General features: G+C 46.7%; 2 protein-coding genes across 9 annotated transcripts in view; both read left to right on the forward strand.

The window, feature by feature from the left end:
- Positions 1–20,362, forward strand: part of cdh26 (cadherin 26) — a 55,662-nt gene extending 35,300 nt beyond the window's left edge. For 3 of the 7 annotated variants that reach the window (XM_031894553.1, XM_031894556.1, XM_031894558.1), the window contains exons 7-22: positions 681–847; positions 927–1,055; positions 1,158–1,343; positions 2,741–3,012; positions 4,289–4,431; positions 5,327–5,581; positions 6,654–6,875; positions 8,000–8,124; positions 8,321–8,371; positions 8,833–8,895; positions 11,835–11,891; positions 13,169–13,216; positions 13,807–13,851; positions 15,665–15,748; positions 16,919–17,002; positions 19,161–20,362. In XM_031894553.1, the coding sequence (XP_031750413.1) occupies positions 681–847; positions 927–1,055; positions 1,158–1,343; positions 2,741–3,012; positions 4,289–4,431; positions 5,327–5,581; positions 6,654–6,875; positions 8,000–8,124; positions 8,321–8,371; positions 8,833–8,895; positions 11,835–11,891; positions 13,169–13,216; positions 13,807–13,851; positions 15,665–15,748; positions 16,919–17,002; positions 19,161–19,355 (2,126 nt within the window). In that variant the 3' untranslated portion in view covers positions 19,356–20,362. The remainder of the gene's footprint in view (positions 1–680; positions 848–926; positions 1,056–1,157; positions 1,344–2,740; positions 3,013–4,288; positions 4,432–5,326; positions 5,582–6,653; positions 6,876–7,999; positions 8,125–8,320; positions 8,372–8,832; positions 8,896–11,834; positions 11,892–13,168; positions 13,217–13,806; positions 13,852–15,664; positions 15,749–16,918; positions 17,003–19,160) is intronic. The other 4 variants (XM_004919723.4, XM_031894554.1, XM_031894555.1 and 1 more) reach the window with 4 other exon arrangements.
- A 7,913-nt stretch (positions 20,363–28,275) lies between these two features.
- Positions 28,276–56,401, forward strand: LOC100492690 (cadherin-like protein 26). 2 transcript variants are annotated; one of them, XM_031894672.1, is made up of 20 exons: positions 28,276–28,412; positions 31,044–31,124; positions 39,833–39,955; positions 40,623–40,772; positions 42,284–42,428; positions 44,034–44,200; positions 44,566–44,697; positions 44,925–45,110; positions 45,262–45,575; positions 46,445–46,587; positions 46,730–46,960; positions 47,043–47,264; positions 47,395–47,510; positions 52,045–52,098; positions 53,528–53,608; positions 53,726–53,782; positions 53,885–53,962; positions 55,030–55,077; positions 55,196–55,285; positions 55,684–56,401. In XM_031894672.1, exons 1-20 carry the CDS (start codon positions 28,371–28,373, stop codon positions 55,936–55,938), a joined length of 2,715 nt encoding a protein of 904 aa, XP_031750532.1. In that variant the 5' UTR covers positions 28,276–28,370; the 3' UTR covers positions 55,939–56,401. The 2 variants fall into 2 exon arrangements, with proteins under 2 accessions (XP_031750532.1, XP_031750533.1); XM_031894673.1 differs by lacking the exon at positions 52,045–52,098.
- The last annotated feature ends 15,688 nt before the right edge of the window (positions 56,402–72,089 follow it).

Raw genomic sequence — 72,089 nt, forward strand, 5'->3', positions numbered from 1 at the left:
GGTAACAGTCACCCCGCTATAGTTCCAGGGGTACCCAGGGCACAAATAAGCACTCACCCCAAATCCCCCCTAACTGGCCTTCAGGCTGGGCCCCCTTAGCCCATAACAAGGTTACAGATATATAGAAACATTGGGGTAACAGTCACCCCGCTATAGTTCCAGGGGTACCCAGGGCACAAATAAGCACTCACCCCAAATCCCCCCCTAACTGGCCTTCAGGCTGGGCCCCCTTAGCCCATAACAAGGTTACAGATATATAGAAACATTGGGGTAACAGTCACCCTGCTATAGTTCCAGGGGTACCCAGGGCACAAATAAGCACTCACCCCAAATCCCCCCCTAACTGGCCTTCAGGCTGGGCCCCCTTAGCCCATAACAAGGTTACAGATATATAGAAACATTGGGGTAACAGTCACCCTGCTATAGTTCCAGGGGTACCCAGGGCACAAATAAGCACTCACCCCCAAATCCCCCCCTAACTGGCCTTCAGGCTGGGCCCCCTTAGCCCATAACAAGGTTACAGATATATAGAAACATTGGGGTAACAGTCACCCCGCTATAGTTCCAGGGGTACCCAGGGAAACATTGGGGGGCTCTTTAGTTACTATATTACTATAATGGTTATATAAACGTCCATGGATCTTTGCTTTAAGGTTTCTGTTTTTTTCGTTCCTGAGCAGAGAACCCCCTTGTGCAGGTTTTGGCCATTGACAATGACAAGGAGGACACCCCAAATTCTGATGTGACCTATTCTGTGGTCTCCCAGTCCCCTTCGATTAATGATCTCTCGTTCCATATTGACCCTAAGAACGGGCTGCTCCGAGGGAAGGGGTGCCTAAGTTATGAGGTGAGGGTGATACAGTGACTTCCTTCCTTTTTTGGGGTTTTTATTGGGACCTGACGTGCCCCCCCATGTCTCCCTGCAGAAAGCCGATCAGATTAGGGTCACGGTGCGTGCGAGTGATAATGGAATCGTGAAGTTATCGGCCACCACTACGGTCAGCATTAATATAGTGGATGGGAACAACCACCTCCCTGTGTTCCCCGCGTCCGATGTAAGTAACGGGTATTGGGGTGCAGGCTGATCAGGTTACCCTGTATAATGCACTTTATATATAGGAGGCCCATCTCAGCCAATCACATTGCTTGCATTTCAGTACCAAATCTCCATCAAAGAGGACACAGTAATGAGGGACGTCCTGCGGGTAAAAGTGATTGACAATGACACCCCACAAACGCCGGCTTGGAGAGCGAAGTACAAGATCATCTCCGGAAATGAAAAGGGAAATTATAATCTGACCACCGACCCAGTGACGAATGAGGGGATACTCAGTGTCCAGAAGGTACTGTCTCTGTGTACATACGGACACACCGGGCAATCGGGTGTAAGAATATCAGATTTGCAGCATTATTGGGCAGGATGGGGGCTCAGTTGGGCAGGATGGTGGCTCAGTTGGGCAGGATGGTGGCTCAGTTGGGCAGGATGGTGGCTCAGTTGGGTTGGATGGTGGCTCAGTTGGGCTGGATAATGGCTCAGTTGGGTTGTATGGTGGCTCAGTTGGGCAGGATGGTGGCTCAGTTGGGCAGGATGGTGGCTCGGTTGGGTTGGATGGTGGCTCAGTTGGACAGGATGGTGGCTCGGTTGGGTTGGATGGTGGCTCAGTTGGGCTGGATAATGGCTCAGTTGGGTTGTATGGTGGCTCAGTTGGGCATGATGGTGGCTCGGTTGGGTTGGATGGTGGCTCAGTTGGGTTGGATGGTGGCTCAGTTGGACAGGATGGTGGCTCGGTTGGGTTGGATGGTGGCTCAGTTGGGCTGGATAACGGCTCAGTTGGGTTGTATGGTGGCTCAGTTGGGCAGGATGGTGGCTCGGTTGGGTTGGATGGTGGCTCAGTTGGGTTGGATGGTGGCTCAGTTGGACAGGATGGTGGCTCGGTTGGGTTGGATGGTGGCTCAGTTGGGCTGGATAATGGCTCAGTTGGGTTGGATGGTGGCTCAGTTGGACAGGATGGTGGCTCGGTTGGGTTGGATGGTGGCTCAGTTGGGCTGGATAATGGCTCAGTTGGGCAGGATGGTAGCTTGGTTGGGTTGTATGGTGGCTCAGTTGGGCAGGATGGTGGCTTGGTTGGGTTGGATGGTGGCTCAGTTGGGCAGGATGGTGGCTCAGTTGGGCTGGATAATGGCTCAGTTGGGCTTGATAATGGCTCGGTTGGGCAGGATGGTGGCTCAGTTGGGCTTGATAATGGCTCAGCTGGGCAGGATGGTGGCTCAGTTGGGCTGGATGGTGGCTCAGTTGGGCAGGATGGTGGCTCAGTTGGGCAGGGTGGAGGCTCAGTCGGGCAGCATGTTAACACAGCTGTTACAATGGGTGCATGTCAGCTCTGGGGCCCATAAGGCCAGCCTGCAGCCAACTCATAGAACAACCAGAGTTATAAAATGACCCTAAGAATGAGAGAAAGTGGCAGTTACACCCTGTGGCACTGTGGGGGGCAACTTTGCCCGATGTTCAATGACAAATGTGATCAAGTCCAACCAATCGTCAGGCAGCACTTACTGTCTCCTCTTTAAAAGCAAAATCTCATTGGTTACTATGGGTCACTGCACTTGGCAAACATGATGCCTTTTATAACATTCGGGGGGTGATGACTTTTTGGGGCGTTTTTGTTGCCGCTTTGAAGCCCCCACGTCTGCCGTTATAGAACCTTTAGGGACTTTTGGCGTTTTTCTTCCCCCGTTGCAGCCTCTGGATTTCGAGGGGACCCCGTTCAAAAAAGTGGTGATCACCGCCGAGAACGAGGAGCCGCTGTTTTCCTGCCAAAACTCCAAAGTGAAGATCAACTCGTCGCCGGTGTTGGGCAACGTCACCATCAACATCCAAGTGTTGGACAACAACGACGCCCCCGTCTTCAAGCCCCAGAATGTGGCCCTTAGGGAGAAGGAAGGGGTGAAGCCTGGGACTGTCCTACTGAAGCTCAATGCCACCGACCCGGACAGGGTGCCCAACAACATCAGGCAGGTTCTGCTATTCTCTATCATGGAGCCTTCAGGGTTTCAGGAGTCACAACCAGCAGTGCAGGGAACATCAACAGCCGTTGACTCTTTTACTATGCAATTTTGGGTGAAGTTTCCCTTTAAAGGCAGAACCTACTCATGAGGTTATTCAGTTGGGGGGTGTCGTTATGGTGCATAAACACGGTCTGGGCGCCCAGAAGTGAATATAAATGTATAAACCAGTCTACAGATTGAAAGGAACCCTGATGCTCATAGGAACCATTTCCCCACCCCACTAAGGCTCACAGGGTAATGAAGCTCCTCCCTCTCCATTGGGAAGTAATGGATTCTGGGACTTGAAGTCTCTCTGCTTTCTGTAGTGGGTGGAGCACACATTATCTAGAAAGCAGAGAGGCTTAGAGAGCAGCTTTCAAATGGGGGTCACTGACCCCGGCAACCAAAAACCCATTGCTCTGGGAGGCTCCAGTTTCATTGTTATTTTTTTCCAACTTTTTTTTTCTATTCAGCCCCTCCCCCTATTCATATACCAGTCTCTCATTAAAACCACTCCCTGGTTGCTAAGGTAACTTGGACCCTAGCAACCAGATAGCTGTTATAACTCCAGACTGAAGAGCTGCTCTCAGCTCTCCAACTCTCTCCATTGGGAAGTGATTGATTCTGGGACTTGAAGTCTCTCTGCTTTCTGTAGTGGGTGGAGCATGCGTTATCTAGAGAGCAGAGAAGCTTAAAGTCCCAGAATCCATCACTTCCCAATGGAGAGAGTTGGAGAGCTGAGAGCACCTATCTGGTCGCTAGGGTCCAAGTTACCTTAGCAACCAGGGAGTGGTTTTAATGAGAGACCGGTATATGAATAGGGGAGGGGCTGAATAGAAAAAAAAGTTATAAAAAAAAAATAACAATGAAACTGGAGCCTCACAGAGCAATAGGGTTTGGCTGCCAGGGTCAGTGACCCCCATTTGAAAGCTGCAAAGAGTTGCTAGGGTCCAAATTACCTTAGCAACCTGGGAGTGGTTTGGATGAGGGACAGGTATATGAATAGGGGAGGGGCTGAATAGAAGAAAAATGTATAAAAAGTACCAATAACAATAAAACTGGAGCCTCACAGAGCAATAGGGTTTGGCTGCCGGGGTCAGTGACCCCCATTTGAAAGCTGCAAAGAGTCAGAAGAAGGCAAATAATTCAAAAACTATAAGAAATAAATAATGAAGACCAATTGAAAAGTTGCTTAGAATTGTTTATTCTTTGTAGAGATCACTCCTGTCTGTATAATGTGCAGGTTCTACGTAGCGAACGACCCAGCGGGTTGGGTGACAGTTGATGAAAAAACTGGAGTCATAACAACTAAGAAAGAACTTGACCGAGAATCCCCTTATGTTAATAAAACCCTGTATGCTTTTGTGATTCACGGGGTAGATGATGGTAAGTACCGGCTGAACTGCCTCCCCCCGTCCCCCAGGTCTTCTCCTAGCCAGGGAACAGCACAATAAGCTGTACCCCCATACTGTACTGTCTAAGGGAAACACTATGGCACCCCCTACCCATATGTATAAATACAAATATACAGAGAAGGAATGTTCTGGGCACACAATAAGCTGTACCCCCATACTGTACTGTCTAAGGGAAACACTATGGCACCCCCTACCCATATGTATAAATACAAATATACAGAGAGGGAATGTTCTGGGCACACAATAAGCTGTACCCCCATACTGTACTGTCTAAGGGAAACACTATGGCACCCCCTACCCATATGTATAAATACAAATATACAGAGAGGGAATGTTCTGGGCACACAATAAGCTGTACCCCCATACTGTACTGTCTAAGGGAAACACTATGGCACCCCCTACCCATATGTATAAATACAAATATACAGAGAAGGAATGTTCTGGGCACACAATAAGCTGTACCCCCATACTGTACTGTCTAAGGGAAACACTATGGCACCCCCTACCCATATGTATAAATACAAATATACAGAGAAGGAATGTTCTGGGCACACAATAAGCTGTACCCCCATACTGTACTGTCTAAGGGAAACACTATGGCACCTCCTACCCATATGTATAAATACAAATATACAGGGAAGGAATGTTCTGGGCACACAATAAGCTGTACCCCCATACTGTACTGTCTAAGGGAAACACTATGGCACCCCCTACCCATATGTATAAATACAAATATACAGAGAAGGAATGTTCTGGGCACACAATAAGCTGTACCCCCATACTGTACTGTCTAAGGGAAACACTATGGCACCCCCTACCCATATGTATAAATACAAATATACAGACTGAGTGTATTTTCCCCGCAGGAGACCCCCCCCAGACAGGCAGCACGACTGTCTCGCTCTTATTAGCAGACGTCAATGACAACACCCCGTTCCTGCTCTCCCCGTACATGGAAGCATGTGAGCAGCTCCAGGCCTCCTCCGCTCCAGGCCCCCGGTCCTTCTCTGTTCACGCCCACGACAAGGACTTGGACCCGTACTCTGGGCCTTTTCAGTTTGAACTGGCGGATAATTCCCCAGATACAACGGATAACTGGAAAATCGGGAGAACCAATCCGGGTGAGTCTCATGGATCCTGTGGGAAATGTCTGTGGGTTATTTTAGTGGGGGGGGGGTCACTAATACTTTGCACCCTTTCAAAGCCAATATTTATGGATATGGGTAGCGCTACTTTTTCAGCAGTCTGGTCTTGCTTTATGGCAGGGATTAGAGATATACACTGAGTATCAGAGCTAGTGTCCCAGACACCAATATTCTCAGCCAATTTGCAGTTGGTCTTCATTTTTTATTACTTGTAGTTTTTTTAGTTATTTCACTTTTTGTCCAGCAGCTCTGCAGCTGGAAGTTATTTGGTTGCTAGGGTCCAAGTTACCTTAGTAACCAGGGGGTGGTTTTGATGAGAGACGGGTATATGAATAGGAGAGGGGACTGAATAGAAAATAAAGTTACAAAAGTAACAATAACAATAAAACTGAGGGAAAAAAAGGAAAATAATTAAAAAACTATAATAAATAAATAATGAAGACCAATTGAAAATTTGGTTGCTAGGGTCCAAGTTACCTTAGTAACCAGGGGGTGGTTTTGATGAGAGACAGGTATATGAATAGGAGAGGGGACTGAATAGAAAATAAAGTTACAAAAGTAACAATAACAATAAAACTGAGGGAAAAAAGGAAAATAATTGAAAAACTATAACAAATAAATAAAGAAGACCAATTGAAAAGTTGGTCATTCTATAACATACTAAAAGTTAACTTAAAGATGAACATCCCTTGACTTTTAGTAGGTTACAGAATGCCCTATTCCTATCAACTTTGCAATTGGTCTTCATTATTTATTTATTATAGTTTTACTATTATTTTCCTTTCTCTTCTGCCTCTCTGCAGCTTTCAAATGGGGGTCACTGACCCCGGCAGCCAAACAACTAAAATATTATTGTTATTGTTACTTTTTATTCCTTACCTATTTGGTCCCTCTCCTATTCATATTCCTGTCTCTCCTTCACACCACTGCCTGGTTGCCAAGGTAAACAAAACCCTAGCAACCAGATAGCTGCTGAAATTCAAAAGTGGAGTGCGTTGGTGCAATGTTACATTTGTGTTGCTATGGAATCATTGTCCTTCTCTTCCAGATGATTCTGTTGAGCTGGTAATGCTTAGAAACCTCCCAAAGGGCAACTACTCCGTGCCCCTCAATGTATACGACCGGCAGGGCACTTTGGAGGCGCAGACCCTCCATATCCGCATTTGCTCCTGCCCCGACGGGCAAACGTGCGAGAAGCCGCAGCCGCCACAGTATCTCCTGGGCCCGGGGGCCATTGGCATTATATTTCTGGCTCTGCTGCTCTTCCTGGGTAAGTAGAATGTAGGCTAGACTGGTGATGGCAAATGGGTGCTTCTAGTAGTTGATCAGCTCCAGAATCAATGTAGGTTACGCTGGGTGCTGGTGTATGGGTGCTTCTAGAGCTGGGCAACTCCAGAATGCAAGTTAGACAAGACACTGGCGTATGGGAGCTTCTAGCAGATGATCAACTCCAGGATGTAGGCTAGACTTGTGCTGGCAAATGGGTGCTTCTAGTAGTTGATCAACACTAGAATGTAGGTTACGCTGGGTGCTGGCATCTCGGTGCTTCTAGAGCTAGTCATCTCCAGAATGTAGGTTAGACTGGTGCTGGCGTATGGGTGCTTATAGAGCTGGGCATCTCCATAATGCAGGTTAGACAAGACACTGGCGTATGGGTGCTTCTAGTAGTTGATCAACTCCAGAATGTAGGCTGAATTGGTGATGGCAAATGGGTGCTTCTAGTAGTTGATCAACACTAGAGTGTAGGTTAGACTGGTGCTGGCATCTGGGTGCTTCTAGAGCTGGGCAACTCTAGAATGCAGGTTAGACAAGACACTGGTGTATGGGTGCTTCTAGCAGATGATCAACTCTATAATGTAGGTGAGACCAGGTGTTGGCATATGGGTGCTTCTAGAGCTAGTCATCTCCAGAATGCAGGTTAGACCGGGTACTGGCCTAGGGGTGCTTCTAGAGCTGGTCAACTTCATAATGTAGGTTAAACCAGGCACTGGCCCATGGGTAATTCTAAAGCTGGTCAGGTATAGTGGGAGCTTGCATATTGGTACTTCTATCAGCTAATCAATTCCAGAATGTAAGTTAGACCTGGCACTGACATATGGGTGCTTCTGAAGCTGGGCAACTCCAGAATGTAGGTTAGACTAAAAGTTGCCATATGGGTGCTTCTATCAGATGGTCAACTCCAGAATGCAGGTTAGGCCAGGCACTGGCATATCAGTGCATCCAGAACTGGTCTAGATTGCCAGTAGGCAGTGTAGGACGCACATATCATGAGGGGCCTTGGCACGTGCCAGCTGAACCTGGGCAAGCCTTCCCCTTGCCGACCCAGTTGGTTTGCCCCATTGAGGCCGATCAGTCAGAAGATAATGATGTTTCTTTTGTTTTTCGTGACTTCAGTTGGATTCTGCTTCTTGTTCTCCGCTTTCTGCATCAACGGAAGAAACAAAGGCCTGGGGCTGAACGAAGAGGGCAATCAGACGCTCATCCAGTACAACGAGGAAGGCGGCGGCTCCATAACCAAGGTAAAGACCCTCTTAGTGGAGATATCAACTAAGCCCCTCCCCCATGTACATAATGATCCAGTCCTGGAATATAATAAGGTCTCGAAATACCCAGAGTGGATCTTTATCTCCTTAGTAACATGGGGTTGGTCAGTTTCTCATTGAAATCTCATTGGTTGGAAGCAACTCTTTATATGGTATCTATCTGTGTCTCTAGGCTGCCCCGGTCCTGCTCACTAGTAACGGGAACCTGGATTTGGGCTCCAAGGTAACGCAATGCTTTTATTTTTGCATTTTACTGCCAATAGATTAGCTACAATAGTGCCACCTAGAACCCTATATTTATTCTGCAGAAAACTTTACCTGCCTAAGTAACAGCCCTAGAAGCTCCCTCTGTTTGTTTAAGATAGTAGCTGCCATTTTAGCTCGGTCTCAGTAGCTTCCTGCTGCAGCTCTGGCTGCTGGTAGCTCAAATTACACAGCAGAGATGGGAGGGGGAGAGAGTTGAGATGGGAGGGGGAGCAGGAGAAGGGAGGGGGAGAGAGGAGCAAACTGAGCAGACTCATGCCCGTGCCCTGAAGAATTTTTTTGAGAGAAACAGAAGAACACGTGACACAAAAGAAGATAAGAAATCCTGTGTTTGTTTAGAAAAGCAGCTACAAAGTAGTAGTAGGCTTAGCGGGTGCCCCAAGGCAAGGGGCTTAAGTTGTTTGTTTTATTCCCAATAAGGACACAGCTATACGTACCCTGTCAGGGGCAACACCGAGGGCACAGTATGAATTCTGGCAAGTGGTAAGTTGGATTGTGCTTCATAACTAATTAAACTTCAGAAACTTTGGGGTACCACACGTTATTTATATGGGGCCCCCCATGAACACAAGCGTGCAGTACCAACATTTTAGCCACGCCCCTTGCGTGTGCAATATAAACAGCTGATGTGACTCTATAATAAGCAGTTCATATAAATAGTTACAATGAATAATTAATGAGCTAAAAAGCCAGTCAGTTTATTGGGGGGCAGGGGGATTTACCTTCAGTTGGTTAATACATTGGGGGGCAAAGCTTCTCTGCATTGGCTTTTGCTTGATACTCAAGTTCCGTACGTTTCTAGGCGAGTTACTTACGTTTCTGGGCAAGTTACTTACGTTTCTGGGCAAGTTACTTACGTTTCTGGGCAAGTTACTTACGTTTCTAGGCAAGTTACTTACGTCTCTGGGCAAGTTACTTACGTCTCTAGGCAAGTTACTTACGTCTCTAGGCAAGTTACGTACGTCTCTGGGCAAGTTACGTACGTCTCTAGGCAAGTTACTTACGTATCTGGGCAAGTTACGTACGTCTCTAGGCAAGTTACTTACGTCTCTGGGCAAGTTACTTACGTTTCTGGGCAAGTTACTTACGTCTCTAGGCAAGTTACTTACGTCTCTGGGCAAGTTACTTACGTCTCTAGGCAAGTTACGTACGTCCCTAGGCAAGTTACGTACGTCTCTAGGCAAGTTACGTACGTCTCTAGGCAAGTTACGTACGTCTCTAGGCAAGTTACGTACGTCTCTAGGCAAGTTACGTCCGTCTCTGGGCAAGTTACGTACGTCTCTGGGCAAGTTACCTACGTCTCTGGGCAAGTTACTTACGTCTCTGGGCAAGTTACGTACGTCTCTGGGCAAGTTACTTACGTCTCTAGGCAAGTTACTTACGTCTCTAGGCAAGTTACTTACGTCTCTAGGCAAGTTACTTACATCTCTGGGCAAGTTACCTACGTCTCTGGGCAAGTTACTTACGTTTCTAGGCAAGTTACTTACGTCTCTAGGCAAGTTACGTACGTCTCTAGGCAAGTTACCTACGTCTCTGGGCAAGTTACTTACGTCTCTAGGCAAGTTACTTACGTCTCTAGGCAAGTTACTTACGTCTCTAGGCAAGTTACATACGTCTCTAGGCAAGTTACTTACGTCTCTAGGCAAGTTACTTACGTCTCTAGGCAAGTTACTTACGTCTCTAGGCAAGTTACTTACGTCTCTAGGCAAGTTACTTACGTCTCTAGGCAAGTTACGTACGTCTCTAGGCAAGTTACTTACGTCTCTAGGCAAGTTACTTACGTCTCTAGGCAAGTTACTTACGTCTCTAGGCAAGTTACTTACGTCTCTAGGCAAGTTACATACGTCTCTAGGCAAGTTACTTACGTCTCTAGGCAAGTTACTTACGTCTCTAGGCAAGTTACATACGTCTCTAGGCAAGTTACTTACGTCTCTGGGCAAGTTACTTACGTCTCTGGGCAAGTTACTTACGTCTCTGGGCAAGTTACGTACGTCTCTAGGCAAGTTATGTACGTCTCTAGGCAAGTTACTTACGTCTCTAGGCAAGTTACGTACGTCTCTAGGCAAGTTATGTACGTCTCTAGGCAAGTTACTTACGTCTCTAGGCAAGTTACGTACGTCTCTAGGCAAGTTATGTACGTCTCTAGGCAAGTTACGTACGTCTCTAGGCAAGTTACGTACGTCTCTAGGCAAGTTACGTACGTCTCTAGGCAAGTTACTTACGTCTCTAGGCAAGTTACATACGTCTCTAGGCAAGTTACTTACGTCTCTAGGCAAGTTACGTACGTCTCTAGGCAAGTTACTTACGTCTCTAGGCAAGTTACTTACGTCTCTAGGCAAGTTACTTACGTCTCTAGGCAAGTTACGTACGTCTCTAGGCAAGTTACTTACGTCTCTAGGCAAGTTACTTACGTCTCTAGGCAAGTTACTTACGTCTCTAGGCAAGTTACATACGTCTCTAGGCAAGTTACTTACGTCTCTAGGCAAGTTACTTACGTCTCTAGGCAAGTTACTTACGTCTCTAGGCAAGTTACATACGTCTCTAGGCAAGTTACTTACGTCTCTGGGCAAGTTACTTACGTCTCTGGGCAAGTTACTTACGTCTCTAGGCAAGTTACGTACGTCTCTAGGCAAGTTATGTACGTCTCTAGGCAAGTTACTTACGTCTCTAGGCAAGTTACGTACGTCTCTAGGCAAGTTATGTACGTCTCTAGGCAAGTTACTTACGTCTCTAGGCAAGTTACGTACGTCTCTAGGCAAGTTATGTACGTCTCTAGGCAAGTTACGTACGTCTCTAGGCAAGTTACGTACGTCTCTAGGCAAGTTACTTACGTCTCTAGGCAAGTTACGTATGTCTCTAGGCAAGTTACTTACGTCTCTAGGCAAGTTACGTACGTCTCTAGGCAAGTTACTTACGTCTCTAGGCAAGTTACGTACGTCTCTAGGCAAGTTACGCTGTTTATAAGCAGTTTTTGCAGATGTTATGTAAATGACGTAACTTAAGGAATTTGCGTATCTTTTGGGCTGCCTTATGAAAGAAGATTTTTTACAGGACCCGACACAATTGTACCTCCTCTCCCCCCCCCCAATGGCAGCTCTACTTGTACCAGTGACATAGTTCATCTTCTATTTTGTGTTGTCATCTGCCGCCCCCTGCTGGTCAGATAATATATTTCACGTTTAGACGTAATGGCTTTGGTTTAAAATGTATAAAGTAACTCTAAATAGGAAGAAGAAAACTAAATAGTGGGGAAAACATTCAATAAAGGGTCATTAACAACTGCCCCTGCTGCAAGGAATATGTTAGGGCGCAGGTAGGAGGTGGGAGGGGTGCCCCAAGTGTCTGCCCCCCAATCTCTGTTTCGGGAGGTTGTTTCATCACTCTGATGGGAACTAACAAAACCCCCTCTTGTGCTTCATCAGGATGGAGTTGCTGGTTCTGCTGCGAAGCAACATGTGCAAAACCCAAGTTGGAATCGGGTGAGTAGCGCGGTGCGTTATGAATCACTAGAAACATTCTCGAATGCCTCAAGGGTAATGGGAGTCCCCAAGTTTATTTGTGTAATTGATGGTTTTCATTTCTGGGGGCTTCCTTCATTCATCATATCATTGTTGGTTTAAGTGTGTCTCGGGCTATACTTATGTCTAGGGCAAAGCTGGCTTATACATCTTGCCCTACTGTCTCCATCTTGCCCTACTGTCTCCATCTTGATCTACTGTCTCCATCTTGCCCTACTGTCTCCATCTTGCCCTACTGTCTCCATCTTGCCCTACTGTCTCCATCTTGTCCTACTGTCTCCATCTTGCCCTACTGTCCCCATCTTGCCCTACTGTCTCCATCTTGTCCTACTGTCTCCATTTTGTCCTACTGGCTCCATCTTTCCTTACTGTCTCCATCTTTCCCTACTGTCTCCATCTTGTCCTACTGTCTCCATCTTGCCCTACTGTCTCCATCTTGCCCTACTGTCTCCATCTTGCCCTACTCTCTCCATCTTGTCCTACGGTCTCCATCTTGTCCTACTGTCTCCATCTTGCCCTACTGTCCCCATCTTGCCCTACTGTCTCCATCTTGCCCTACTGTCCCCATCTTGCCCTACTGTCCCCATCTTGCCCTACTGTCTCCATCTTGCCCTACTGTCTCCATCTTGATCTACTGTCTCCATCTTGCCCTACTGTCTCCATCTTGCCCTACTGTCTCCATCTTGCCCTACTGTCTCCATCTTGTCCTACTGTCTCCATCTTGTCCTACTGTCTCCATTTTGTCCTACTGGCTCCATCTTTCCCTACTGTCTCCATCTTTCCCTACTGTCTCCATCTTGTCCTACTGTCTCCATCTTGCCCTACTGTCTCCATCTTGCCCTACTGTCTCCATCTTGCCCTACTGTCCCCATCTTGCCCTACTGTCCCCATCTTGCCCTACTGTCTCCATCTTGCCCTACTGTCCCCATCTTGCCCTACTGTCTCCATCTTGCCCTACTGTCTCCATCTTGCCCTACTGTCTCCATCTTGCCCTACTGTCTCCATCTTGCCCTACTGTCTCCATCTTGCCCTACTTTCCCCAGTTTTTCTTACTGTTACCATTGGTGTCACAATTTTGATCTGCGGGTCCTGCTATGTACAATATGTATCGACAGGCCAGTAAGACAGTAAGTTGTGTCCCATGGGGGGGGGGGGGTACCAAGTCAGACAGCACATGGGCAGGTTTAGATGATGAGACAAGAGTTGCCTAATGTTCTGTGTTTAAATGTTGATCTCAGGAAGGCCTCTCCAGCATTCATAGCGCTCAAAGCAACATGTGGAAAAGGGTAAGAACATTTCCCTCTGTCGTATGGATGATGGGCATTACACCCTTGGCAGGGGGCGGTCTAAAGTAACGGCACTGAAAGACCGGGCTAAATTATTTACATAAATTAGGTCCATTCAAGTAAGAGCCTTGTCTCCCTCTTGTCCTTCTGTCTCCACCTTGTCCTACTGTCTCCATCTTGTCCTACTGTCTCCATCTTGTCCTACTGTCTCCATCTTGCCCTACTGTCTCCATCTTGTCCTACTGTCTCCATCTTGTCCTACTGTCTCCATCTTGCCCTACTGTCACCATCTTGCCCTACTGTCTCCATCTTGCCCTACTGTCTCCATCTTGCCCTACTGTCCCCATCTTGTCCTACTGTCTCCATCTTGTCCTACTGTCTCCATCTTGCCCTACTGTCTCCATCTTGCCCTACTGTCCCCATCTTGCCCTACTGTCTCCATCTACCCCTACTGTCTCCAGCTTGCCCTGCTGTCTCCATCTTGTTCTACTCTTTGCCTACGGTTCTGCCAGGAGCCCATGGAGAGCTGTAAGGAAAGATATATTTTCATGTTTCTTGGTGAAATAACAAAGACCTTTATCTTTTGGCAGAGCCTGGGCAGCCAATCACAGGCAGGGAATAGCAGTATCAAGATGGTGAGTGTGACGTTACCCTTGCTATTTTCCAGGGGCTTTTCTTTGCCTGGGGCGGTACTATACCAAGGGAAGCAAATAGCCACCCCCGGTGAAATTAATTTCAGTTGTTCTAGAAAGGAATTTGTCTCTTTTAGTCCACTGGGTCCATCATGTCTGGTTACTCATGTGGCAACTCAGTATTGCCTCTGTTTGCCCCTGTGGCATTTGTTTGTTGCCGGGGTCAGTGACCCTGGCAGCCAGACTGCTTCTTCCATCATTCAGTCCTATTGTCATGGTGCCTTTGAGATTCAGGGCTGTAGCCATAAGCGGCCAATTGACAATGTGCCCATCACTAATATATTCTAAGAAGCTTTCGTCATGTAGTTGCCCCAGGCAGTAAGTCTTTCCCACCTGCCCCTCGTCTGTCAGAAATTACCCGGCGTTTCCTCAATGGAACTGCCAATGGGAGCCTCGCCAGGGGCAGCTGTTGCACAGATACCAACACAAGTTGTGTGTGTGATGTTCCGTGTAGCGGCAGCAACACAACGTTCGCTCTCTCAGATCCCATCGTCTCACTGTTGGCAGCACGGAAACGTTTAAAAAACATCCCTTTGTAGTAGGGTCCAAAACAATTTTGGCTCCAAACGGGCAACGGAGAGTTTCTGCAACAGATTGTCCTTAGAAGCGGAATAAACCATCACTCATTGCTGTTAATATACGGCAGCTGCCTCCCCAGTGCCAGTTGTGATGAAATTCAGTACAGCGGCAATGATGGGCTAATAGATACAATTTATGGGCTCGATGCCGTCTTGTCTGGGCATTTATAGTACGTTAGAGAGCCTACATACATGATATAGCACTTGATATAGTTCTGAGTGAGACAGTTATAGTCTTCACTATCCAATCCCCTTTCCCTTTAAAGGAATATTGTCATTATATCACGTAGCGTAGAATGGACTAAGCTCTATCTCACGTAGAGTAGAATGGACAAAGATCTGTCTCACGTAGAGTAGAATGAACTAAGATCTATCTTACGTAGAGTAGAATGGACTAAGATCTATCTTACGTAGAGTAGAATGAACTAAGATCTATCTTATGTAGAGTAGAATGAACTAAGATCTATCTTACGTAGAGTAGGACGGACTAAGATCTATCTTACGTAGAGTAGAATGGACTAAGATCTTTCTCACGTAGAGTAGAATGGACTAAGATCTGTCTCACGTAGAGTAGAATGGACTAAGATCTTTCTCACGTAGAGTAGAATGGACTAAGATCTGTCTCACGTAGAGTAGAATGGACTAAGATCTTTCTCACGTAGAGTAGAATGGACTAAGATCCGTCTCACGTAGAGTAGAATAGAATAAGATCTGTCTCACGTAGAGTAGTAGAATGGACTAAGATCTGTCTCACGTTGAGTAGAATGGACTAAGATCTATCTCACGTTGAGTAGAATGGACTAAGATCTTTCTCATGTAGAGTAGAATGGACTAAGATCTGTCTCACGTAGAGTAGAATGGACTAAGATCTGTCTCACGTAGAGTAGAATGGACTAAGATCTGTCTCACGTAGAGTAGAATGGACTAAGATCTATCTCACGTAGAGTAGAATGAACTAAGTAGAGTAGAATGGACTAAGATCTGTCTCACGTAGAGTAGAATGAACTAAGTAGAGTAGAATGGACTAAGACACGTCTTTTTAGCTTTCAGGACTCCATAACTTATACACAAATTATTTACATTTACGTTTAGTAAGATTGTAGTTTGTTATAAAGTTTGGGGGCCTACATTTGTGTGTCATATATATGTGTATCTACATTTGTGTGTGTTACTTGCAGAATGGCAAATACCTCCAGTCTGGGTACCTGAAGAGCAAGCCACTGGGCTCCTTCATAGACAGCGTTGGAGAAATGGTGACTCAAGTGAGAAATCAAAATCAAATTATTTATTGAGTTTTGTCCCCATAACCCTCATACATCTCCTTTGACTCTCCCAGATATTAATAGAGGAGAACAGAATGAGGCCTGGATCATAAAGTTGAATATGGACCTTTTTCATTTAGATTTCAGGATAGAATAAGGCCCATCTCATATAGAATAGCAAAAGACCAATCTCATGTAAAGTAGAGTAGATTACTTTCATTTAGAGTAAAAAAGAGTAAGTACCCTGTCATGGACTAAGAATGGACTAAGATCTGTCTCACGTAGAGTAGAATGGACTAAGATCTATCTCACGTAGAGTAGAATGGACTAAGATCTGTCTCACGTAGAGTAGAATGGACTAAGATCTGTCTCACGTAGAGTAGAATGGACTAAGATCTATCTCACATAGAGCAATATGGATTAAGGTCTATCTCACGTAGAGTAGAATGGACTAAGATCTATCTCACGTAGAGTAGAATGGACTAAGGTCTATCTCACGTAGAGTAGAATGGACTAAGGTCTATCTCACGTAGAGTAGAATGGACTAAGATCTACCTCACGTAGAGTAGAATGGACTAAGGTCTATCTCACGTATAGTAGAATGGACTAAGATCTGTCTCACGTAGAGTAGAATGGACTAAGATCTGTCTCACGTAGAGTAGAATGGACTAAGGTCTATCTCACGTAGAGTAGAATGGACTAAGATCTGTCTCACGTAGAGTAGAATGGACTAAGATCTGTCTCACGTAGAGTAGAATGGACTAAGATCTATCTCACGTAGAGTAGAATGGACTAAGATCTGTCTCACGTAGAGTAGAATGGACTAAGATCTATCTCACATGGGGCAGAATGGACTAAGATCTGTCTCACGTAGAGTAGAATGGACTAAGATCTTTCTCACGTAGAGTAGAATGGACTAAGATCTGTCTCACGTAGAGTAGAATGGACTAAGATCTGTCTCACGTAGAGTAGAATGAACTAAGTAGAGTAGAATGGACTAAGTAGAGTAGAATGGACTAAGACACGTCTTTTTAGCTTTCAGGACTCCATAACTTATACACAAATTATTTACATTTACGTTTAGTAAGATTGTAGTTTGTTATAAAGTTTGGGGGCCTACATTTGTGTGTCATATATATGTGTATCTACATTTGTGTGTGTTACTTGCAGAATGGCAAATACCTCCAGTCTGGGTACCTGAAGAGCAAGCCACTGGGCTCCTTCATAGACAGCGTTGGAGAAATGGTGACTCAAGTGAGAAATCAAAATCAAATTATTTATTGAGTTTTGTCCCCATAACCCTCATACATCTCCTTTGACTCTCCCAGATATTAATAGAGGAGAACAGAATGAGGCCTGGATCATAAAGTTGAATATGGACCTTTTTCATTTAGATTTCAGGATAGAATAAGGCCCATCTCATATAGAATAGCAAAAGACCAATCTCATGTAAAGTAGAGTAGATTACTTTCATTTAGAGTAAAAAAGAGTAAGTACCCTGTCATGTAGAGTAAAATAGGATAAGACCCATCTTAGTAAAGTAGATTGGAATATAATAAAACATGCCTCATTTAGAGTAAACTGCCATTAAGAGTAGAATGGTTTAAAATCGATCTCACGTAGAGTAGAATGGACTAAGGTCTACCTCACGTAGAGTAGAATGGACTAAGATCTACCTCACGTAGAGTAGAATGGACTAAGGTCTATCTTACGTAGAGTAGAATGGACTAAGATCTGTCTCACGTAGAGTAGAATGGACTAAGATCTACCTCACGTAGAGTAGAATGGACTAAGGTCTATCTCACGTAGAGTAGAATGGACTAAGATCTATCTCACGTAGAGTAGAATGGACTAAGATCTGTCTCACGTAGAGTAGAATGGACTAAGATCTGTCTCACGTAGAGTAGAATGGACTAAGATCTATCTCACGTAGAGTAGAATGGACTAAGGTCTATCTCACGTAGAGTAGAATGGACTAAGATCTGTCTCACGTAGAGTAGAATGGACTAAGATCTGTCTCACGTAGAGTAGAATGGACTAAGATCTGTCTCACGTAGAGTAGAATGGACTAAGATCTATCTCACGTAGAGTAGAATGGACTAAGATCTGTCTCACGTAGAGTAGAATGGACTAAGATCTATCTCACGTAGAGTAGAATGGACTAAGATCTGTCTCACGTAGAGTAGAATGGACTAAGATCTGTCTCACGTAGAGTAGAATGGACTAAGATCTGTCTCACGTAGAGTAGAATGGACTAAGATCTATCTCACATAGAGCAATATGGATTAAGGTCTATCTCACGTAGAGTAGAATGGACTAAGATCTATCTCACGTAGAGTAGAATGGACTAAGGTCTATCTCACGTAGAGTAGAATGGACTAAGATCTGTCTCACGTAGAGTAGACTGGACTAAGATCTGTCTCACGTAGAGTAGACTGGACTAAGATCTGTCTCACGTAGAGTAGAATGGACTAAGATCTTTCTCACGTAGAGTAGACTGGACTAAGATCTATCTCACGTAGATTAGAATGGACTAAGATCTATCTCACGTAGAGCAGAATGGACTAAGATCTGTCTCACATAGAGTAGAATGGACTAAGATCTGTCTCACATAGAGTAGAATGGACTAAGATCTTTCTCACGTAGAGTAGACTGGACTAAGATCTATCTCACGTAGATTAGAATGGACTAAGATCTATCTCACGTAGAGCAGAATGGACTAAGATCTGTCTCACGTAGAGTAGAATGGACTAAGATCTGTCTCACGTAGAGCAGAATGGACTAAGATCTGTCTCACGTAGAGTAGAATGGACTAAGATCTGTCTCACATAGAGTAGAATGGACTAAGATCTTTCTCACGTAGAGTAGACTGGACTAAGGTCTATCTCACGTAGAGCAGAATGGACTAAGATCTGTCTCACGTAGAGTAGAATGGACTAAGATCTGTCTCACGTAGAGTAGAATGGACTAAGATCTGTCTCACGTAGAGTAGAATGGACTAAGATCTGTCTCACGTAGAGTAGAATGGACTAAGATCTTTCTCACGTAGAGTAGAATGGACTAAGATCTGTCTCACGTAGAGTAGAATGGACTAAGATCTGTCTCACGTAGAGTAGAATGGACTAAGATCTGTCTCACGTAGAGTAGAATGGACTAAGATCTTTCTCACGTAGAGTAGAATGGACTAAGATCTGTCTCACGTAGAGTAGAATGGACTAAGATCTGTCTCACGTAGAGTAGAATGGACTAAGATCTTTCTCACGTAGAGTAGAATGGACTAAGATCTGTCTCACGTAGAGTAGAATGGACTAAGATCTGTCTCACGTAGAGTAGAATGGACTAAGATCTATCTCAGATTCGACAAAATCCTTATTGGTTGATTTCTAACCTTCACTCTATCTCTGTCCATCAGCGGCTGCAGGGATTGGATAACTACCCTGAGATCCCAACATACAAGCCCCGCGTTTATGCCTACGAGGGGGAGCTGGAAAGGATCGACTCGCTGGGATCCTTCTCCATCGCAGAGAGTGAGCTCGACTGGGGGTTTCTGGATGATTTGGACCCAAAGTTTGCGAAACTGGAAGAGATTTGCCGACAGCCCCTCTAATGCTGATTGGGGCAATTACAATGGACTTTATCTGAAAAAGGGAGATAATGAGTTGGGCCCAATTTTCTGGACATCTTTGGGGGCTTCCTGGCATTTTAAGGTGGTCAGCCTGATAGTGCCCGCCCCTCTCCTGTGATTGGGCTGAGGCCGACCCTAATGTAGAGAGATTTGCACTCTCCTGCACTAAAAAACTGACCTTTACGTTACCAGAGGGGCATTATTGTGCCACCCGAGGCAAGCGAGGGTCCCATCATGGCAGAAGTTACCCCTTGGACTCCAGTATGTATATGTGTATATAGGGGGTACAGGGTAATGTGGGGTACAGTAAGCCCAAGGGTCTGGGTCCCTGTCTATATCAGTTATAGTAAGAAGCTTTCCCTCATTATTATCATCCAATCATGTGATATAAAATCTGCCCTATTGGGGTTGGGATCAGGGGCCTGAAGGGGTGGGAGTGTAGTGATGAACTTTTACCACTAGAGGGTGCTGTGCTGTTGCCGAGGCAAGGAATAGAGCAGGGGGAATGAATGGAAACAAGAGCTGTGGGGATGCATTTAGTCAGTCAGTCCCACTCTGGGACTGGGAATGGGGGGGGGTTGGTTTTACCCCCAGTGGCACCTTCATTCCCCTCCCTAGTTACCTGCCCCCTTTCTGTAGTCCTAGAACCCTCAACCCTGGGATTGTGGCTGCTTCTTCCTATTGGAGGGACCCCTATAGTTCCGGGGGGAGCTATAGTTCTGGTGGGGGGGCTATAGTTCTGGTGGGGGGCTATTGTTCCGGGGGGCCCCATTAGTTCCAGGGAGGAGGGGCTCCTATAGTTCTGGTGGGGGGGCTACTGTTTCGGGGGCCCCATTAGTTTCAGGAGGAGGGGGCCCCTATAGATCTGGGTGGGGGGGCTATTGTTCCCATAAAGCAAGCTGTGTATGATACCATACTGTATATATCGTATTGTTTGTCGCTGCGCCTGTTACTTTGCTTTTGTACATAAATCCTTTTCGTACAAATGGGTTTGGTGCCGTATCGGTTCCGCTCCATATTCACTGCCTGTATCTGTGTATCAGCCTCCTCTTACTCTCCGGCTGAACTGCACCTCTCACTGCGCCCCAAAGGCATCACCCTGTATTTATACTCTCCCTGCTGCAATGTACATTCCCCTAATCCTTCATCAGTCCGAGCAGTATGGCCGCCCCGACCAACACCGAGGCAGGAAATCCACATCTATTGAGCGGCCAAATCTGAGGGCAGAATTCACAATTTTTCTCTGCACTGCTGGTTCTGACTCCTGATACAACTCCCCAATATCCATTCATTCCTCATTCTCACTGGGTTTATAGTTATGTGTAACTGTCACTGTGTCTGTCCCTTTCCCTTCCCTGCACTGCTGGTTCTGACTCCTGATACAACTCCCCAATATCCATTCATTCCTCATTCTCACTGGGTTTATAGTTATGTGTAACTGTCACTGTGTCTGTCCCTTTCCCTTCCCTGCACTGCTGGTTCTGACTCCTGATACAACTCCCCAATATCCATTCATTCCTCATTCTCACTGGGTTTATAGTTATGTGTAACTGTCACTGTGTCTGTCCCTTTCCCTTCCCTGCACTGCTGGTTCTGACTCCTGATACAACTCCCCAATATCCATTCATCCCTCATTCTCACTGGGTTTATAGTTATGTGTAACTGTCACTGTGTCTGTCCCTTTCCCTTCCCTGCACTGCTGGTTCTGACTCCTGATACAACTCCCCAATACCCATTCATTCCTCATTCTCACTGGGTTTATAGTTATGTGTAACTGTCACTGTGTCTGTCCCTTTCCCTTCCCTGCACTGCTGGTTCTGACTCCTGATACAACTCCCCAATATCCATTCATTCCTCATTCTCACTGGGTTTATAGTTATGTGTAACTGTCACTGTGTCTGTCCCTTTCCCTTCCCTGCACTGCTGGTTCTGACTCCTGATACAACTCCCCAATATCCATTCATTCCTCATTCTCACTGGGTTTATAGTTATGTGTAACTGTCACTGTGTCTGTCCCTTTCCCTTCCCTGCACTGCTGGTTCTGACTCCTGATACAACTCCCCAATATCCATTCATCCCTCATTCTCACTGGGTTTATAGTTATGTGTAACTGTCACTGTGTCTGTCCCTTTCCCTTCCCTGCACTGCTGGTTCTGACTCCTGATACAACTCCCCAATATCCATTCATTCCTCATTCTCACTGGGTTTATAGTTATGTGTAACTGTCACTGTGTCTGTCCCTTTCTCTTCCCTGCACTGCTGGTTCTGACTCCTGACACAATAAAGTAGAAGCCAGTGATTTTGGTTGGAGTTCCCCTTGGCCAGCAGAGGGCAGTATTACAGCACTAAACACAGACTGATATTAACAGACAAGGCCATAGACTGCAGAGGAGACGCTGGTGCTTTCATGCCGGGGCCACACCTTGCAGGGCCCACGGGGCAGGGGCATTCGGAGGGTTCAGTGGGAATGTTACTAGGGATGTGGGTCATTTTTATCTCTTTGTATCCTATAATGGGTGCCTTTCTGACCTATATTTCTAAATTACTGTGAGTATTTATTATTATAGAGTATCAGAACCTGTAACCACCTGCTTACTTACCCACTCACGCACCCACTCACTCACCCACTCACACACCCACTCACTCACCCACTCACACACATTGTATTTCTTTATTATCTTAACTGCAGCTCTCATATGCGTCCGTTTGGCCATGTGTAACAGTCACCCCGCTATAGTTCCAGGGGTACCCAGGGCACAAATAAGCACTCACCCCAAATCCCCCCCTAACTGGCCTTCAGGCTGGGCCCCCTTAGCCCATAACAAGGTTACAGATATATAGAAACATTGGGGTAACAGTCACCCCGCTATAGTTCCAGGGGTACCCAGGGCACAAATAAGCACTCACCCCAAATCCCCCCCTAACTGGCCTTCAGGCTGGGCCCCCTTAGCCATAACAAGGTTACAGATATATAGAAACATTGGGGTAACAGTCACCCCGCTATAGTTCCAGGGGTACCCAGGGCACAAATAAGCACTCACCCCAAATCCCCCCTAACTGGCCTTCAGGCTGGGCCCCCTTAGCCCATAACAAGGTTACAGATATATAGAAACATTGGGGTAACAGTCACGCTGCTATAGTTCCAGGGGTACCCAGGGCACAAATAAGCACTCACCCCAAATCCCCCCCTAACTGGCCTTCAGGCTGGGCCCCCTTAGCCCATAACAAGGTTACAGATATATAGAAACATTGGGGTAACAGTCACCCCGCTATAGTTCCAGGGGTACCCAGGGCACAAATAGATTCCATGACAAACAGGGAGGCTGTGAGACAGACGTGACATTAGGGGAAGGGGCGAGAGTGCAGTTGTCGGAGAGGGAGAGGAGGCAGAAGACGCTGAGGGATCCGGCTCTGCAGGTTCTGTTACATAGATGACAATTTACATTCTGCCCCGGGGCGGCAGTCACATTTCTCGTTCCCTCTCACAATGACTTGGGTTTATCCCATGAAGCCGCTCAGTAGGCTCCTGGGGGACAATTCAACAAACAACTCTCGACCCAAATCACCTTGTGTTTCACATCTTCAGTGGGAGAATGAAATTGACCAAAGTGACTTGTGTCCTAGTGACTGTCAGTCCAGCAAGAACGAGCTTGTTGCCCCAGCCCATGGGCAGTAGAATGACCTTCAGCCGCCCGGGGGGGGGGGGGGCACAGGGAGGGGTCTGTTTGCTGAAAAACAGAGAGATAATGAACATGGCCTTTAACCTCTGTCTCTCCCTGACTGGGGTCATTACTGGGGTAAAGGCTCTTGAGACGTTATGGTTCATGATTCCCTTCTCTCATGTTTCTAGCTTCCCCTTTACTTTCCTGATTAGGTAACAACCCCTCCTATTGGGCAAGGGCATCACTGGGCCGTGGGTGGGCTCTATCTACCCGATGGTTGGTTGGGGGTAACAATTAGATGAACCAGGGATGAACCGGGGTCATTTGTCTGACCGAGGGGGGCCCCCCAGTGATGTGAGTGGGGTACCGCAGGGGTCTGCCCCTGGCTTTATAACCTCTTAATTAATGACCTGGAGGGGGCACTGTTAGTTCTGTCTCTGTTGATGATGCTGAACTGGGCAAAACTATACGTTCCATGCAGTGAGCTTTGTCTGAACTGGAAAACTGGGCAGCAAAATGGAAAATGAGGTTAAGTGTTGATAAATGCAAAGTTCTGCCCTTGGGTAGAAACAATATAAATGTGAGTTATAGACTATATGGGAGTGGGGTATACTTTATTGAGAAGTATTGGGGGGTATTTGTGGATAACAGACTGTGCAACTCCAGGCAGTGTCATTCTGTGGCTACTAAAGCAAATAAAGTGCTGTCTTGTATAAACAGGGCATTGACTCAAGGGATGAGACATAATTTTGCCCCTTTATAGGTCCCTGGTAAGGCCTCACCCTGAGTATGGGGGGGCAGTTTATAGAGAGACAGACAGTGGGGGATCTTCTCTCCCAAATGATCAGCTCACCAGAGCTCCCCCTTAGATCCCCCTAGAGGATCGGAACTTTCAGTTGAAGCAGCGTAGGGGGTTCCTCACAGTGAGGGCAGTGAGAAGGTTGGGGAATGCCCTGCTGGGGGTGACAGAATGCTCTGTTATACAGATAGCTAGAATCTCAGCCATAAAGCAGGGCAGGACTGCTGCTTACAATGGGGGGATCAGATAGGATCTGTGCCACTGTGACAGAATGCTCTGTTATACAGATAGCTAGAATCTCAGCCATAAAGCAGGGCAGGACTGCTGCTTACAATGGGGGGATCAGATAGGATCTGTGCCACTGTGACAGAATGCTCTGTTATACAGATAGCTAGAATCTCAGCCATAAAGCAGGGCAGGACTGCTGCTTACAATGGGGGATCAGATAGGATCTGTGCCACTGTGACAGAATGCTCTGTTATACAGATAGCTAGAATCTCAGCCATAAAGCAGGGCAGGACTGCTGCTTACAATGGGGGGGGGATCAGATAGGATCTGTGCCACTGTGACAGAATGCTCTGTTATACAGATAGCTAGAATCTCAGCCATAAAGCAGGGCAGGACTGCTGCTTACAATGGGGGGATCAGATAGGATCTGTGCCACTGTGACAGAATGCTCTGTTATACAGATAGCTAGAATCTCAGCCATAAAGCAGGGCAGGACTGCTGCTTACAATGGGGGATCAGATAGGATCTGTGCCACTGTGACAGAATGCTCTGTTATACAGATAGCTAGAATCTCAGCCATAAAGCAGGGCAGGACTGCTGCTTACAATGGGGGATCAGATAGGATCTGTGCCACTGTGACAGAATGCTCTGTTATACAGATAGCTAGAATCTCAGCCATAAAGCAGGGCAGGACTGCTGCTTACAATGGGGGGATCAGATAGGATCTGTGCCACTGTGACAGAATGCTCTGTTATACAGATAGCTAGAATCTCAGCCATAAAGCAGGGCAGGACTGCTGCTTACAATGGGGGGATCAGATAGGATCGGTGCCACCAAAATAACTTGAATCTTTGTTTAGTGAATGTTGCGGCCGTTTCACAAAACGTTTTGGCAGAGCCAATCGGGGCGGATAAGTGTAATTTGTACATTTATTTGTAACCGGAGGTGAAACCACAAACTGCCGGAGGGACGTTCCAGTTCCAGAGAATTGAGACTCACCCGGCGCCGACACTCAGAACCCTAATATGCTGCGCGGAGACAACGGAGCCGGAATTATCTGTTATCAACTCATAAATCTGTTGGATAAAGTCCGTTGGGTTTGTATTTATTCTCTGGAACTGAATTCTACAGGGAAGTTTATTTAGTGACTCACAGTGTAACGTTCCCTGGTGCAGTGATATAAATAGTATTTCCTCCCTGCAGTGTTTATGGGATCTCTTAGGGGGCTGTTCCTGCTGAATTGTGCTTAGTACAGGGGAATCCCTATGTGCCATAGTTTTATGGTATCTCTCTGTACAGGCTATGGGCAAACTTAGGGGGCTGTTCCTGCTGAATTGTGCTTAGTACAGGGGAATCCCTATGTGCCATAGTTTTATGGTATCTCTCTGTACAGGCTATGGGCAAACTTAGGGGGCTGTTCCTGCTGAATTGTGCTTAGTACAGGGGAATCCCTATGTGCCATAGTTTTATGGTATCTCTCTGTACAGGCTATGGGCAAACTTAGGGGGCTGTTCCTGTGCTTAGTACAGGGGTATTGGGATTGTGACAGTGAGAGAATGTATGGCCTTTGTGTGGGGAGAATGTTGTTGCCACAAGTGACTGAGTACATAAGGGCCGGGGTATTTATCTCTGAGCTGAGCCAGTTTGCCTCTGGGCGGGGGCAGAGCTGCCATTTACTTACCCCGTATCTAGGGCCGGGGGGCAGATCAAGCCTCAAACCTTTGCATGGATTTGCCAAAAGCCCCTCAGACAGTCAGTGGGGCAGAAACTGCCCTTTATATTGTAACCTGTGTAACACAGGGAGGAGGGACCCGAACAGCATTCAATCATTTCTCCAGTTTTCCTTCAGAAAATTCTCTCTCCCCGGGTTTTTAGCCCCCAGTATCTCTTCCTAAGGATAATATTTTCCCTCTCTTAGTGTTTAGCCCCTGGTAACCTAAGAAATATAATTACCCCCCCCCCCCTCCCCACACTGTTCAGCCCCTGATGTATATTCCCAAAGGGAAGATTATGGTTCTTAGGAAGAGATACAGTGACCTGGGGGTCAGTCATTCGGCCAATGGGTATGACCCTTATGGTGGGCAATTCAGTCGTTAGGGCGGGTATTGGGGCAGATTTGGTCGGAAGGATCCGAACTGGAAGCTAAAATCCGCCCGTACTTGGCCGCCTTCAGAGAAACAAAACTCTCCAGTGGATTCTGTTTGATTTTCATAATAAAAAGTCTGGAAGTGGCGACACCAAACCTCCGCACAGAGAGACACAGGGACCCACTATGCACCCCATAAGCCTCACAGGGACCCACTATGCACCCCATAAGCCTCACAGGGACCCACTATGCAACCCATAAGCCTCACAGGGCCCCACTATGCACCCCATAAGCCTCACAGGGCACCACTATACACCCCATAAGCCTCACAGGGACCCACTATACACCCCATAAGCCTCACAGGGACCCACTATACACCCCATAAGCCTCACAGGGACCCACTATACACCCCATAAGCCTCACAGGGCACCACTATACACCCCATAAGCCTCACAGGGACCCACTATACACCCCATAAGCCTCACAGGGACCCACTATGCACCCCATAAGCCTCACAGGGCACCACTATGCACCCCATAAGCCTCACAGGGACCCACTATGCACCCCATAAGCCTCACAGGGCACCACTATGCACCCCATAAGCCTCACAGGGACCCACTATGCACCCCATAAGCCTCACAGGGCACCACTATGCACCCCATAAGCCTCACAGGGCACCACTATGCACCCCATAAGCCTCACAGGGCACCACTATGCAACCCATAAGCCTCACAGGGCACCACTATGCACCCCATAAGCCTCACAGGGCACCACTATACACCCCATAAGCCTCACAGGGCACCACTATGCAACCCATAAGCCTCACAGGGCACCACTATGCACCCCATAAGCCTCACAGGGCACCACTATGCACCCCATAAGCCTCACAGGGCACCACTATGCACCCCATAAGCCTCACAGGGCACCACTATGCAACCCATAAGCCTCACAGGGCACCACTATGCACCCCCTAAGCCACACAGGGCACCACTATACACCCCATAAGCCTCACAGGGCACCACTATACACCCCATAAGCCACACAGGGCCCCACTATGCACCCCATAAGCCTCACAGGGCACCACTATACACCCCATAAGCCTCACAGGGACCCACTATACACCCCATAAGCCTCACAGGGACCCACTATACACCCCATAAGCCTCACAGGGCACCACTATGCACCCCATAAGCCACACAGGGACCCACTATGCACCCCATAAGCCTCACAGGGACCCACTATACACCCCATAAGCCTCACAGGGCACCACTATACACCCCATAAGCCTCACAGGGCACCACTATGCACCCCATAAGCCACACAGGGACCCACTATGCACCCCATAAGCCTCACAGGGACCCACTATGCACCCCATAAGCCTCACAGGGCACCACTATACACCCCATAAGCCTCACAGGGCACCACTATGCACCCCATAAGCCTCACAGGGCACCACTATGCACCCCATAAGCCTCACAGGGCACCACTATACACCCCATAAGCCACACAGGGACCCACTATACACCCCATAAGCATCACAGGGACCCACTATACACCCCATAAGCCTCACAGGGCACCACTATACACCCCATAAGCCTCACAGGGCACCACTATGCACCCCATAAGCCACACAGGGACCCACTATGCACCCCATAAGCCTCACAGGGACCCACTATACACCCCATAAGCCTAACAGGGCACCACTATACACCCCATAAGCCTCACAGGGACCCACTATACACCCCATAAGCCTCACAGGGACCCACTATACACCCCATAAGCCTCACAGGGCACCACTATGCACCCCATAAGCCACACAGGGACCCACTATACACCCCATAAGCCTCACAGGGACCCACTATACACCCCATAAGCCTCACAGGGCACCACTATACACCCCATAAGCCACACAGGGACCCACTATACACCCCATAAGCATCACAGGGCACCACTATACACCCCTTTAGCCCCTTGGGAAGTTTTGGACTGATATTTTCCATAAAGGTGCAGCAGTGACAGAGCCAGGCCGGTGCGCCCGTATCCCGAGGGGAGGAGGGACTTGACTCTAAAATTACACCTTTCCTACCTGCTCTCAGCCTGTTTGCCCATCCCAGGCTCCCTCTTGCCTTACTATACACCCTGTGAGGTGTCAGTGCAGGTCAGCGGGGGATGTGAGCACACATGAAAAGAATCTCGGTCCAAGTGCAAGTTTAAGCCTAACCATGGAGGCAGCTACTAACCTGCAGATACTCCTGGGGACTTTGGTAAGAACATTCCTTTTAAATTCAGAGATAATATACTTACAAAACCAATTTTTTAACGATGGATCAATATATCTATCTAGTATAGGGGGTAAAGGTTATTGTGTGCCCAGAACATTCCTTCTCTGTATATTTGTATTTATACATATGGGTAGGGGGTGCCATAGTGTTTCCCTTAGACAGTACAGTATGGGGGTACAGCTTATTGTGTGCCCAGAACATTCCTTCTGTATATTTGTATTTATACATATGGGTAGGGGGTGCCATAGTGTTTCCCTTAGACAGTACAGTATGGGGGTACAGCTTATTGTGTGCCCAGAACATTCCTTCTGTATATTTGTATTTATACATATGGGTAGGGGGTGCCATAGTGTTTCCCTTAGACAGTACAGTATGGGGGTACAGCTTATTGTGTGCCAGAACATTCCTTCTCTGTATATTTGTATTTATACATATGGGTAGGGGTGCCATAGTGTTTCCCTTAGACAGTACAGTATGGGGGTACAGCTTATTGTGTGCCCAGAACATTCCTTCTCTGTATATTTGTATTTATACATATGGGAGGGAGGTGCCATAGTGTTTCCCTTAGACAGTACAGTATGGGGGTACAGCTTATTGTGTGCCCAGAACATTCCTTCTCTGTATATTTGTATTTATACATATGGGTAGGGGGTGCCATAGTGTTTCCCTTAGACAGTACAGTATGGGGTACAGCTTATTGTGTGCCCAGAACATTCCTACTCTGTATATTAGTATTTATACATATGGGTAGGGGGTGCCATAGTGTTTCCCTTAGACAGTACAGTATGGGGGTACAGCTTATTGTGTGCCCAGAGCATTCCTTCTCTGTATATTTGTATTTATACATATGGGTAGGGGGTGCCATAGTGTTTCCCTTAGACAGTACAGTATGGGGGTACAGCTTATTGTGTGCCCAGAACATTCCTTCTCTGTATATTTGTATTTATACATATGGGTAGGGGGTGCCATAGTGTTTCCCTTAGACAGTACAGTATGGGGATACAGCTTATTGTGTGCCCAGAATATTCCTTCTCTGTATATTTGTATTTATACATATGGGTAGGGGGTGCCATAGTGTTTCCCTTTGACAGTACAGTATGGGGGTACAGCTTATTGTGTGCCCAGAACATATATTGGCTTCTAAATATTTCTCAACTAATTAGATTGTAAGCTCTACAGTGCAGGCTCCTCCATTCACCTGTGTTTAGTGGCACTTTATCTATGTAACATGCCCTATAAGGATACACGTACATCATATGTAATACCCTTGGTAGCCAGAAGGGGGCACAGAGTACAGAACTTGAGTCACTCATAGAACTGCAATAACAAAAGGAAAAACACATTTCACATTAAATGGACACGTAGAGGCGCAGACAGAAAAACTACAAATGCCCCAACAGTTTTTGATGGAGAACATTTTTTTATTTGGAAGCCCCTGGGGTAAAATAGTGCATTTGGGTCAGTCCCCCAGACACAGAAATGTAGGTGTCGCTTAGACTTTGAAAGGAACAATGTCAATGTCATTCCCAGGGGAGAAATAATTGCCCCTTCACCGGGGCTCAGAGTAACAAAGAGTAATAAACTGAGGAGCATTCAGGCTCAGGCACGTAGGGAACATCAGAGCATTGTCTTCCCCCCCAGGTCATTGTATATCCCTGTTTGTTCTTGTCTCTCTGGGTTTGTAGTAGAATATACCCCCGGGGCAAATACTGGCATCTATGCAAGGTCACAGCTAGGCTTCTGCCTGTTTAACATACCTGTATAATATATAGGCACAGAAATACCCCCCATCTTTCCCCCAGCCCCCCCCCCCCCACTGTCACAGTGTAACCCCCATATCATATATGCACATAATGTAACTGTATAATATATAGGCACAGATATACCCCCCATCTTTCCCCCAGCCCCCCCCACTGTCACAGTGTAACCCCCATATCATATATGCACATAATGTAACTGTATAATATATAGGCACAGATATACCCCCCATCTTTCCCCCAGCCCCCCCCCCACTGTCACAGTGTAACCCCCATATCATATATGCACATAATGCAACTGTATAATATATAGGCACAGATATACCCCCCATCTTTCCCCCCCCCCCCACTGTCACAGTGTAACCCCCATATCATATATGCACATAATGTAAAAGCTGTAAAGCTGAGCTTTCAGCCAGCGCTACACATTAGAACTGCTTTCAGCTAACCTATTGTTTCTCCTACTCCCATGTAACTGGAGGAGTCCCAAGCCGGACTTGGATTTCTTACTATTGAGTGCTATTCTGATACCTACTGGGAGCTGCTATCTTGCTCCCTTCCCATTGTTCTGCTGATCGGCTGCTGGGGGGGAGGGGGGGGGGATATCACTCCAACTTGCAGCGCAGCAGTAAAGTGTGCCTGAGTCTGAGCTTTCAGCCAGCGCTACACATTAGAACTGCTTTCAGCTAACCTATTGTTTCTCCTACTCCCATGTAACTGGAGGAGTCCCAAGCCGGACTTGGATTTCTTACTATTGAGTGCTATTCTGATACCTACTGGGAGCTGCTATCACTCCAACTTGCAGCGCAGCAGTAAAGTAAAATATCTTTATTTATCTTTTATTTTATCTTTCCAGATCTTCATCGCTGGATCATCCCTTCAGGATCAGCCCCCTTCCCCTCTGGCCAAAATCAGGATTCGGCGCTCAGGAGTCAAGGTACATAGGGAAAAGAAATTCAGAATATTCCGAACATACGGCGCCTACTAACGTCAATCAGAAAGCTTCTATGCAAACTGGACTCACACTGAGCCCTCGGAATATTCTTTGATATATAAACCCCCATTGGGTTAAATAACATCTGGTTCCGTAATGAAAGAAACACATTTGCCGGTGGGAAGCCCACACAGAACTGCAATATATAGATCTTCCCAACTAACGAGTAAAAGAATTAGCAGATAACGATTTGGAAATGATTGGGGGGGGGTCTTCGAATGCTGTTGCCGGGGGCGTCGCTCCCCACCAGGGGGGGCTGATGGGTCTATGAGAAGCAGCTTGACCCGTAGACGTTGACCGTTGAGCGTTGGTTGGTTCTCTAATCACATTAGGGATAATACATATACCTGTCACTTATATATTTATTTTCTCTTAAATATTCCACTTTTAAAGAAAAAGAACCCAACGGGGAAGTAAATAATCTCCTTGGTGATACTCGTTACTCTCTATTAGGGAACAGTGTGAGAATTGGTTTGTCTTCAGCAACTTGGCTGAAATTCTTCATGTGCCCAATCATAGAGCAACGAGTGTTCCTTCCCATAAATAGGGCTTAACGTCCAATTAAAGAGGGTATAGTCATCCTCAAAGAACATTCCTTCTGTATATTTGTATTTATACATATGGGTAGGGGGTGCCATAGTGTTTCCCTTAGACAGTACAGTATGGGGATACAGCTTATTGTGTGCCCAGAACATTCCTTCTCTGTATATTTGTATTTATACATATGGGTGGGGGGTGCCATAGTGTTTCCCTTAGACAGTACAGTATGGGGGTACAGCTTATTGTGTGCCCAGAACATTCCTTCTCTGTATATTTGTATTTATACATATGGGTAGGGGGTGCCATAGTGTTTCCCTTAGACAGTACAGTATGGGGGTACAGCTTATTGTGTGCCCAGAACATTCCTTCTCTGTATATTTGTATTTATACATATGGGTAGGAGGTGCCATAGTGTTTCCCTTAGACAGTACAGTATGGGGGTACAGCTTATTGTGTGCCCAGAACATTCCTTCTCTGTATATTTGTATTTATACATATGGGTAGGAGGTGCCATAGTGTTTCCCTTAGACAGTACAGTATGGGGTACAGCTTATTGTGTGCCCAGAACATTCCTTCTCTGTATATTTGTATTTATACATATGGGTAGGGGGTGCCATAGTGTTTCCCTTAGACAGTACAGTATGGGGGTACAGCTTATTGTGTGCCCAGAACATTCCTTCTCTGTATATTTGTATTTATACATATGGGTAGGAGGTGCCATAGTGTTTCCCTTAGACAGTACAGTATGGGGGTACAGCTTATTGTGTGCCCAGAACATTCCTTCTCTGTATATTTGTATTTATACATATGGGTAGGGGGTGCCATAGTGTTTCCCTTAGACAGTACAGTATGGGGGTACAGCTTATTGTGTGCCCAGAACATTCCTTCTCTGTATATTTGTATTTATACATATGGGTAGGGGTGCCATAGTGTTTCCCTTAGACAGTACAGTATGGGGGTACAGCTTATTGTGTGCCCAGAACATTCCTTCTCTGTATATTTGTATTTATACATATGGGTAGGGGGTGCCATAGTGTTTCCCTTAGACAGTACAGTATGGGGGTACAGCTTATTGTGTGCCCAGAACATTCCCTCTCTGTATATTTGTATTTATACATATGGGAAGGAGGACAGAAGGAATGTTCCTACGGATGTTTCCCCATAGAATTATCTCAGAAGGGCAGAGTTGTTGCCTCAGACAAAGACTCTTCGTTTCCGCACATTTTATTAATTTTTGTGCCAGAAGTGATTTATATTTAATGTGAGAGCAAATTGACAGAATGAGCTTTTTCAATCAGACCCGTTATTTCTCCAAAATGTAGCGACGGAACATATGCGGAAGGGGGTGGGGAATATTCTAGCACTGTTCTGTCAAACAACAACAAAAAAAAAGATTGGTACAGTCTGCTCAAATTCAATTAAGGGAGGAATGAGACAGACTGCGAGTGACAGCTATTTACTGCGCGGCTGCCTCTTGTGTCAACTCCGTTACTCTAAAGTAATGTTCTAATTAATCTTTATTAGTCGGCCAATGAGCACAAATCTTTTTATATAAAACAGATATTGAACTCTGATGGGCAGAATAGTCATGTGACTCTACCCTTTATATTGGGTCTCTCTACTTTCTTACAGTCGCGGGATTCTGCCCTTTATATTGGGCCTCTCTACTTTCCTACAGTCGCGGGATTCTGCCCTTTATATTGGGCCTCTCTACTTTCTTACAGTCACGGGATTCTGCCCTTTATATTGGGCCTCTCTACTTTCTTACAGTCACGGGATTCTGCCCTTTATATTGGGCCTCTCTACTTTCCTACAGTCGCGGGATTCTGCCCTTTATATTGGGCCTCTCTACTTTCTTACAGTCGCGGGATTCTGCCCTTTATATTGGGCCTCTCTACTTTCCTACAGTCGCGGGATTCTGCCCTTTATATTGGGCCTCTCTACTTTCTTACAGTCACGGGATTCTGCCCTTTATATTGGGCCTCTCTACTTTCTTACAGTCGCGGGATTCTGCCCTTTATATTGGGCCTCTCTACTTTCTTACAGTCACGGGATTCTGCCCTTTATATTGGCCTCTCTACTTTCCTACAGTCATGGGATTCTGCCCTTTATATTGGGCCTCTCTACTTTCCTACAGTCATGGGATTCTGCCCTTTATATTGGGCCTCTCTACTTTCCTACAGTCATGGGATTCTACCCTTTATATTGGGCCTCTCTACTTTCCTACAGTCATGGGATTCTGCCCTTTATATTGGGCCTCTCTACTTTCCTACAGTCATGGGATTCTGCCCTTTATATTGGGCCTCTCTACTTTCCTACAGTCATGGGATTCTACCCTTTATATTGGGCCTCTCTACTTTCCTACAGTCACAGGATTCTACCCTTTATATTGGGCCTCTCTACTTTCTTACAGTCGCGGGATTCTACCCTTTATATTGGGCCTCTCTACTTTCTTACAGTCACGGGATTCTGCCCTTTATATTGAGCCTCTCTACTTTCTTACAGTCTCGGGATTCTGCCCTTTATATTGGGCCTCTCTACTTTCTTACAGTCGCGGGATTCTACCCTTTATATTGGGCCTCTCTACTTTCTTACAGTCTCGGGATTCTACCCTTTATATTGGGCCTCTCTACTTTCTTACAGTCACGGGATTCTGCCCTTTATATTGAGCCTCTCTACTTTCTTACAGTCTCGGGATTCTGCCCTTTATATTGGGCCTCTCTACTTTCTTACAGTCGCGGGATTCTACCCTTTATATTGGGCCTCTCTACTTTCTTACAGTCACGGGATTCTGCCCTTTATATTGGGCCTCTCTACTTTCCTACAGTCACGGGATTCTGCCCTTTATATTGGGCCTCTCTACTTTCTTAAAGTCACGGGATTCTGCCCTTTATATTGGGCCTCTCTACTTTCCTACAGTCACGGGATTCTGCCCTTTATATTGGGCCTCTCTACTTTCTTACAGTCACGGGATTCTGCCCTTTATATTGGGCCTCTCTACTTTCTTACAGTCACGGGATTCTGCCCTTTATATTGGGCCTCTCTACTTTCTTACAGTCGCGGGATTCTGCCCTTTATATTGGGCCTCTCTACTTTCTTACAGTCGCGGGATTCTGCCCTTTATATTGGGCCTCTCTACTTTCTTACAGTCGCGGGATTCTGCCCTTTATATTGGGCCTCTCTACTTTCTTACAGTCGCGGGATTCTGCCCTTTATATTGGGCCTCTCTACTTTCCTACAGTCGCGGGATTCTGCCCTTTATATTGGGCCTCTCTACTTTCTTACAGTCACGGGATTCTGCCCTTTATATTGGGCCTCTCTACTTTCTTACAGTCACGGGATTCTGCCCTTTATATTGGGCCTCTCTACTTTCTTACAGTCACGGGATTCTGCCCTTTATATTGGGCCTCTCTACTTTCTTACAGTCACGGGATTCTGCCCTTTATATTGGGCCTCTCTACTTTCTTACAGTCACGGGATTCTGCCCTTTATATTGGGCCTCTCTACTTTCTTACAGTCGCGGGATTCTGCCCTTTATATTGGGCCTCTCTACGTTCTTACAGTCGCGGGATTCTACCCTTTATATTGGGCCTCTCTACTTTCTTACAGTCGCGGGATTCTGCCCTTTATATTGGGCCTCTCTACTTTCTTACAGTCGCGGGATTCTGCCCTTTATATTGGGCCTCTCTACTTTCTTACAGTCGCGGGATTCTGCCCTTTATATTGGGCCTCTCTACTTTCCTACAGTCGCGGGATTCTGCCCTTTATATTGGGCCTCTCTACTTTCTTACAGTCGCGGGATTCTGCCCTTTATATTGGGCCTCTCTACTTTCTTACAGTCACTGGATTCTGCCCTTTATATTGGGCCTCTCTACTTTCTTACAGTCGCTGGATTCTGCCCTTTATATTGGGCCTCTCTACTTTCCTACAGTCGCGGGATTCTACCCTTTATATTGGGCCTCTCTACTTTCCTACAGTCTCGGGATTCTACCCTTTATATTGGGCCTCTCTACTTTCCTACAGTCTCGGGATTCTACCCTTTATATTGGGCCTCTCTACTTTCTTACAGTCGCGGGATTCTACCCTTTATATTGGGCCTCTCTACTTTCCTACAGTCTCGGGATTCTACCCTTTATATTGGGCCTCTCTACTTTCCTACAATCGCGGGATTCTGCCCTTTATATTGGGCCTCTCTACTTTCCTACAATCGCGGGATTCTGCCCTTTATATTGGGAAATGGGACAGATTCGCTCATCAGTAATAATCAGTGATTTAATGGGGAGAACAGATTGTGGCATATAGACATTCTAGAACCTTATCCCTGGGGGGGGGGGAGTAGAACTGAATATATAGAATATTTAACACTAATCTAATAAACAGAACTTTTCCCGTTGTTCTAGGAGTCGATCTTTATGTTACTAACGGCTCTATTTGTGTAATTGCCTCTGGTTGCTAAGTGACTCTCTAATTTGCTCCAGTTTCATTAAATCTGGATACCGTGTATTGTCTGTAGTAAAACCCAACCGGCCGCCATGGCTGGAATGTAACTGCCGCCTCATGTGATTGATGTCACTCCTATAAGTGTCAATACTGAATGAAGGAAAATGCAAGAAATGCTGATGAACTTGTCCGTCAGGTTAAAGCCCCTGTAGAGACTTCCCTGGGGAATTTTATTGGCTCGAACCTACAGTTCCCGCAATTGGCCAACTCCCCAAACACATTATTTATACAAGAAGGTCAACACCAACCATATCTATTCCTATGGTGGAAGGACCATACTGTGTACTATAGCCACCATCTCTCCCTACTATACCTGCTATCCCACAGCCCCAGTCCCTTCCCAGAGGCTATTATCCCCCCACTGCTACTATAGGCACCATCTCTCCCTACTATACCTGCTATCCCACAGCCCCAGTCCCTTCCCAGAGGCTATTATCCCCCCACTGCTACTATAGGCACCATCTCTCCCTACTATACCTGCTATCCCACAGCCCCAGTCCCTTCCCAGAGGCTATTATCCCACTGCTACTATAGGCACCATCTCTCCCTACTATACCTGCTATCCCACAGCCCCAGTCCCTTCCCAGAGGCTATTATCCCCCCACTGCTACTATAGGCACCATCTCTCCCTACTATATCTGCTATCCCACAGCCCCAGTCCCTTCCCAGAGGCTATTATCCCACTGCTACTATAGGCACCATCTCTCCCTACTATACCTGCTATCCCACAGCCCCAGTCCCTTCCCAGAGGCTATTATCCCCCCCACTGCTACTATAGGCACCATCTCTCCCTACTATACCTGCTATCCCACAGCCCCAGTCCCTTCCCAGAGGCTATTATCCCCCCACTGCTACTATAAGCACCATCTCCCCCTACTATACCTGCTATCCCACAGCCCCAGTCCCTTCCCAGAGGCTATTATCCCCCCCACTGCTACTATAGGCACCATCTCTCCCTACTATACCTGCTATCCCACAGCCCCAGTCCCTTCCCAGAGGCTATTATCCCCCCACTGCTACTATAGGCACCATCTCTCCCTACTATATCTGCTATCCCACAGCCCCAGTCCCTTCCCAGAGGCTATTATCCCCCCCACTGCTACTATAAGCACCATCTCTCCCTACTATACCTGCTATCCCACAGCCCCAGTCCCTTCCCAGAGGCTATTATCCCCCCACTGCTACTATAGGCACCATCTCTCCCTACTATACCTGCTATCCCACAGCCCCAGTCCCTTCCCAGAGGCTATTATCCCCCCACTGCTACTATAGGCACCATCTCTCCCTACTATACCTGCTATCCCACAGCCCCAGTCCCTTCCCAGAGGCTATTATCCCCCCCACTGCTACTATAGGCACCATCTCTCCCTACTATACCTGCTATCCCACAGCCCCAGTCCCTTCCCAGAGGCTATTATCCCCCCACTGCTACTATAAGCACCATCTCCCCCTACTATACCTGCTATCCCACAGCCCCAGTCCCTTCCCAGAGGCTATTATCCCCCCACTGCTACTATAGGCACCATCTCTCCCTACTATACCTGCTATCCCACAGCCCCAGTCCCTTCCCAGAGGCTATTATCCCCCCACTGCTACTATAGGCACTATCTCTCCCTACTATACCTGCTATCCCACAGCCCCAGTCCCTTCCCAGAGGCTATTATCCCCCCCACTGCTACTATAGGCACCATCTCTCCCTACTATACCTGCTATCCCACAGCCCCAGTCCCTTCCCAGAGGCTATTATCCCACTGCTACTATAGGCACCATCTCTCCCTACTATACCTGCTATCCCACAGCCCCAGTCCCTTCCCAGAGGCTATTATCCCACTGCTACTATAGACACCATCTCTCCCTACTATACCTGCTATCCCACAGCCCCAGTCCCTTCCCAGAGGCTATTATCCCCCCACTGCTACTATGGACGAGTGGTGATAGAAAGCCTCATGTACCTAGGAAAATGCCTCCTTAAATAGTTACAGAAACATCTCTTATATATATTTACTCATGTTTGTATGTATGTCCCTGCTATGAAAAGCACTTTGTACTATAGGATTACTTTTCCTTTAAGCTGTATAGTTACTCTACAAGACAGGGTTCTGCGTTCCAGCACCTGCAATGCTCCGAGGCACTGTAAACTTGTGACTCCAGAAAATTTCTGAGATAACTGGTACAGGCAAATAAATCAGGTGTTTTGACTGGTAGGTGAAGCAAGAGTATGCACAGAGCTGTCTATAGGGGGTTAAATAAGGGTAACTTACTTTAGTTGTGAAATAATGTAACCTGCAAACCCCCACAAAGCAGTAATTATAGGTTACGAAGAATGTGGAACGGCAAATATAGTAGGGCAAACGGGGACAAGTTGGGTAAAATGGAGACAGTAGGGCAAAATGGAGACAGTAGGGCAAGATGGAGACAGTAGGGCAAGATGGAGACAGTAGGGCAAGATGGAGACAGTAGGACAAGATGGGGACAGTAGGGCAAGATGGAGACAGTAGGGCAAGATGGAGACAGTAGGACAAGATGGGACAGTAGGGCAAGATGGAGACAGTAGGGCAAGATGGAGACAGTAGGGCAAGATGGAGACAGTAGGGCAAGATGGGACAGTAGGGCAAGATGGAGACAGTAGGGCAAGATGGAGACAGTAGGGCAAGATGGGACAGTAGGGCAAGATGGGACAGTAGGACAAGATGGAGACAGTAAGGCAAGATGGGACAGTAGGGCAAGATGGGACAGTAGGACAAGATGGAGACAGTAGGGCAAGATGGGACAGTAGGGCAAGATGGGGACAGTAGGGCAAGATGGGGACAGTAGGGCAAGATGGGACAGTAGGGCAAGATGGAGACATTAGGGCAAGATGGGACAGTAGGGCAAGATGGGGACAGTAGGGCAAGATGGGGACAGTAGGGCAAGATGGGACAGTAGGGCAAGATGGGACAGCAGGGCAAGATGGGGACAGTAGGGCAAGATGGGACAGCAGGGCAAGATGGGGACAGTAGGGCAAGATGGGGACAGTAGGGCAAGATGGGACAGTAGGGCAAGATGGAGACATTAGGGCAAGATGGGACAGTAGGGCAAGATGGAGACAGTAGGACAAGATGGGACAGTAGGGCAAGATGGAGACAGTAGGACAAGATGGGACAGTAGGGCAAGATGGAGACAGTAGGGCAAGATGGGACAGTAGGGCAAGATGGAGACATTAGGGCAAGATGGAGACAGTAGGACAAGATGGAGACAGTAGGGCAAGATGGAGACAGTAGGGCAAGATGGGACAGTAGGGCAAGATGGAGACATTAGGGCAAGATGGAGACAGTAGGACAAGATGGAGACAGTAGGACAAGATGGAGACATTAGGACAAGATGGGGACATTAGGGCAAGATGGGACATTAGGGCAAGATGGGGACAGTAGGGCAAGATGGGACATTAGGGCAAGATGGGGACAGTAGGGCAAGATGGGACATTAGGGCAAGATGGAGACAGTAGGGCAAGATGGAGACAGTAGGGCAAGATGGAGACAGTAGGGCAAGATGGAGACAGTAGGGCAAGGCAGTAACACTTGATATCATTATATTAATATAACTGATTAACTAACATTTTCTATGTTCCACAGGAGTCTTATCATTATTATCATATGAAGAGAGGTACCTCTAGCCGCCAGCGACGAGCCTGGATTATTGATGCATTCGAGATACAGGAGGAGCTGCCCGGTCCCTACCCAAAGCTAATTGGCACCGTAAGCTTATAGTGAATTATTTATTTACTTTGTACCCCCTGGTGGCATTTAGCACTATTATCTGTTATTTCTTTCAGAACTGAGTTATACCTCTGTATGAATACGTATTCATGGCAATATCACTGGTTCCCACAGTCCGTGCCGCCATATTTAGTTATTTTGTAGGTATGGAGACCACTTCCCAAGGCCATATGCCGTGTATCTTACATGCAATTGGCCACCCCATGGATGCTATGCTAACCTCCAGCCAATCAAAGCTGAGGGTTTTCAGCTGAGAAAAGCAACATGGAAGCTCCTACCCATAGGAATGAGATTTAGAGAGTAGGAGTAACTTTTATTCTCCTCTTTAGTTTCACCTTTGTTTGTAGTTTCAGTTCCATCTGTTCTTCTGGTTATTTTGCGAGCTTGGTTTTTATGACTGCCCTTAGGCATGTCCTGTCCCATATGAGTTATTGAGCTCAACAACAGAAAGCAGAACCTACACCAACTACAAATATACCCCCCCATCATCCCCCAGCCCAACCCCTGTGATAGTGTTACCCCCATAGCATTACTGGGGCTCCTGTAGGGGCAAAAGGGGAAACCCAATCACATAGTTCTAGTTCATTCCACTATACTAACTATTTGGCTTCTATCTCTGTTGCAAAACTTCTTTTTTCTCTGGCAGGTCAACATGGAAGATGGGGCCCAGCTCCGTTATAAACTTCAGGGCAAAGGAATCAATGAAGAACCAAAGGGGCTTTTCCATATTAACGAGGATAATGGAAACATTTACGTGCATGATAAAGTAGATTTTGAAGTCACACCCGTATTCCACGTGAGTAACCCTCGGCCATTGGGAATCTACAGCTCCTGATGGGCCAAGTATCCACGATCTAATCACCCTTCCCCTCACATAATTATGGCCACCAGCCCAGTCCTTTATTCTTCATAGAACTGAGACTGGGATATGTCAAAAGATGTTCAAATATCTGCCCCCAAACCTATTCCCAAACCGAGGGGATGTATATAATGTTGCCCCTCCCTCTTCTGCAGTAACAGCTTCCTACTCTTCTGGGAAGGTTCCCACTAGATGTTGGAACAGTGTTGCTGGGAGTTGCTCCCATTCAGCCACAAGGGCATTAAAGAGGTTGGGCAGTGATGTTGGGGGTCAGGCTCACAGTCGGGGTTCCATCCCACAGGGGTTCAGTTGGGTTGCCCCTCTCTTTGCTGCTATAACTGCCCCTGCCCTTCTGAGAAGGTTCCCACTAGATGTTGGAACAGTGTTGCTGGGAGTTGCTCCCATTCAGCCACAAGGGCATTAGTGAGGTTGGGCAGTGATGTTGGGGATCAGGCTCACAGTCGGGGTTCCATTCCACAGGGGTTCAGTTGGGTTGCCCCTCCCCTTGCTGCTATAACTGCCCCTACCCTTCTGGGAAGGTTCCCACTAGATGTTGGAACAGTGTTGCTGGGAGTTGCTCCTATTCAGCCACAAGAGCATTAGTGAGGTTGGGCAGTGATGTTGGAGATCAGGTCTGGCTCGCATTTGTGGTTCAAATTCATCCCACAGGGGTTCAGTTGGGTTGAGATCAGGTTCTTCCACTCCCATCTCATCAAACCCATACTGGTGATGTTGGGGGTCAGGCTCACAGTTGGGCTCCAGTTCATCCCACAGGGGGTCAGTTGGGTTGCCCCTCCATTTGCTGCTATAACTGCCCCTACCCTTCTAGGAAGGTTCCCACTAGATGTCGGGACATTGTTGGTTGGACAATGATATTGGGATATTAGACTAGGCTCGGTGCTGGCCTGAGACTAAGCGGCCTTCTCTCCATAGCACTGCCGCCTCCCTATCTCACTGGGACGTATAGTACATCATTCTCTTGCCCAAATCTCAGAGCAGGAGAACATTAAGGAGATTATTAAATGAAACACAGTTGAAACTGCGAGCTCTGCAGAACGTCCAGATGGGGAGAAGCCGACCGTGAGAGAGAACGTGTCAACACGAAAGCGCTGAATGCGTCAGCAGTTTGAGCCACAAAGAAGCCCCTCTAGTGATACTGTAGCTGCCGGTGGGGGGGTTGGTAGTCAGTATATCATTCCCACAATGTTCTAGGTCCAGTACAAGTTCTTTCTCTAAGATGCTCTGCTGCTCTTGTATCATTACTTTCCTCCATCTAATTAAATCCAATCACCCTTCCCCTCACATAATTATGAAGAACTTGCCATCTGCCATTTTGTCTTTCCCTTCCCAGATGCTTCATCCTAAATTCCGTTTCTTCCGACTTCCAAAATCTCCTTTTTTCATTCAATCGGCTCCGAACGCGTTTCGGAACTTTGTTTCTCTTGCAGTGGGAATTCCACGCGATCAACAAAACCTCCAATAAATTGGGTACAAAACTCGGAATCCAACTCAAGGTCATAGACATTAATGACAATGCCCCGGAGTTCAGCTCAAGCTCCTATGAAGTTCCCGTTAATGAAAGCTGCATGCAAGGTAGGAAACGGCGAGACGTCTGCGCGCCATCTGCCAACGTACCGCGGGGTCACCCTGCCTGCCCCTCTCTGCTGGCTGCTAATTGCACAGGGAGGAGGTGCCACACTGATTCACATGTTTCTTTCCCAAACCTAATTACTATCCAGTCTAATGATAAAAGCCACAAGTCTCATTATAAATTGCTGCAAATAAATGAGTCACCTCCTTATTTTATCCTTCACTTTTCTTAGAAAACTATTTTAAAAGACTTAATTCCCTTTAAAATAGAATAGAAACTGTTTTAATTTAAGGGGAAGAGCAACTTAAATGACTACATTGAGAGTAAGCACCAGAGGATGTTGGGGCATCTGAAGGGCCTCAGGGCCTACTGTCTCCATCTTGTCCTACTGTCTCCATCTTGCCCTACTGTCCCCATCTTGTCCTACTGTTTCCATCTTGTCCTACTGTCTCCATCTTGCCCTACTGTCCCCATCTTGCCCTACTGTCTCCATCTTGCCCTACTGTCCCCATCTTGCCCTACTGTCTCCATCTTGCCCTACTGTCCCCATCTTGTCCTACTGTCTCCATCTTGCCCTTCTGTCTCCATCTTGCCCTACTGTCTCCATCTTGCCCTACTGTCTCCATCTTGTCCTACTGTCTCCATCTTGCCCTACTGTCCCCATCTTGCCCTACTGTCTCCATCTTTTCCTACTGTCTCCATCTTGTCCTACTGTCTCCATCTTGCCCTACTGTCTCCATCTTGTCCTACTGTCTCCATCTTGCCCTACTGTCCCCATCTTGTCCTACTGTCTCCATCTTGCCCTACTGGCCCCATCTTGCCCTACTGTTTCCATCTTGGCCTTCTGTTTCCATCTTGCCCTACTGTCTCCTTCTTGCCCTACTGTCCCCATCTTGTCCTACTGTCTCCATCTTGCCCTACTGTTCCCATCTTGCCCTACTGTCTCCATCTTGGCCTTCTGTTTCCATCTTGCCCTACTGTCTCCATCTTGCCCTACTGTCTCTATCTTGTCCTACTGTCTCCATCTTGCCCTACTGTCTCCATCTTGCCCTACTGTCCCCATCTTGCCATACTGTCTCCATCTTGCCCTACTGTCCCCATCTTGCCCTACTGTCTCCATCTTGCCCTACTGTCTCCATCTTGCCCTACTGTCTCCATCTTGCCCTACTGTCTCCATCTTGCCCTACTGTCTCCATCTTGCCCTACTGTCCCCATCTTGTCCTACTGTCTCCATCTTGCCCTACTGTCCCCATCTTGCCCTACTGTTTCCATCTTGGCCTTCTGTTTCCATCTTGCCCTACTGTCTCCATCTTGCCCTACTGTCTCCATCTTGCCATAATGTCTCCAGCTTATCCTCCTGTCTCCTCTACTGTCTCCAACATAGGAAAAGATATGTAATAGTGAATATTTTCAGAATTACAGAAATGTTGTGCTATTATTGGCTCATGTGAGTTAATACCCTTAGAAACCCAAGTTGGGTAAGGTAAGTAACATTGCTTGGGATTATGGTCTTTGCCTCCTGGTTCTGCACTAGGCCATGTTACACTGCTCTTTTGAATGTCACAGGATTTCTACCCATGATATCAATGCTTTGTTGCCCATTCCAGGGTTTACAGTCTTCACTCTACTCGCTTACGATAAGGATGACCATTCCAGTCCCAACTCCTTGGTGCATTACACCCTCTTGTCTCAGACGCCCGCCGACCCTGATGTTGAATTCACAGTACATAAAGAAAAAGGCTTCATATCATTCAAGGGCTGCCTTGATTATGCGGTAGGATTCCTTGACCCAGTATTTGGTTCTGTGCCAAGAGGGGTTGGTTACATTGTCTTTATTGACCAGTTGGTCTTTAGTGTGTCTTGGTATCTCCTTAAGATGGTTTTTATTGACCAGTTGGTCTTTAGTGTGTCTTGGTATCTCCTTAAGATGGTTTTTATTGACCAGTTGGTCTTTAGTGTGTCTTGGTATCTCCTTAAGACTCATCATCTGCAATCAGTGGGGCTGTATTCATGAGGGGTGGGTGGGGGTTGCCCATTGGCATTCTCCTTTATCCATCCCCTCACTTGTGTCATACAAAAGGGCAAGTAAGAGAGCCCTCAAAGAAACATGCTTTATAATCCCATTAATCTCTTTGGCAGAGAAATAAGAATTACAAGTTGCAATTTGAAGCGAAGGACAATGGCGCCGCAATCCAGCAACGCAACCAGTGCGAAATGATAATCAATATAATAGACGGGAACAATAACCCTCCTATTTGGGCGAATGGAGAGGTACGTGTGGCATAAATATCTTGACATCCTGACTATTTTATATTGCAAATGAACAACCCACGATTAAGAGGGGTCTAACCTACCAGCATGGTGGGAACCAGGGACATAGTATGAAGATAACCAGTTCACCCAAACTCCCCCATTAAGTCTGACCTGACACTGACTGGGAAAGGGTTGGCCAAGATAAAAGTCACTTCATGGGAACTCAAGCTTCTCTCTATTTCCAGGGTCCAACGGAGATTCCAGAGCGAGAGGGTAACAGAACAGTCATACGATTGGCTGTGACAGACAAAGACACCCCCTTTACTCCAGCATGGAGGGCTGTATACTCAATAATAGAAGGCAATGAAGATGGAAACTTCAAAATAGAAACCGACCCCGTAACCAATGAAGGGATCCTCACAGTTATAAAGGTAAAGGCAATTCACCAAAAGGCCAAAGCGTTGACTTAGATGTTCCCATGCTCTGTAATGTCAACTGCGTAAAGTGCTAGGGACTGTAGGTCAGGGGCATCTTGAGATTTGCCCATCTTTGCCTTATACTTGGTTGTACCCTCTTCCCCAGCCCTTAGATTATGAGACGAGCTCACAGAACAACCTTTCGATAACCGTGGCCAACCAGGAGCCCCTGTTTAGCTGTAAAGTTGTGGAGAGGACCCCATTTGGACTGTGGGTCGTGGACGCTGCCAAGAAGATCAAAGCAAAGACTCTGACACCCATGAAAGGAGTGAATGTGAAGGTGAAGGATGTGAATGATCCTCCCCAGTTTGTCAGTGAAAAAGTCGGATATAATGTAGTGGAACATTCTTTGAAGCCTGGAAGCCCGGTTGGGAGAATACAAGCCAAGGATATGGATATCATTTCTCCAAATAAGATCAAGTAAGTATCCGAATACTGAATACCAAATCAGAATCCTATTTTGCATATGCAAAATTGCTTGCTATGGGTTACTGGACCAGGCCCAATCACATAGGTTGTGCTATCAAGCATCTCCAGCAATACATGGCTGTGTTGGGGGGTTTTCTGAAGGCATAGAAAGTATAATGCCCATCTGTGAACTTTGGATGGAGACTACTGTACCCTTCTTAGGGAAATGGAGGCAGATAGATTGTCTACTGTCCCCATCTTGCCCTACTGTCTCCATCTTGCCCTACTGTCCCCATCTTGCCCTACTGTTTCCATCTTGCTCTACTGTCTCCATCTTGCCCTACTGTCTCCATCTTGCCCTACTGTCTCCATCTTGTCCTACTGTCTCCATGTTGCCCTACTGTCTCCATGTTGCCCTACTGTCTCCATCTTGCCCTACTGTCTGCATCTTGCCCTACTGTCTCCATCTTGTCCTACTGTCTCCATCTTGCCCTACTGTCTCCATCTTGCCCTACTGTCTCCATGTTGCCCTACTGTCCCCATCTTGCCCTACTGTCTCCATCTTGCCCTATTATCTCCATCTTGCCCTACTGTCTCCATCTTGCCCTACTGTCCCCATGTTGCCCTACTGTCCCCATCTTGCCCTACTGTCTCCATCTTGCCCTACTGTCTCCATCTTGCCCTACTGTCTCCATCTTGCCCTACTGTTCCATCTTGCCCTACTGTCTGCTTCTTGCCCTACTGTGTCCATCTTGTCCTACCGTCTGCATCTTGCCCTACTGTCCCCATCTTGCCCTACTGTGTCCATCTTGTCCTACCGTCTGCATCTTGCCCTATATTTCTGATCTGGTTCATCTTCCTTATCAACTTCTGTCTTGCAGATATGTTATCTTAAATGACCCCGCTCACTGGGTAGCTGTGAATGAGGATACGGGGGTCATAACGTGCACCCAAGATATGGATAGGGAATCGGAGTTTGTATCCAACAGCAAATACAACGTGACCATTCTGGCGGTGGATGATGGTTGGTACCTGCCCCTGAGAAACTGGGGTTATATTCTGTTTTGTTTATTCCTATGGTCCCCCTCCCATTGCCTTAGTAATCTCCCTCCACCATGTTTCTGACTGAATATCTGGTCATTCAGAAGACTTTGTTGTATTCTTAGGTGTCCCATCAATGACCAGCACCGTAACCTTCATTATTAACCTCAAGGATATTAATGACAACACTCCAACATTGGAAAGTCCTTACATGTCTATATGCGAAAGTGAGGAGGAGGCGCTTATGTCGACGCCTATTATTGACAGAGATCTAGATCCTTACTCTGGACCTTTCTATATCGAGGCACTGGACAAGGCAACAGAGAAGAAACATTTGAAACTGATGGAGAACAATGGTAAGGAGGTCCTCACAAAGGAAGGATAATGCTTTCATACTTGTATGTGCCCAACCAATAAGAAGCAATCACTTCCTTACAGATAATGTCCTCAAAGTTCTGAAACTCAAAGATGCCCCGAGGGGAAATCACACGCTCAGACTGGAAATTTATGACCGCCAAGGGGTGATCTCCCAGCAGAACTTCACAGTCTTTGTGTGCGAGTGCCTAGAGGGTGGGGTTTGTTTGGAAAAAATGAACGATCCACCTACTATGGGTGGAGGCGCCATTGCCCTACTGCTTTTACCCCCAGTGTTGTTCCTAGGTAAGTGGTCTTAGATCCTTTTACTCTTAAATGTGGAGATGCCCCCCCTATTTTAATTCTGAGAACCCTATTTTTATTATGGTTTGGCCTATGAACAATGACTTGACTTTTCATGTTTCTCCTGGGAAAGGACTAAGCCTTCTGCTTTGCAAGATTCAGAGAGTTAAAGTGATGGTCCCGGTGGAGCAAGAACCTTTACATTCTATGATTGCCTACAACGAGGAAAGTGGCACCATGGACTGCCAGGTAGGTATTTGCCCCACACTACAGCTCTCGTATTGCCCGTTATCTTCACAGTGACCATAAGACAGATTTCATAGCTGGCTTGGTGCTGTCTTGATGGAGATGCCCAAAGGGGAATTCTAGTTTCCATTATTGGTAGAGTTAAATCATCCTCAGTTTCATTGTTCTGTTCAGTACTGCCCCAGATAGCCCATTTGTTCAGTTGTTGAAGTGGAACCCCTATTGAAAACTGAACAAAAAACTCCCACATTTATACATTCTGTTGGATACTGCCCAAAGTTTCCATACTACTACAAACCTATTGGATACTGATCCAACAACCTTATGGTTACCCTAAGGTTACTTGCATTCCATTAGAAACTGACCCAACCGTTAGGGGTTACCAGTTACCCACCGATACCCATTACCATTGTTCTACTGAAAACTTGACCCTGAATTTCCACTGTTCCGGCCCAACATTTACCCAGATTAATGCTCTGCTGAGAACTTACACAACAGTTAACCAGTTCCAAGTACTGAATACTCGGCCAACTGTTCACCAGTTTTATTGGTGTTTTTGTCCTGACTACTGATCCAGTGATAACCAGTTCCATTGGTGTTTGTTTCCTGACTACTCATCCACTGATTAACCAGTTCCATTGGTGTTTGTGTCCTGACTACTCATCCACTGATTAACCAGTTCCATTGGTGTTTGTGTGCTGACTACTCATCCAGTGATTAACCAGTTCCATTGGTGTTTGTGTCCTGACTACTCATCCAGTGATAACCAGTTCCGTTGGTGTTTGTTTCCTGACTACTCATCCACTGATTAACCAGTTCCATTGGTGTTTGTGTCCTGACTACTCATCCAGTGATAACCAGTTCCATTGGTGTTTGTGTCCTGACTACTCATCCAGTGATTAACCAGTTCCATTGGTGTTTGTGTCCTGACTACGCATCCAGTGATAACCAGTTCCATTGGTGTTTGTGTCCTGACTACTCATCCACTGATTAACCAGTTCCATTGGTGTTTGTGTCCTGACTACTCATCCACTGATTAACCAGTTCCATTGGTGTTTGTGTCCTGACTACTCATCCAGTGATAACCAGTTCCATTGGTGTTTGTGTACTGACTACTCATCCAGTGATAACCTGTTCCGTTGGTGTTTGTTTCCTGACTACTCATCCAGTGATAACCAGTTCCGTTGGTGCTTGTTTCCTGACTACTCATCCACTGATTAACCAGTTCCATTGGTGTTTGTGTCCTGACTACTCATCCAGTGATAACCAGTTCCGTTGGTGTTTGTGTCCTGACTACTCATCCAGTGATAACCAGTTCCATTGGTGTATGTGTCCTGACTACTCATCCAGTGATAACCAGTTCCATTGGTGTTTGTGTCCTGACTACTCATCCAGTGATAACCAGTTCCATTGGTGTTTGTGTCCTGACTACTCATCCAGTGATAACCAGTTCCATTGGTGTTTGTGTCCTGACTACTCATCCAGTGATAACCACTTCCATTGGTGTTTGTGTCCTGACTACTCATCCACTGATTAACCAGTTCCATTGGTGTTTGTGTCCTGACTACTCATCCACTGATTAACCAGTTCCATTGGTGTTTGTGTCCTGACTACTCATCCACTGATTAACCAGTTCCATTGGTGTTTGTGTCCTGACTACTCATCCAGTGATAACCAGTTCCGTTGGTGCTTGTTTCCTGACTACTCATCCACTGATTAACCAGTTCCATTGGTGTTTGTGTCCTGACTACTCATCCACTGATTAACCAGTTCCATTGGTGTTTGTGTCCTGACTACTCATCCACTGATTAACCAGTTCCATTGGTGTTTGTGTCCTGACTACTCATCCAGTGATAACCAGTTCCATTGGTGTTTGTTTCCTGACTACTCATCCAGTGATAACCAGTTCCATTGGTGTTTGTTTCCTGACTACTCATCCACTGATTAACCAGTTCCATTGGTGTTTGTGTCCTGACTACTCATCCACTGATTAACCAGTTCCATTGGTGTTTGTGTGCTGACTACTCATCCAGTGATTAACCAGTTCCATTGGTGTTTGTGTCCTGACTACTCATCCAGTGATAACCAGGTCCGTTGGTGTTTGTTTCCTGACTACTCATCCACTGATTAACCAGTTCCATTGGTGTTTGTGTCCTGACTACTCATCCACTGATTAACCAGTTCCATTGGTGTTTGTGTGCTGACTACTCATCCACTGATTAACCAGTTCCATTGGTGTTTGTGTGCTGACTACTCATCCACTGATTAACCAGTTCCATTGGTGTTTGTGTCCTGACTACTCATCCACTGATTAACCAGTTCCATTGGTGTTTGTGTGCTGACTACTCATCCACTGATTAACCAGTTCCATTGGTGTTTGTGTCCTGACTACTCATCCAGTGATTAACCAGTTCCATTGGTGTTTGTGTCCTGACTACTCATCCACTGATTAACCAGTTCCATTGGTGTTTGTGTCCTGACTACTCATCCACTGATTAACCAGTTCCATTGGTGTTTGTGTGCTGACTACTCATCCAGTGATTAACCAGTTCCATTGGTGTTTGTGTCCTGACTACTCATCCAGTGATTAACCAGTTCCATTGGTGTTTGTGTCCTGACTACTCATCCAGTGATAACCAGTTCCGTTGGTGTTTGTTTCCTGACTACTCATCCACTGATTAACCAGTTCCATTGGTGTTTGTGTGCTGACTACTCATCCAGTGATTAACCAGTTCCATTGGTGTTTGTGTCCTGACTACTCATCCAGTGATAACCAGTTCCATTGGTGTTTGTGTCCTGACTACTCATCCAGTGATTAACCAGTTCCATTGGTGTTTGTGTCCTGACTACTCATCCAGTGATAACCAGTTCCGTTGGTGTTTTGTTTCCTGACTACTCATCCACTGATTAACCAGTTCCATTGGTGTTTGTGTCCTGACTACTCATCCAGTGATAACCAGTTCCATTGGTGTTTGTGTCCTGACTACTCATCCACTGATTAACCAGTTCCATTGGTGTTTGTGTCCTGACTACTCATCCAGTGATAACCAGTTCCGTTGGTGTTTGTTTCCTGACTACTCATCCACTGATTAACCAGTTCCATTGGTGTTTGTGTCCTGACTACTCATCCAGTGATAACCAGTTCCGTTGGTGTTTGTGTCCTGACTACTCATCCAGTGATTAACCAGTTCCATTGGTGTTTGTTTCCTGACTACTCATCCACTGATTAACCAGTTCCATTGGTGTTTGTGTCCTGACTACTCATCCACTGATTAACCAGTTCCATTGGTGTTTGTGTGCTGACTACTCATCCACTGATTAACCAGTTCCATTGGTGTTTGTGTCCTGACTACTCATCCACTGATTAACCAGTTCCATTGGTGTTTGTGTCCTGACTACTCATCCACTGATTAACCAGTTCCATTGGTGTTTGTGTCCTGACTACTCATCCACTGATTAACCAGTTCCATTGGTGTTTGTGTCCTGACTACTCATCCAGTGATTAACCAGTTCCGTTGGTGTTTGTTTCCTGACTACTCATCCAGTGATAACCAGTTCCGTTGGTGTTTGTTTCCTGACTACTCATCCAGTGATAACCAGTTCCATTGGTGTTTGTGTCCTGACTACTCATCCAGTGATAACCAGTTCCGTTGGTGTTTGTTTCCTGACTACTCATCCAGTGATAACCAGTTCCGTTGGTGCTTGTTTCCTGACTACTCATCCAGTGATAACCAGTTCCATTGGTGTTTGTGTCCTGACTACTCATCCACTGATTAACCAGTTCCATTGGTGTTTGTGTCCTGACTACTCATCCAGTGATAACCACTTCCATTTCTCTACTGACTTCTCACCCAATAGTTACCCAGTTCCATTGTACCATTATTGACTACTCACCAAATGGTTACCTTGTTCAATTACTCTACTAACTAATCATCCATGGGTTACCTGATGTGATTACTCTACTAACTAAACACCCAGTGGTTACCAAGTTCCATTGTAGCTCACCCAATGGTTACTAAGTTACCCATTGTAGCTCAATCAATGGTTACTAAGTTACCCATTGTAGCTCACCCAATGGTTACAAAACACTTATTTAAAAGCTTAACCAGTTCCATTGTTCTATTAGAACTAACTCACTGGTCACTAGTTCAGTTGTCCTTTTAGAAACAGAATCAACAGTGTCCCAGTTCCATTATTCTACTGAAAACCCACCTAGTTCCAGTAACCATTGGAAACTAACCCAATGTTGTCACAGCTGACAATCTGGTCCTTCTGGGCCAAGTCAGCAGCTCATTGGCCCGAGTATAGGGCTCCCTGATAGGAAGGGTTAAAAAATCCCATCGGGGAAATGGCCGCACCGACTCGCTGATGTGGTCTTTGCCCCACTGGCCTGTAGTTACCGTCATTGTGTTTGGCTGATCTTAATGTGTGTGGTCAATATTACTGCAGGGTTGTCTGTATGAATATCTAGTATATTGTTGTATTCACTGAACTCGTCCCAACACAAATCATTATTATTTTTTAAATCTTATTTTAGGCTTCACCCTCTGTACTGGACAATTCACCCAATCTTGTTGGTCAAGGAGTCAAGGTACAATAAGCTCCACCCCCATACTGTACTGTCTAAGGGAAACACTATGGCACCCCCTACCCATATGTATAAATACAAATATACAGAGAAGGAATGTTCTGGGCACACAATAAGCTGTACCCCCATACTGTACTGTCTAAGGGAAACACTATGGCACCCCCTACCCATATGTATAAATACAAATATACAGAGAAGGAATGTTCTGGGCACACAATAAGCTGTACCCCCATACTGTACTGTCTAAGGGAAACACTATGGCACCCCCTACCCATATGTATAAATACAAATATACAGAGAGGGAATGTTCTGGGCACACAATAAGCTGTACCCCCATACTGTACTGTCTAAGGGAAACACTATGGCACCCCCTACCCATATGTATAAATACAAATATACAGAGAAGGAATGTTCTGGGCACACAATAAGCTGTACCCCCATACTGTACTGTCTAAGGGAAACACTATGGCACCTCCTACCCATATGTATAAATACAAATATACAGAGAAGGAATGTTCTGGGCACACAATAAGCTGTACCCCCATACTGTACTGTCTAAGGGAAACACTATGGCACCTCCTACCCATATGTATAAATACAAATATACAGAGAAGGAATGTTCTGGGCACACAATAAGCTGTACCCCCATACTGTACTGTCTAAGGGAAACACTATGGCACCTCCTACCCATATGTATAAATACAAATATACAGAGAGGGAATGTTCTGGGCACACAATAAGCTGTACCCCCATACTGTACTGTCTAAGGGAAACACTATGGCACCCCTACCCATATGTATAAATACAAATATACAGAGAAGGAATGTTCTGGGCACACAATAAGCTGTACCCCCATACTGTACTGTCTAAGGGAAACACTATGGCACCCCCTACCCATATGTATAAATACAAATATACAGAGAAGGAATGTTCTGGGCACACAATAAGCTGTACCCCCATACTGTACTGTCTAAGGGAAACACTATGACACCCCCTACCCATATGTATAAATACAAATATACAGAGAGGGAATGTTCTGGGCACACAATAAGCTGTACCCCCATACTGTACTGTCTAAGGGAAACACTATGGCACCCCCTACCCATATGTATAAATACAAATATACAGAGAGGGAATGTTCTGGCACACAATAAGCTGTACCCCCATACTGTACTGTCTAAGGGAAACACTATGGCACCCCCTACCCATATGTATAAATACAAATATACAGAGAGGGAATGTTCTGGGCACACAATAAGCTGTACCCCCATACTGTACTGTCTAAGGGAAACACTATGGCACCCCCTACCCATATGTATAAATACAAATATACAGAGAGGGAATGTTCTGGGCACACAATAAGCTGTACCCCCATACTGTACTGTCTAAGGGAAACACTATCTCGTCCTTGTCACAACTCTTATTTATTTAGGATGAGGGCGGAACAGCAGCGGCAGCAGCAGAAGAAGAGATAGATTCAGTGTTCCACAGAGCAAGCACCAGAAAGTACTCAGTAAGTGACCGCTACTAACTGGGGCGAATCCTTCTTGTACCCCAATAAGCAGGTTATTATACAGAACTACTATACTGATACGTTTCTCTCGACTCACAATATCGCCCCCTGTTTTAGGCCCCGGCTTTGATGATGGAACAAAAGATGATGCTTGCCCGTTCCAGCAACCAGCAGGTACCATTTCCAATACCCGATACTCTTTGCTTGGGTTGAACTTGGTGGGCTCTATACCCCCCGTCATACTGGGACCATTACATGAATCTCTTTGACCCGCAGTACCAGTTTCAAAGGCAGCAGTCACTGAGACAGACGACCGTGACATCCATAAAGCGTGTATCCGCCAGGCGCCACTCGGTGAGTCCAACCCTGTAGAACCAGTAGGTCCATCAGAGCCTCATAATGACAAGTCCTATTGTTGCCCACCCAACCCCTGTTCTTGTGGTATATTTGGCCTTGAGATATACATCGCACTGGCGGGGGGCAGGACCTACTAGCACTGGTAAAGAACTGGTTTTGGTATTCCTTCAAGAGCCAGTAGTTGCCAGGCTTCTTGATTCAAGCCCCACTTGGAGCGCAAACCTTTGTTGAGGCCCCCCGTTAGCTCATAACAGGTAATAAGTGCTCACCCCCAAATCCATCTCTGTTTGACCTCCATGGTAAGCTTCTAGGAGTATCTAGAACAGCGGTTCTCAACCTGTGGGTCGGGACCCCTTTGGGGGTCGAACGACCCTTTCAAAGGGGTCGCCTAAGACCATCGGAAAACACCTATTTCTGATGGTCTTAGGAATAATTTCATGGTTGGGGGTCACCACAACATGAGGAACTGTATTAAAGGGTTTAGGGAGATTGAGAACCACTGATCTAGAAGAACAAACAGGCATTGTCCTCACATCTTACTATATGTGTATGAAGATTCTCATTCATCCAGGTCATGATATACAGTATCTAAGTCTAAAACAACTGGACTTTTCTGGAAAATGTTCCACTACTCATCCAAGTGGCTTCTTCAGTTCAAATGACTGGTAGGGGCATTTAAACCCCTGAGGGTAGTACAGTCACAGACATCCTATCACAATGGTTCCATTGAACTTATTCAGTTGGGTGTTGGCTGAAACTCACAGGTGTTTCAGTATGATCCAGTTACAATGGTACCATGATTGAGTTCAATGGAACCATTGTGATTGGATGTCTGTGACTTTACTACCCTCAGGGGTTTAAATGCCCCTACCACTCATTTGAACTGAAGAAGCCACTTGGATGAGTGGTGAAACGTTTCCCAGAAGACTCCTCTAGATACTCAAATCTTACTCTATCTGGTCGAGCTTAAGATGAATCCCCAACTGTGAGTAGATCTCAGGGAACCAACTTGGGGTCCCCCTGCTATTTTTTATAATATAAAAGTTACATTTTTGCCTTTGCAGAGTTTCCATGGAGAACGAAGGGCAAGTAACCACATGCTGAGGCAAATGGTAAGTGACTATATTCAGTAATTGTTACTGAACACGGGGAACCCCTTAGTTTCGGGAACATGTCAGACTGGGAGCTTCTGGGAAATTTTTTATTTATCTAAAATTTTATTTGGTACAGGCTGCGGCAGGACAGCGACGCTCTAGTGCAACCAATTCCAGCTCTGCAAGGTCCTACCATTCCAAAATCTTGGAGAACGTAATAAAGCAGGTACAGTTTGTGTAACGTACTAGCTCATGTAGCCCCACCCTTTGTTACTGGTCCACTCTCTACCCCCGGTAATTGGTTCTCCCCATTTATGAGTTATTGTGCCCGGTTGAGTGTAGTTTAGTATTTTGGTCACATCGGCCTGTAGAGGGGGGTCTGCAATGCAATGTTCGAGCTAATAAATATATATATAGAGCAGTCTATGTGCGATTGTCCTAAAGCCCAAGGTCGGAGTAGGTGGGGCCACCCATTTGTTGCTTTGTGGTTCGATCCCTGGGAACCGTCATTGGCTGAGCTATGAGGGATACAGGATGGAGTCCATGATACTTATATCAAGCTAAAAGCTTTGTTGAAGCCTCAATTTATCATTTTCAATCCTTTTCTCTCTTTCTTCTGGCCAGAAACTGGATTCCCATGTGGACTATGACCTAGCGACCCCCAAGCCTCGGGTCTACGCCCTGGAAGGAGACCTGTCCCCGGCACCTTCTCTTGAGGCCCTCAGCATAGCAAGCAGCTGCATTGACCCGGAGAGACTGGAAAACCTTGGTTCTAAGTTCAACGTACTGGAGAACATGTGCGCGGAACAAATGCTCAAGGGATTCGTAGAAGAACCTCAACCATCTCAGCAACATTATCAGTTTGACGCCAGTGTTTGAGTGTCAGAGACGCTCCCTTGCCGAGAACGTACCCTGCAGAGACGTTTTATGACTTGAATTCTCCAGGCGAGAGCGTGATCAAAGCCTGCTCCTCTCATTGGTCAGTTTATTGTCCTGCAAGTTGAATACGGTTATGGACTTCCATTAATGAAAAGCAACGACTTACTTGTCGAAATCCCTTTAAACGCATCGTAAAGGAGAAGGAAAGGTAAAAATCACTGGAGGGTTCCAAATGTTAGGTACCCCCCCTGTGATTGTAATCGCTTACCTTTTACCCCGGGCTGGGGCTCCAGTTAGGAGAAAACGATTGCTGGATCACACACAGTTGGTTGAGCCGGGCCCCCCCGCAGAAAAATCTTTTGAGGGGGGCCCAGCTCGACCAGTCCCTCCTCCTCTGCCCCCCCCCACTTCCGGCCCCGATTGTGACACACCTCCCAGCCCGACTTCGCTGCTATATTTAAGGTAAGAGAGGGGCCGGGGAGGGGGGACTAAGGTACAGCAGACCCATGGTCCAGCCCCCCCTGCTGCCCGAGCCCCCTGCTGTATATGTAGTTACGCCACTGTACCCTGGGCTGGTGCAGTTTTTTCCTAACCTGGGGTAAAAAGTAAGCGATTACGATCACTGGGGGGGGGGGAGTGCCTAACATTTGGCCTAACATTTGGCACCCCCCCAGTGGTTTTTAACTTTCCTTCTCCTTCTCCAAAGCACAAATAATCTGCTCAACAGGCTGATATTTTCCTGATTTCAATGAGACCAGAGGGAATATTAATTGCAAGTGCAACATAGGTGCAATCAGCCATATTCTTGCCCCCGCCTCACGAGACAAAGGGCTACAGGTCTCTGTGCTCCGTTTCCAAGAATGGCGTCCTACGGCTGCCCCTGTGAATACAGTGTTGCCTGAGTGCTGCAGCATTGTATTCATGGGAGCTGGTGAGGCATATGGACACCCCCTCTTCCCACCCCCTACCTCCCCCCTAGGGACCCTTGTGCGTTTTTGTGCCCCTTAGTGTCCAGAGTCTTTATAAATACCCCTTCCAAAATTCCTATTGCCCTCATTTATGTATTCTACCTCATCTATGGAAAATGTTAAAAAATTTACTTTTTAGGGTCTTTGTTTTATGTTATTGTCCCATTGGGAGCCGTTAGCAGGGTCGGACTGGGGGGTTCAGGGCCCACTGGAGCTGCCACCGCAAGGGGCCCCGGGCCCCTGCCGCCCAGTCATCCCCCTCCCCCATAGGTATGTCGGGCGAGGGGGACTGGGGGCCCAGGGGAGTGCCCCGGGATCGGTTTTGGGCCAGTGGGGCCCACAACTGGGGTCCTCTGGGGTTCCTGGTGTCCTGCCGGCCCAGTCCGACCCTGGGCATTAGATGTTCTCATGGGTAATTGCAAAAAAAATCTATATTTTGGCTCAGTTTCTGGGCAAATTATATGTAAAAAATCTGTGAAATATCCGCAAAGTATTTGGTGAAAAGTCAAATTACGGAAAGATTTGTTTTACGGCGATAATGAAAATCGGAGAAAGCGCTTTAGTTTAGATATAACTGATAAATAAAATGAAATCCTGTGAAAGAAGGAACCTTGGTTATTCTACGGCACCTGCTTGGTCCATAAGCCTCATTCTGGGCCATTTAAGCCCCTCCCCCCACTTCACAAAAATGCCGCCTTATTACTTACCCTGCAATCATTTTAATAATATTCAGGATTTTTTTCGTGCAATTGCTTTGGAAAATTAACGAAAACTGTAAAATTCACAAAATAGCAAAAAATGTGCAAAAAGCATTGAAGTCAATGGGTGACTTTCTTTACGTGCGATTCAATTTTACGCACAATTCTTTTTCTTACGCCAAATGCATCAAAGTCAATGGGAGTATTTTTTGCGCCAAATGCATTAAAGTCAATGGGTGTTTTTTGTGCCAAATGCATTAAGGTCAATGGGAGTATTTTTTGCGCCAAATGCATTAAAGTCAATGGGTTTTTTTTTACGCCAAATGCATTAAAGTCAATGGGCTTTTTTTTACACCAAATGCATGAAAGCCAATGGGAGTATTTTTTGCGCCAAATGCATTAATGTCAATGGGAGTATTTTTTGCACCAAATGCATCAAAGTGAATGGGTGTTTTTTGCTCCAAATGCATTAAAGTCAATGGGAGTATTTTTTGCACCAAATGCATTAAAGTCAATGGGCTTTTTTTACACCAAATGCATGAAAGCCAATGGGAGTATTTTTTGCGCCAAATGCATTAATGTCAATGGGTGTTTTTTGCGCCAAATGCATTAAGGTCAATGGGAGTATTTTTTGCGCCAAATGCATTAATGTCAATGGGTGTTTTTTGCGCCAAATGCATTAAGGTCAATGGGAGTATTTTTTGCGCCAAATGCATCAAAGTCAGTGGGTGTTTTTTTGCTCCAAATGCATTAAAGTCAATGGGCTTTTTTTACGCCAAATGCATCAAAGTCAGTGGGTGTTTTTTTGCTCCAAATGCATTAAAGTCAATGGGTGTTTTTTTGCTCCAAATGCATTAAAGTCAATGGGCTTTTTTTACACCAAATGCATCAAAGTCAGTGGGTGTTTTTTTGCTCCAAATGCATTAAAGTCAATGGGTGTTTTTTTGCGCCAAATGCATCAAAGTTAATGCAGCAACTTTTTTTTAGCATGGGAAGTAAATATAAATATGCTCCTAATTGTTATTCTGACAAATCCCACCCATCCACTGCTTATGGGCACCCAAGGAGACCTAGAATTTGGAATCCTATGGATCAACAGGTCTTGACCTTTTTACTCAGATGCTATGGCCAAAAGGAGGTCCTACCTGTGTCATGTTTGAGTACATTTGAGCTATACCATTGGCATCTGTAGGGTGGTAGACTGCAGTATGGCAGGATCTGTAACTGACTGGAGATAGTAGATCTTTAGGGGTTCCAAGTAATGAAGATATCCAGGGTCATACACCGAGGCCCTACAGAACAGCAGCTTTAGGTAGAAAGAGTAACCTGGGGGTAATCATATGGCCAGAAGGAGGGCCTACATGTGTCATGTTTGAGTACATTTGAGCTATACCATTGGTGTCTGTAGGGTGGTAGACTCCAGTAAAGCAGGATCTGTAACTGACTGGAGATAGTAGATCTTTAGGGGTTCCAAGTAATGAAGATATCCAGGGTCATACACCGAGGCCCTACAGAACAGCAGCTTTAGGTAGAAAGAGTAACCTGGGGGTAATCATATGGCCAGAAGGAGGGCCTACATGTGTCATGTTTGAGTACATTTGAGCTATACCATTGGCGTCTGTAGGGTGGTAGACTCCAGTTTGGCAGGGTCTGTAACTGACTGGAGATAGTAGATCTTTAGGGGTTCCAAATAATGAAGATGTCCAGGGTCATACACCGAGGCCCTACAGAACAGCAGCTTTAGGTAGAAAGAGTAACCTGGGGGTAATGGGGTAACCTGTAGAGCAGGACATGGTGGGTACTACTTTATATCACTGTATCCCAACCTGTAACTCAATAACATGGGGCCTCCATGAAGTCTTTCCCAGGGGGCACCCATACTAAATACAGTGTTAGAGGCGACAGCTCCATAAATAATGTTGTTTGCCTTCATGGCTGCCAAAGAAATGATCAGCGATCGGATGGAGAACCTCTGTAGGGCTGAAGGCAGCAACGAGCTTGAAGCCAAACCCTTCGGAGCCTCAGAACCAAATGAAACATTACAGGTGATAAATTGTTACACAAATTACTTTGACTGGCTGTCACTTCTCATTATCCGGCCCCCGACCCCAACGAGCGGATATTGTTTGAACATCCTGCGATTGCTCGTGTTTGAGGGATAATTCCGCAGCCAGGGAGAAACTAGGCCAACGTTTCCCGGAAACCCACCACCTGATCTGCGGCTCCTTGAGACGTCTTTATCTTTAGAGAGTCAATAATGGAAGTGTCAGGGAATCTGACGGGGAGACGCCGAGCCGCGGATTCACAGAGATGAGCTGATAGCAGGCAGTTAGTATATAATTAATGGAGGAGGCAACGGGGCTGATATCTGAAGGCATTCAAATGAGGCTTAAAGTAAAGGTTGGACGAGAGACGGGAACACAGAGAGACTGCAGGGGATGTTTCAGTATTTGAGCGTCAGTCAACTCCAGACCAGGGACCTTCACAAGGGCCCCCGGGGGGTATTTGTTAGTTATTTGTTGGTTGGGAACCGAAGCTTTACATCTGCCCTTGGCCAAATGGGACGTAGACTTATCTGCCTGTCCTTTCTATTCATCAACTGCATCAACTGTGGGGTCTACAACAACCAGACCAGGCTACTGGCCCCATATCATGAGGGTAATAATGATCCAGCCCTGGACTGTTTTAGCCCCTTCACTCTATATTAGGGGTTCCCAACCTTTTTTACTTGTGAGCCACAGTCAAATATAAAAAGAGTTGGGGAGCAACACAAACATGCAAAAGGCTCCTGGGGTGCAAAATATGGGCTGTGATTGGCTAGAGGTAGCCTTTATGTGGACTAATAGCCTACAGGAGGCTCGGTTTGGCTCTACACATGGTTTTAATATAACTAAAACCTGCCTTCAAGCAGTCCCTCCTCCTCCGCTTCCCCCCCCCCCCGGCCCCAACCGTGCCACACCTCCCGGCCCCACCCGTGCCACACCTCCTGGCCCCACCCGTGCCACACCTCCCGGACCAACCGTGCCACACCTCCCGACCGTGCCAAACCTCCCGGCCCCGACCGTGCCACACCTCCCAGCCCCGACCGTGCCACACCTCCCGGCCCCGACCGTGCCAAACCTCCCGGCCCCATCCGTGCCACACCTCCCGGCCCCACCCGTGCCACACCTCCCGGCCCCACCCGTGCCACACCTCCCGGCCCAACCGTGCCACACCTCCCGACCGTGCCAAACCTCCCGGCCCCGACCGTGCCACACCTCCCGGCCCCACCCGTGCCACACCTCCCGGCCCCGACCGTGCCACACCTCCCGGCCCCACCCGTGCCACACCTCCTGGCCCCGACCGTGCCAAACCTCCCGGCCCCACCCGTGCCAAACCTCCCGGCCCCACCCGTGCCACACCTCCCGACCGTGCCACACCTCCCGGCCTCGACCGTGCCAAACCTCCCGGCCCCACCCGTGCCACACCTCCTGGCCCCACCCGTGCCACACCTCCCAGCCCGGTTTCTCTTGATATATATAGCCCACAGCAGTGCTATCCAGAGCACCCATCTCCCCTTCCAGTCATTCTGTCACTCTAAGAACTGCCCGTTGCTAGGGTTTGTAGGATCCTAGCAACCCTAATTGGAAAACTGACAACTGAAAAGATTGGCGAGGTCACCAAATTAGCGGATCTTCTCCTGATAGTCCCACCTAGGGCCACATTAACGAGCCAATGAGGTCCCCAATCTGACAGGAAAATCAAAACCTGCCTGACCGACACTTGGGCAACTTTAGGCCAGATATCTATCGAAGAGGCCCGTCGGGGGGCCCCATACACAGGCAGATTAGCTGCCAAATTGGTCTAAAGGACTCAGATCAGCAGCTTAAACCTGCCCTTGGCTTGTGAGGATAGAAGTTGTTATTAATGCCCAGGGTCAGACTGGCCAAGCGGGGAACCGGGAAAAAACCTGCTGGGCCCCAACGGACCAGACCCGATCCCCACTGGTGCTCCCCATGGCTGAAGATGGCACGTGTGCCCCGGGGATGGAGTTGGATGGGTGGTGGGGGCCCTCAGGGGGAGTGTGGGGGCCACGCTGGGGGTTACCTTGGGGGATGTGGGGGCTACGCTGGGGGTACCTTGGGGGAGTGTGTGGGCCACGCTGGGGGTTACCTTGGGGGATGTGGGGGCTACGCTGGGGGTTACCTTGGGGGATGTGGGGGCTACGCTGGGGGTTACCTTGGGGGATGTGGGGGCTACGCTGGGGGTTACCTTGGGGGATGTGGGGGGCCACGCTGGGGGTTACCTTGGGGGATGTGGGGGCTACGCTGGGGGTTACCTTGGGGGATGTGGGGGCCACGCTGGGGGTTACCTTGGGGGATGTGGGGGCTACGCTGGGGGTTACCTTGGGGGATGTGGGGGCTACGCTGGGGGTACCTTGGGGGAGTGTGTGGGCCACGCTGGGGGTTACCTTGGGGGATGTGGGGGCTACGCTGGGGGTACCTTGGGGGAGTGTGTGGGCCACGCTGGGGGTTACCTTGGGGGATGTGGGGGCTACGCTGGGGGTTACCTTGGGGGATGTGGGGGCTACGCTGGGGGTACCTTGGGGGAGTGTGTGGGCCACGCTGGGGGTTACCTTGGGGGATGTGGGGGCTACGCTGGGGGTTACCTTGGGGGATGTGGGGGCTACGCTGGGGGTTACCTTGGGGGATGTGGGGGCTACGCTGGGGGTTACCTTGGGGGATGTGGGGGCCACGCTGGGGGTTACCTTGGGGGATGTGGGGGCTACGCTGGGGGTTACCTTGGGGGATGTGGGGGCCACGCTGGGGGTTACCTTGGGGGATGTGGGGGCTACGCTGGGGGTTACCTTGGGGGATGTGGGGGCTACGCTGGGGGTACCTTGGGGGAGTGTGTGGGCCACGCTGGGGGTTACCTTGGGGGATGTGGGGGCTACGCTGGGGGTTACCTTGGGGGATGTGGGGGCTACGCTGGGGGTACCTTGGGGGAGTGTGTGGGCCACGCTGGGGGTTACCTTGGGGGATGTGGGGGCTACGCTGGGGGTACCTTGGGGGATGTGGGGGCTACGCTGGGGGTACCTTGGGGGGTGTGGGGCCCAGTTAAAGCCATAATATATTGGAAGGGATTTCATCTTTATACAGATATCTAATCAGAGCATCACAATGTTACCCCCCCCCCCCCTGTAATTTAATAACAGACTGGAATTCGTTATTTCCCCGGCAGTTCCTTGATTCAATACAAGTCTTGTCGGTAAATATTCCCCCTCCACTTATCGCATTTCACAGCTCGCGGCGAGGAGCCCGGGACGCATTCGTTTATCCGCAGCCTTTGACGCGCATTTATTTGCAGGGGCGCGATGGGTTAAAGCGATAACCGTTCTCTCCCTGCAAAGTACCTTGTGCTACACGTAAATTACCTTAATGTGTAAGGAAAGCTTAATTATCGTTGTTACTGGGATGAATTATGGTTTTATCTGTGTAGGGAACATTGGGGAGGGATCCCGGGGCATGTTACAGCCTACAAGGGGTTAATAAGGCCCAATTCTGTTCCATAATAACTGGGAATAACCAGCCGATGGATAGAATTGGACCCTATTGGATGACACACTCACAGATTGTGAGTTCTTTGGTACCAGAGGGGTTAATAGCTGCAAATGATGCTCTTTAACACTTCATTAGATGCAGCAGGACTTTTTGGCAATGCTGTAAAACACGCAGCCTCCATAGCGGTTACGGAACAGTGGTCAGAGCTCAGCGCAGGGGGGGGCAAAGCAAAATGGGACGGATTCGCTCATCCCTAGTCGTCTTCCGATGAACGTTCGGATATCGGTCGTACTTAAATAAATCGTATTTAATCTATCGTATTTAAAAAAATGTTTCTCCCGGGTTCATTGGAGCGGCTTTGGCACAGGATTGGGCAAATGGCCGACGCTAGCGGCTTCTCCTACAGTAACGCCCCCTTTTTCCACCACTGACAGGGTTCACTTTTTGTAACTTTCTGTTTAAATAGCTTACATAGAGCCCCCCCCAAACCCAGACGGTAAATGTATTAATGCGGCGCCGCTACGGACTCCTGATAAGGCTCAGCAGCGCGGATTTTGGGTTTTATAGTAACCGCCAGGCTCTGTAATGACTGGACTTTAGTCACAACTCGCTAATGGAATCTTCCTGACATTATGGGAATTGCTCCTCGGAAATCAGAGAAAGTTTCCTTCTGCTGACCAAGTTCAAGCTGAATCTCGTCCCTTTAAAGGAGAACTAAACCCTAGAAATGAATACGCCTAGAAATGCTTTTATATATTAAACTGACAGACAGTCCCTCATTTCCCTTTGATCTCCTGCACTGAACTCCCCAAAAAGATACGTTTCTCAAACTTAATTAGATAAGGGGGCTTTTGGCCGCTATTCTTTTGTCGCGCGACTATTCTTTTGTCACCCGCAGCTATTCTTTTGTCACGCAATTATTCTTTTGATGCCCGCAACTATTCTTTTGTCACCCGCAACTATTCTTTTGTCGCCCGCAACTATTCTTTTGTCGTCCGCAACTATTCTTTTGTCGCCCGCAACTATTCTTTTGTCGCCCGCGGCTATTCTTTTAATGCCCACGGCTATTCTTTTAATGCCCGCAACTATTCTTTTGTCGCCCGCAACTATTCTTTTGTCGCCCGCAACTATTCTTTTGTCACCCACAACTATTCTTTTGTCACCCGCGGCTATTCTTTTGTCACGCAACTATTCTTTTGTCACCCACAACTATTCTTTTGTCACCTGCGGCTATTCTTTTGTCACGCAACTATTCTTTTGATGCCAGCAACTATTCTTTTGTCACCCACAACTATTCTTTTGTCACCCACGGCTATTCTTTTGTCGCCCGCAACTATTCTTTCATCGCCCGCAACTATTCTTTTGTCGTCCGCAACTATTCTTTTGTCGCCCGCAACTATTCTTTTGTCGCCCGCGGCTATTCTTTTAATGCCCACGGCTATTCTTTTAATGCCCGCAACTATTCTTTTGTCGCCCGCAGCTATTCTTTTGATGCCCGCAACTATTCTTGTCGCCCGCAGCTATTCTTTTGAGTCCTGCAACTATTCTTTTGTCACCCGCAACTATTCTTTTGTCGCCCGCAACTATTCTTTTGTTGCCGCAACTATTCTTTTGTTGCCCGCAACTATTCTTTTGTCGCCCGCAGCTATTCTTTTGACGCCCGCAACTATTCTTGTCGCCCACAGCTATTCTTTTGAGTCCCGCAACTATTCTTTTGTCACCCGCAACTATTCTTTTGTCGTCCGCAACTATTCTTTTGTCGCCCGCAGCTATTCTTTTGTCGCCCGCGGCTATTTTTTTGTCACCTGCGGCTATTCTTTTGTCACCTGCGGCTATTCTTTTGTCACCCACGGCTATTCTTTTGTCACCCACGGCTATTCTTTTGTTGCACAGCGAATTTTTCCGCGCCAATGGCGAAACGTGTAAATTCGCAGCAAATCCATGCCTGGCGAAACATTTCGCCCATCATTAGTGATGAACTACATTGTGGCCACGACACTACCCCTTTAAGACCCCACCAACTGCTGTTTTCCCCATTCCCAGCCCTGCTGATTTCTCTATGAGAGAGTCAGAGCTAAGAACGAGCAATGTATTTCCTTGTTAATATCCATTAGAGCGGCGGCTCCGCGCCTTGGGATCGGCAGTATTAGTTATGAATAAAGGGATAATAGACAGTCACTGGGGGTTCTGACCAAGTACACAGTTATACGGATCAAGCTCTCGTTGCTACAAGGCTCTACCAGCTGTCTCTCCTGCCGGGGAACAAGAACATATTTCTCTCTCTTTCCCCTCCCTTTGTTGTCGGAGAGACAAATCTGTGTGTATTTCTCCCCCTGAAGAACTTTACAAACATTTGCAAGATGTCAGGGATAATTAGACTAAAGAGTAAATGTAGCACCCAGCGTAACGACTGCGCCTTCTTTGTACGGATCAAAAAGCATCTGTTGCCGGCGAGCGAGAACCGGGGAAATATTCTGCTTGAAACTGCGCCCCCCGGAGTTCCGACTCGCGGAAAAACTAAACTTCCAAAGGCGGCGAGTTACGGGCGGGGCGGCTACTGAGCGTACATTGCGGCAACGGGCGGGACGAACAGAGGCGGAAATAGTGCGGATATTGGGGGGGTCAGTGCGGGGGGGGGGATATACTTTTAGGGGTATATTTATCATGCTGTGTAAAAAGTGGAGTAAAACATCACCGGTGATGTTGTTTATAGCAGCCAATCAGATTTGCTTTTCTTTGATTTTCTAACTGTTGAAATCTAATTGCTGATTGGTTGCCCTGGGCAACATCACCGGTAATGTTTTAATCCACTTTTTACACAGCATGATAAATATACCCCTTAGTGTATTCTGACTCTTTATTCAGAGTATAAGGTTTGCCCTGGGTTCTGTATTTTTCCCAGCATGCAATGCTGATAAACAGGGAATCTGGGATAGACAAATAATGTAGATGTCGGGTTGGACTGGGCCGGTGGGGCACCGGGAAAAACTAGATGGGCCCAGACCCGATCCCTGTTGGTGCTCCCCCAGCCTGCAGATCCCCCTCTATCTATCATCTATCTATCTATCTATCATCTATCTATCTATCTATCTATCATCTATCTATCTATCTATCTATCTATCTATCTATCATCTATCTATCTATCTACAGTATCTATCTATTATCTATCTATTATCTATCTATCTATCTATCTATCTACAGTATCTATCTATCTATCTATCTATCTATCTATCTATCTATCTATCTATCTACAGTATCTATCTATCTATCTATCTATCTATCTATCTATCTATCTATCTATCTACAGTATCTATCTATCTATCTATCTATCTATCTATCTATCTATCTATCATCTATCTATCTATCATCTATCTATCTATCTATCATCTATCTATCTATCTATCTATCTATCTATCTATCTATCTATCTATCTATCTATCTACAGTATCTATCTATTATCTATCTATTAGCTATCTATCTATCTACAGTATCTATCTATCTATCTATCGATCTACAGTATCTATCTATCTATCTATCTCTATCTATCTATCTATCATCTATCTATCTATCTATCTATCTATCTATCTATCTATCTATCTATCTACAGTATCTATCTATTATCTATCTATCTATCTATCTATCTATCTATCTATCTACAGTATCTATCTATCTATCTATCATCTATCTATCTATCTATCTATCTATCTATCTCTATCTATCTATCATCTATCTATCTATCTATCTATCTATCTATCTATCTATCTATCTATCTATCTATCTACAGTATCTATCTATTATCTATCTATCTATCGATCTACAGTATCTATCTATCTCTATCTATCTATCTATCGATCTATCATCTAACTATCTATCTATCTATCTATCTATTATCTATCATCTATCTATCTATCTATCCATCTACCTATTATCTATCTATCATCTATCACCTCTCTTTTTTTGTCTATTTGTCTGTCTGTCTATCAATCTATCTCTAGATTCCCATGTTCTACCAGGACACGCCTGCAGTAGTAGTGACTGATATCCGTCTTCCCTGGATACTTCCTACCTCTGGGCTGTGCTGGTCTTAGTGGGCATTGTGGGTAAGGCTGGTAAGTAAACATAAAAGCCATAGAATTGAACCAAGGACAGAGCACTCAGCATGGCATCTCCCAGGCAGTGTGTGGGGACTACTGGGCCTCTGTATGGGACTACTGGGTCTCTGTATGGGACTAGTGGGCCTCTGTATGGGACTAGTGGGCCTCTGTATGGGACTAGTGGGCCTCTGTATGGAACTAGTGGGCTTTTGTAGGGGACTAGTGGGCCTCTGTATGGGACTAGTGGGCCTCTGTATGGAACTAGTGGGCTTTTGTAGGGGACTAGTGGGCCTCTGTATGGGACTAGTGGGCCTCTGTATGGGACTAGTGGGCATGTTTTCATGCTATTAGGCTACTGGGGGTAATAACTATTGCGAGGGGTTTATGTTGGCGGATGGAGCTGCGCCTCGGCACTACCCCCCCTTCCCGCCGACTAATAACCCTCCGCCTCCCGCTCACCCCATCACCGCGCTGGTTCCTCCGGCTCCTGTCAGGCAGCGGCCGCTCGGCGCCCATTGATCAGCGCGGCTATGGATCGCTGCCAACGCGCCGGCGAAGGGAATCAGACAGCTCTCTCCTTTCCCAAAATATATAAACAAGTTTCCCGCTGAGCCTTCGGCTTCAAACGCAATCAGCTGTCTAAATGCATTTTTCTCTTTACAAATATACAAGAAAAAGGAAAAAGCCGAAGTTTAAAGCACCTTCCTCGGAGACCCTCGGAGCGAGCGGAGGATGAAGCGGAAGCTGAAGTCACGTCGAAACATTTGCTTTCAAGCTGTTCCTGCCCGACCCGGGCAAATTGGGCAGCCGCTGCCATTCTGACGGATTCACTTGCAAGAAATAGGGTTATTGGCACAAAAATGTCCCAATGGGGGCACCGTACTAGGGAACAATAGTGATGCTCACCCAGTATGATGCAGACAGTGATATTTTGAGACAATTTGCAATTGGTCTTCATTTTTTATTACTTGTAGTTTTTCAAGTATTTCGATAATTGTTTAACAGCTATCTGGTTGCTAGGGTCCAAATGACCTTAGCAACTGGGGAGTGGCTTGAATGAGAGACTGGAATATGACTAGGAGAGGGGCTGGATAGAAGAAAAAGTTATAAAAAGTAACAATAACAATAAAACTGGAGCCTCACAGAGCAATAGGTTTTGGCTGCCGGGGTCAGTTATCCTGTTGCTAGGGCTCAAATTACCTTAGCAACCAGGGAGTGGTTTAATAGAGAGACTGATATATGAATAGGGGAGGGGCTGAATATAAAGATAAGGAATAAAAAGTAACAACAACAATAAAACTGGAGCCTCACAGAGCAATAGGGTTTGGCTGCCGGGGTCAGTGACCCCCATTTGAAAGCTGCAAAGAGTTGAAAGGCAAATAAATCAGAAATAAATAATGAAGACCAATTGAAAAGTTGCTTAGAATCGGTCATTCTATAACGTACTCAAAGTTAAATTAAAGGTAAACTACCCCACACTGGCAATCTGTGCATTCTGGCCAATGACAGAGGGGCTGCTGTAAGTTGCTATAGACACTCACTATTAAATGGGCTTATGGGGGGGGCAGTTTGGGTCTCTGTATATTTGAACCCCAGTCCGGACCTGGTTTACCCCCTGCACCTTCCAAAACCCATTGCTACTAGTGACCCCTATCCCAAACTGTCACTCACTTAAAGTCCCCGCCCATGCAGCTAGAAGCCCCTCCCCTGCCCCTACTCCGAGCCGTCACTCACTCCTCTTCCTCCCTTTTCTTCTGGCAAAAATGAAGAAAATGTAACCCTCAGTGACTACACCCTAAGCAACTTCCTACCCTGCCTACCCCTAGATCTGGCCCTTCCCCTCTCTGACATCACTAAAGGGTGGGGCAGGTGAACTTTATAAATAGTGATTTGCTATCAGAAGGAGGGGAAACCAGAGGGTGCTGATGTCATTGGCAGGGCGGGGCCACAGACAAAGTTTGGCCAACCGCCTGTGGGAAAAGCACTGCACGGCCATAACCTGCCGAACCTGAGGGTTTTGGCCCACTTCCTGGTTCTGGCGAGTCACTGTTTGCAGAGGAGACACTAGTACAACCAATGACCCATTCACCGATAAGCCCTATGTATAATGAGCGGCTCCTTATCTCAAAGCCTAACAAAGGCTGCAGTTTGGGGTCTGTTGGGGGTGGGGGGATAGGGGGGTGGGGGGGTTGGAGGGATTGGAGGGTAGGGGGGTGGGGGGATTGGAGGGTAGGGGGGTGGGGGGTTGGGGGGATTGGAGGGTAGGGGAATTGGAGGGTAGGGGGGGATCCAGTGAGTTCAAGATAAAATAAATAACATTTCCATTCGTGTTTTAAAATAGCAAACACATTAGACAAGAAGAGATTTTCACAGCTAGAGGGAAGTGTAACTGAGCCAAAGAGCTTGCACTCTAGCTATCCCTTCAGCGCTGAGACTCGTTGGCAGAGAAGCGTCAGCTCCGCGCAGGGGGAGAGATCCGGGGAAGGAATATTTCATCCCTCATTTTGTGCTTTATTGCAGTTTAACAGGGAAGGCAAATTGCGAAGGTAAATTTCATTCAGCGCTTAAACCCACGCGTCGCTCGTTTTACTACTTCGCCGCCTTTTATCTCCCCGAATCCTCTCGCCGTTAAGCGACAATAAAGAAATATTGGTCAATAAAGCTCTTTGCCTGGAGAATTTGGCGCCGCCGGTCACGCTGCTCCGCGAAAACTTCCCGCGGTAATGGCCTTTATTGGCTGTAAAGCAAAGGGCTGCGCCCGGAGTGAAGTGCCAAGCGCAGGAATGAATGATCTGCAGCAAAGATTTATGGGAAATGGGAGGAGGGAAGGCCCGGGCTTGTCGGGATTGGCTGGGAGACTGACAGCAATTTTACTAATTCTCCTCCCATATATTATAAGGGGTACTGTACCCCCTACTGTAAATGATAAGGATATTAGCAGTCACTGAGGGGTTCTGTGCCCCCCATATAAAGGCACAAGGCTGCAGGCTGAGTAATACAGGGAACTCTGAGTATCACTCATGTATTATAAGGGATAATGTACCCCCTACTGTAAATGATAAGGATATTAGCAGTCACTGAGGGGTTCTGTGCCCCCCATATAAAGGCACAAGGCTGCAGGCTGAGTTATACAGGGAACTCTGAGTATCACTCATGTATTATAAGGGATAATGTACCCCCTACTGTAAATGATAAGGATATTAGCAGTCACTGAGGGGTTCTGTGCCCCCCATATAAAGGCACAAGGCTGCAGGCTGAGTTATACAGGGAACTCTGAGTATCACTCATGTATTATAAGGGATAATGTACCCCCTACTGTAAATGATAAGGATATTAGCAGTCACTGAGGGGTTCTGTGCCCCCCATATAAAGGCACAAGGCTGCAGGCTGAGTTATACAGGGAACTCTGAGTATCACTCATGTATTATAAGGGGTAATGTACCCCCTACTGTAAATGATAAGGATATTAGCAGTCACTGAGGGGTTCTGTGCCCCCCATATAAAGGCACAAGGCTGCAGGCTGAGTTATACAGGGAACTCTGAGTATCACTCATGTATTATAAGGGATAATGTACCCCCTACTGTAAATGATAAGGATATTAGCAGTCACTGAGGGGTTCTGTGCCCCCCATATAAAGGCACAAGGCTGCAGGCTGAGTTATACAGGGAACTCTGAGTATCACTCATGTATTATAAGGGATAATGTACCCCCTACTGTAAATGATAAGGATATTAGCAGTCACTGAGGGGTTCTGTGCCCCCCATATAAAGGCACAAGGCTGCAGGCTGAGTTATACAGGGAACTCTGAGTATCACTCATGTATTATAAGGGATAATGTACCCCCTACTGTAAATGATAAGGATATTAGCAGTCACTGAGGGGTTCTGTGCCCCCCATATAAAGGCACAAGGCTGCAGGCTGAGTTATACAGGGAACTCTGAGTATCACTCATGTATTATGAGGGATAATGTACCCCCTACTGTAACGATAAGGATATTAGCAGTCACTGAGGGGTTCTGTGCCCCCCATATAAAGGCACAAGGCTGCAGGCTGAGTTATACAGGGAACTCTGAGTATCACTCATGTATTATAAGGGATAATGTACCCCCTACTGTAAATGATAAGGATATTAGCAGTCACTGAGGGGTTTCTGTGCCCATATAAAGGCACAAGGCTGCAGGCTGAGTTATACAGGGAACTCTGAGTATCACTCATGTATTATAAGGGATAATGTACCCCCTACTGTAAATGATAAGGATATTAGCAGTCACTGAGGGGTTCTGTGCCCATATAAAGGCACAAGGCTGCAGGCTGAGTTATACAGGGAACTCTGAGTATCACTCATGTATTATAAGGGATAATGTACCCCCTACTGTAAATGATAAGGATATTAGCAGTCACTGAGGGGTTCTGTGACCAAAAACATACAACACCTGGTACCCCCACGAGGTCTTTCTTCCAGGAGAAAGGTGACCAGGACAAGGTGCCTCACTTCCAAGACTGGCTGGGGGCAGGCTTTATCCTTTATTAAGTCCCACCCCTGAGGAGACACAATTCAATTTGTCATCAGTATCCGGCACCATGTGTCTCAGTGGCCTCCTACATTCTATATAGACCTATGGCCTCAAATCACAGCGCCCCCTAGAGTTTAGAAATGGCAGATCCGCAAAATTAGGACGTCACATTTACAGACAAACGAGAAGGGGTTAACGACTTCGGAGACTCTGGTTGGATAATTGGCTCAGCGTGAAATCTACCGCCATTTTTCATGTTCCGAACCCAAAAAACCAGCGAATATGTATTTGTTTATCTAATAAAGCCCCCGCGGGTGATCGGCTGAGTTTATTAAC

Source organism: Xenopus tropicalis, chromosome 10 (assembly GCF_000004195.4).
Source record: "Xenopus tropicalis strain Nigerian chromosome 10, UCB_Xtro_10.0, whole genome shotgun sequence".
Lineage (NCBI taxonomy): Eukaryota > Metazoa > Chordata > Amphibia > Anura > Pipidae > Xenopus > Xenopus tropicalis.

What these genes read in the sequence shown, in the direction of transcription:
- LOC100492690 (XM_031894672.1), top strand. Translation starts at nt 28,371, where the DNA reads ATGGAGGCAGCTACTAACCTGCAGATACTCCTGGGGACTTTG. An exon ending in CTATTTGGGCGAATGGAGAG is followed by an intron (nt 44,698 to 44,924) that starts GTACGTGTGGCA and finishes CTCTATTTCCAG; the next exon opens with GGTCCAACGGAGATTCCAGA. An exon ending in GTGGCACCATGGACTGCCAG is followed by an intron (nt 47,511 to 52,044) that starts GTAGGTATTTGC and finishes ATCTTATTTTAG; the next exon opens with GCTTCACCCTCTGTACTGGA.